This window comes from Anastrepha ludens, chromosome 2 (assembly GCF_028408465.1).
Source record: "Anastrepha ludens isolate Willacy chromosome 2, idAnaLude1.1, whole genome shotgun sequence".
Classification (NCBI taxonomy): Eukaryota; Metazoa; Arthropoda; class Insecta; order Diptera; family Tephritidae; genus Anastrepha; species Anastrepha ludens.
Genome location: NC_071498.1, coordinates 75,183,090 through 75,255,178, shown reverse-complemented (window position 1 = coordinate 75,255,178; position 72,089 = coordinate 75,183,090). Strand labels below are relative to the sequence as shown.

Here is a 72,089-nt window from a genome sequence, read left to right as displayed (position 1 = left end):
CTTTACATTAGTTTCGACGACTTTCACGGTAGTGGCAACAGACGATGGGTACACGCAAGTAGTTTTGAATACGGGCAATATGGTTGTTGGTATGGCGATTCAGAGTTCCGTTATGTTGAAGTTCTCTGTGTCCGACAGCTTGGTTTGGACATGTTCTCAAGTCTAAAGCATAGTGTCTGTACCATGGTGTTGAACCACTACCCATCTATCTTTCGTTCGTTCTCTTCTACTTATGCATTGACTGTTAGTAAAAGTAGAAATGAAATAAGAACGCCGTTGCTCAACAGAACATACATTTCACCGTCAGATATTATTATCGCAACGTTATGTTAGTGGGTTGGTGAATAGTTGAGTGGGAGGCTTGAGCAAAATAAAAGGCGCAGCACAACGTACAACATAGTAGGAGTATTAGAGTGAATCGCTCGAGACTTTGGTATTCCGCTGATTGTATTCTGGCGACCGTTGGCCAGTGAATTGTATATGGTCGCTGGTTTGGGTTTGGGCTTGGGTGTGATGTTATTGAGTTAGCACAGCATACAAACTTTTGAAAAGATTCGTTTCCCTTGGCTACATCTCGCAGAAGCCATTAGCCACAACCCTTTGGATACACCTTTCGTAAAGCGGCAGCAGTGTACTGAAAGTGGAGAAGGCACGCTGGTGCGTCTATCGCTTTGGTTCGGTGGACGCAAGTTTAAGTCGTTCATATATACTGAAATCTCGTTGTGTTGCGACACAAACTCTCTAAAAAGGGGGCATGACTGGGTCGAGACGGTGTAGTAGAGTAAGTGAAATTTTTTCAAAATATAATCGATTCCTAAATGAAACGATACTGGCCATTTCGTTGTTGAAATGCTGAAATTTTGTGAATTGCGTTCAACACTCTTTTTAATTTTGAATATCTCCACATATACCGTTAGTGGATACATTCGTACATACATGCAAGTATATTGCATTGTTCAAATTTTGATACTTTAAATTTAAAATTAAATAAAATTAAAAAAAAGGTAAAAAAGCTACATTCCGTCTCCTTCATTAACAACTAGATATAACAAGTTTAAACTCAAATCGTTCAAATTGGCGGTTTCATTAACTGTTTTCACATTTACTTCGTTGATTAGTGTCTTACAGATTGTGGAAATGCTTATTTTTTATGTATTGATAAGTTGCGCATTAAATAATATTTTGGTCAAAAGTTTTGCTTTCTTCAGTAACCATTCGTCGATTTTTTTTATAACAAAGGGTATTGGAAAAATTCAGAAAATGGTTTTCGAGCTGGAGGTGCGGAGTTTGTGTTTTTGAGCTTTTGTTATTTCAGGACGAGTTTTAGAAGAGCTAAACAGACGATTTTATTGAAAAAAGGCAACCAAATGCAAAAAGGCATAACGATGACTTCAATCTATCATACTTTATCTGAACCGGTCGGGGCCCATCAATTTACCTTGTCTTAAACGCCGTTCGATAAACTACCTTAACTAAATGAACTAAGTAACAATTGTTTCATCTTATCTCAACGCTGTCAGATGAACTATCATAACTATCTTAGTTTGATTTGTCCTATTCTCATTTACTTTGTCTGAACTCCTGTCGCGCTTTCACGCTGTATAAGTTCTGTTTTAAAAGTTTAGAGAAGTAACCAGCGCAATACTTGAAATAAATTTAAAAATTATGCAAGGTTAAAATATTTTTCAAATTTTACAATGGAATTTATTCGAATAATTCGTCAGAACCTAAATAATCGAAAAAATATGTAATTTCTTACATTCAAAAACTCTAGTAGATCCTCCATAGTAGAAAAGATGTTATTATTTTAATTTTATTCTAACTTTCTAAATGAAAGTAATTAAAATACTTTTTACCATTATTTCAAATTTTGCATCATTTTTATTATGCTCGTATAGTGGCTGTGGCCGACCGGCGTGGGTTAGTATGGCTCATTATTTATTATTATTATTTTTCGAATACAACATAAAGATCTATTGTTTCCTTACAGGATTAATATATTGATTTTTAATCCTAATTCCGAGAGAATATTGAGTATGGACTCCTTTGTATCCGTCGTGCAATCCATTATTAGTGGGCACCCAGTATTCTTTTGCATTTGCAATGCTCTACTGTACAAAATTTCCAGATTTCCCAAATTTTTCAGGTTTAGTGAAAACTCCCGTGACGCTTTTCAATTTGCTTTGATGCAAGTTCTCGCAATCTGTGAGGCGTTTTTGGTTGAAGGAGCCCAAAATGCCCTGAAGTGCCTCAAACACTATTAATTGCCTCATTTTAGATCCCCAGAGCTTCTTCCTTTTCTTTTGTCAAGGTGGACAGTGACAGATAGTTCGTACGTGTAATCTTATTTCCTTGAATGCCAATTTAACCCGTTACTTAGAGAAGTCAAACTTAATTGGTCATGTCAAGGGTGGTAATATTTCTAATGTAGCCTATCACTGAAGACCTCTATATACCATGCCATGGATATACGGAAATAAAATCTGCGGCCTCGGAGTGAAGGGCTTTAAACTAATTGCCGTACAACACAGAGGTAAGATTCGTAGCTGCATCCTCGCCGAAAATAATATAAATATTATATCTTCTTGCTCCCACAGCTTAGTAGGGGCGACATGGTGGCTGCAAGCATCGAGCTCGGGAAAACCGGTTTTTGGCTAGCCTCCGCCTATATGGCCTATGACAGAGATGCCCCGCCAGCGAAGTCCGTACTCTGGTGCAAGAGCCAGTATGGAAGAACAAAGATTTGGTTGTCTTCTGCGACGCAAATGCTAACAACATCCTGTGGGGAAGTAGCGACACTAACGCTAGAGGTAAGTCACTACTGGACTTTTTTCTAGAAAATAAAATTAGTGTTTTGAATTTAGGCTCAGAGCCGTCTTTTGTTACTATAAACAAATAGGAAGTTTTGAACATCACCCTGGCTTCCGACATGTTTTCTAATCAAAATTCGTTCTCAGAGGGAAGTCTAAACCACCTTGGTGGTCCAAGCAGCTAACCTCGCTACGAGAATCGCATAGAACACTATTTAATCTGACCAAGGCCACGAGAAGGTCAGAGGACTGGCAAGCTTATAAGGTTGAATTGAAAAACTACAAAAAAGCAGTTAGAACTGCGCAGCGTGAATCTTGGCAAAATTATTGCAAAGAAATTGAAGAAATTTCAGAAGCGGTCAGATTAAGAAAAATTCTCTCAGAGACGCCATGCAACCTAGGCTACCTACAAGGGCAAGGGAATACATGGACTACGTCAAGTGAGGAATCGTCAGGTCTTCTCCTAGACGCACACTTTCCAGGAAACAAGCCGGTGGAACAAAGCCATTCCACCAATAGTGAAAGGTCCTCACACACTAATCCCAAAGACTTCAGACCCATTAGTCTAACGTCTTTTCATCTCAAGATCCTGGAGAGAATAGTGGATGAATACATACGGGGTGTCGTGCCTCGGCGCAACATGCCTATACTAAAGGGAAGTCTACAGAAACCGCCTTACACTCACTCGTCGGGTTGGTAGAAAAAAGTGTATCAGACAAAGAGTTTGCATTGGTTGCTTTCGTAGACATAGAAGGCGCCTTCAACAATATAAATGCAAACGCTATATCAGATTCAATAGAAGATTTTGGAGTCGAACCACATGTCATAGCCCTGATAAAAGATTTACTCGTCAAAAGAAAGGTAACGGCTAAGTTAGGCAGCACTACTCTAAGCAGACAGGTCTGCAGAGGCACATCGCAAGGTGGAGTCCTCTCCCCTCTTCTTTGGATTTTGGCAGTAAACTCCCTATTGCTGACCTTGGAAAGAGGGGGTTGTCACGTCACAGCTTACGCAGATGAGTTAGCAATTGCCGTTATAGGCAAATATCCTAACACCCTTATGGATATTCTGTGCTCTAACATGGCCACCCTTAGAAGCTGGACTGAGAACAGGGGACTTGATATAAACTCCCCAAAAACTGAAATAATTCTCTTCACAAAGAAACATAGGCTCCCTATAATCTCCCCGCTAATTTTTAAGGGTGTGGAGATTATTTTGAAAGAGAATGTCAAGTACCTAGGACTCATATTAGACGGGAAACTCACGAGGAAATCTAATATTGAGGAAAGAGTAAACAAGGTCAACGTTGCATTATACACTTGCAAAAAACGGTCGGTACCAAATGGGGACTAACACCTCGTATTACGCACTGGCTCTATACTTCTGTAGTTAGGTCAATCTTAATGTATGGAATACTTGTCTGGTGGCAATCTGCTCAAAAGGCGACTTACACTAAAATCATGAGTAAGGTCCAAAGAACAGCTTTTTTATGCATCTCTGGCGCTTTAAGGACTACCCCAAACAAAGCGCTGGAAGTGCTAATCAATTTACCTGCCCTAAATCTGGTAGGGAAACACGTGGCCGCCGCCTCGGCACTTAGACTCAAAAGTATGGCGCTGTGGAAAGACCGGTGGTTTAGCCACGCTTCTATTTTGCACTCTCTGAATAGTCACAAACAAGAAATATACTACTCTATTCCTAGACTCACCTTTGAAAGGCTCTTCAAGACGGGTATACCGCCAAGAAGTGAATGACAGACACCAAGACCATAGAGAAGGGGGGGAATTAAACTTTTATACAGATGGTTCCAAGCTAGACGATAAGGTTGGCTATGGAGTTTTCTGGAAGGAATTAGGACTGGAACTATCCGTTCGACTACCAGACTACTGCAGTGTCTATCAGGCAGAGGTACTAGCTATAAAAGAAGTGGCTACATATCTAAATACGCACGCCGTAACAAGAACGACTATAAATATATTATCGGATAGCCACGAATGCCAAGCTCTAAATGATACTAGTGGCGTATTCAAGGTCAGCCTTATTTGGGTTCTGGGACATAGAGATATTGAGGGAAACTGTAAAGCTGATGAGCTAGCCAGAAAAGGTACGGGTCTCCAACTGCTCAGTGATAAAAGTACCATGGGAATACCCATGGCCAGGAGTAAACTAATAATAAAAAACCACATTATCCAAGAGGCCAATAGGTCACGGAGAAATGAAGATACGTGTCTAACAGCTAGGCTACTATGGCCGCAAATAAACAAGAAAAGGACTAAGGAATTGGCAAGTCTCTCAAGAGACAATATCTCGAAGGTCGTGGCTTGTTTAACCGGTTACTGGCTATTTGGCAGGCACTCCTCGAGATTAGGAGACTAGTTTTCTCCCATGAATATTGGAGAAGTTGCAGCGATGAGGAAGAGGAAGAAAAGTCGAGCACTTCCTTTGCAATTGTCCAGCCCTAGCCCCAGAGCAGGGTATCTAGGTAAATACTTTTTTAATTCTCTTACAGAACTGTCTGGCGTGTGGTTGGCATCAATACTACGTTTCATAAGAGCCACAAAATGGTTCCATAAAGGAAGATAAATGAGGTTCCCGTGTAGCACAGTCGTATGACAACGGACCTGTAAGGTCTAAGTAAGTTGGTCGTGCAAACCGACTACCACCATAACCCAACCTAACCTAAGCAATTTAACAATCAGCCGGTCTTTCCTATTTGTGTTATGCTTTCTTACGTGGCTATTGATAGTTCTTATCAAGTAGTTCCCGGAATATATTCAGAAAATTCAAAATAAAAGTTTAATCCTCAAAAGTGATATTGTGGCCTTCAAAGTACGCGCTATCAACTGCAACACTCTTATGCCAGTGTTTGACCCAGATGCCGAAACATTTCTGGAATTCTGTTTTCGATGGCTGTTGGATAGTATTCGTTTCGTTCTTGGTCAAAAATTCACGGACAATTGTTGCTCTGTGCGACGCTGTGTTCTCATGAATTGCTTCTCATAACGCCCAAATAATAGTCCTTACTATCTGTATGACCGGTTGGCAAAAATTAGTGGTATGCAATACCGTTGAAATCCATAAAAACCATGAGCACCGCTTTTTTTTACTGAAAACGGCGTTTTTGTTTCTGCTGTTGGTTAATATCTCGTCTCCTGTAATAATGTGTTTGCTGAATGTTCGGTCGGATTCAGCCTTGAAGAGTATGTATTTGGCGATATCAACACGGTCTCTTTTTTGCATGAAATTCAGTTCCTTTGTGACCAACTTTGCAGCAACACGACGCAAGCTCAAATAATTAACTTCAATGCCCTGAACGGATCGATAAGCAATGTTCAAGTTTTCTGCCAGCTCACCAATGGTTACTTTGCGGTTATTTTCATTTTATTGATGTTTTCATCAATAGCCGATGTCGACGGCTGCCACTAGATTCGTCATCCTCGATGGACTTACGATCTCTTCTGATACGTTCATGTCACTCGTAAACTGCTTTTTTACCAACATCAGGAGTACTATATCATTACGGAAACAGTTTCCCAACATTTCTATGATTTTCGCAATACTGAATGCATTCGTTACGCAAAATTTAATACAAACCAGTTGTTAAAATTCAAATCCAATTTTAAAATTACAAAAAAATTGATACCATGTACAAAAATAGTTTAACTCAAGACAGCGAAACTTTTACCATGGCGATCAAAAATTTTTAGGAATGTTAATCACACATGTGACAGACAGCCTATCAAAAATAAAGCTCAGAGCGTCACCTGGCGGTTGTTTCTTTAACTTGTTGATCAACGTGGTACAGTTTACTAAATACTGTAACTCCTTTTATGAAATAAGATGCGCATGTTAACCTAAAAATATACGAAAAACATGCTTTTTTTGTAAATACAATTAATTTATCATTTGAGTCGCTGTACATTCATAGAACGCGTGTGCGTTGTTATAAACATATATTTTCAATGTAAATTATGATTGTGAGATCAGATTGTCAAAAAACAGGACTTAAAATGTAGATGGGCGCATGTCAACTCTCAACATGGGAGGTAAGTTGCAACATTGCATCCGACAAGTGGATTTTTATGGCAAGATCCGACAAGTAGGGTAAACTCCATTAAAAATTAACTTTATTTCATTACTCTATTGTGTTTTTTATTAAACGAATGGCTTATAACCTTGGTTCTAATAACTTAAATAAAACTTTTTTGTATTAAAGGAATATTTATTTCAATGTAGTATCATACATAAGTCAACCGTTTTGTTTAAGTCAACCCGCATTAAAAACAGAATATCGGAGAAACTCTTTTGAATTTATGTTAAAAGAATTTTTAATTGAATCTAAAATTGCACAGTACTAAATGAAATACAAATGAACACTGCCCAAAACAAAACCGTAATTAGCATAGAATAAGATATGCGAATAAAGTAAAAAGTATTAAAAAAAATAGAAAGCTCCGACTGGGGCGGTATGATACATCCCAGATGACTTTAAACACGACAATTACTGCGTTACTGCTGTAAGACGCGATGCATATAGAATAAAGTATCGCCGCTGCCAGTGGTGAGCGCGAAATGCAATGCTTCTTCTTCTTCTTAATTGGCGCGATAACCGCTTACGCGATTTTGGCCGAGCTTAACAAAGCGCTCCAATCGTTTCTTTCTCGTGCTAACCGGCGCCAGTTGGACACACCAAGTGAAGCCAAGTCCTTCTCCACCTGATTTTTCCAACGCAGAGGAGGCCTTCCTCTTCCTCTGCTACCACCCGCTGGTACCGCATCGAATACTTTCAAAGCCGGAGCGTTTGTATCCATTCGGACGACATGACCCAGCCAACGAAGCCGCTGGATCTTCATTCGTTGCGCTATGTCTATGTCGCCGTAAAGCTCATACAGCTCATCGTTCCATCGTTTGCGATATTCGCCGTTGCCAACGTGCAAAGGTCCAAAAATCTCACGCAGAATCTTTCTCTCGAACACTCCAAGCGTCGCTTCATCGGATGTTGTCATCGTCCAAGCTTCTGCGCCATACGGGCCATAGACGGGCATGATGAGAGTCTTGTAGAGTGTTAGTTTTGTTCGTCGAGAGAGGACTTTACTGCTCAGTTGCCTACTTAGTCCAAAGTAGCACTTGTTGGCAAGAGAGATTCTACGTTGGATTTCAAGGCTGACATTGTTATCGGTGTTAATGCTGGTTCCTAAATAGACGAAGTCTTTTACAACCTCGAAATTATAACTGTCTACAGTGACGTGGGTGCCGATACGCGAGTGCGCCGACTATTTGTTTGAAGACAGGAGGTACTTCGTTTTGTCCTCGTTCACCACCAAACCCATTCGCTTTGCCTCTTTATCCAGTTTGGAGAAGGCAGAACTAACAGCGCGGTTGTTAAGGCCGATGATATCAATATCATCGGCATACGCCAACAATTGTACGCTCTTATAAAATATTGTGCCTGAGCGATTAAGTTCTACGGCTCGTACGATGTTCTCCAACATCAGGTTAAAGAAGTCACACGACAGCGAGTCACCCTGTCTGAAACCTCGTTTGGTATCAAACGGCTCGGAGAGGTCCTTCCCAATTCTGACGGCGCTGCTTGTGTTGAGCAACGCCATCTTGCATAGCCGTATTAGTTTTGCGGGGATACCAAACTCAGACATCGCGGCATACAAGTATCTCCTTTTCGTACTGTTGAATGCAGCTATGAAGTCGAGGAAAAGATGGTGTTTGTCGATTCTCCTTTCATGGGTCTTTTCCAAGATTTGGCGTATTCTGAATATTTGGTCGATGGTAGACTTTCCAGGTCTAAAGCCACACTGATAAGGTCCAATCAGTTGGTTGACGGTGGGCTTCAGCCTTTCACACAATACGCTCCCTAGAACCTTATAAGCGATGTTTAGAAGACTAATCCTTATGGATTGGGCAGAGCACACTTAAATTCCAATCGGCAGGCATGCTTTTATCCGACCATATTTTGCATAGAAGCTGATGCATGCACCTTACCAGCTCCTCGTCGCCATATTTGAATACCTAAGCCGGAAGTCCGCCGGAGCCCGTCATCTAACATATAATTGAAGCAGGATTGTCTGAATAGACATGAGCTTTAACATAGCCCCACAAAAAATGATCTAAAGGCGATATATCGCACGATCTGCGTGGCCAATTGATAGGTCCCAAACGAGAAATAAAATGTTCACCGAAGTCGCTTCTCAAGAATTCCATTGTTACGTGTGCTGTGTGGCATGTGGCATCGTCTTGCTGAAACCACATGCCATGCAAGTTAAGCTTTTGCATTTTGAGCAAAAAAAAGTTGGATATCATTTCACGGTAGCGCTCACCATTCATAGTTACGTTACGATTCGCAGCATCTTTGAAGAAGTACGGTCCAATGATACCTCCAGCCCATAAGCCGCTCCAAACTGTGACCTTTTCTGGATACATTGGTAGCTCCGGCAATTCTTCTGGCTGATCTTCACTCCAAAATCGACAATTCTGCTTATTTACGTACCCATTGATCCAAAAATGAGCTTCGTTGCTGAACATAATTTTTCGATAAAAAAGAGGATCTTCGGCCAACTTCCGAAGAGCCCAATTCTTGCACCAGCTGTATTTTGAAAGGCTTCACACCTAAATACTTTCGGAAAATTTTCCACCTTGTTCAGAACGCCGACGAATCGATTTTTGATGGTTATCATTAACACTGGCCGATACAGCTGCGATATTCTCTTCAGTTCGCACTCTACGTAAGCGTGTTGGTGGTTCGATGTCCAATAATGTAAATTTGGTTCTAAATTTAGTCACAATAGCTCGAATAGCCGCTTCAGTGGGTCGATTAAACTGACCATAAAATGGAAGAAGCGCGATAAACTTTCTTAACAGAAGACGCATTTTTATAATAAAATTCAATGATTTGCAAGCGTTGTTCGTTTGTAAGACGATTCATGGTTAAATTATAGTCCAAACTGAAGATGTTTGACAGTGAAACAAAACACGAAACGTGCGTCAATCTGTTTAACCCAATTGTTTAAAAAGATAATAGCTAAAAAATCACCCTTTATATTAGTTATTGTATTTTGTTGTTAGTTGTTACATTATATACAGATAAATCATATATTTCATTTAATATTTTGTTCCAGATAATGAAATACAATTATATTTACAGAAGAAAATCCTTCAAATCTTCATAAATTATATAATGTTGGATAATGTATGGATAATGGATAATATAATTATTATTGTCCAACAATTTAAATTGCTATTTGATGAATAAGTTAATTACTAAATTACAAAAATTATTTTACAAAATTATTTTATGGACCTCTACGATTAATAAACTAATGAATAAGCCTTTCCGATCGGAACATCCCTTATTCAAAACTGCAAATAATGCTTTAGTAGATCTTCCAGCTCCAATTCATATTTCAGCTTGACGAAATTTTGGCTCCCTGTTAGGATTATGCTTAATAATTAATTCACACTACGCAGTCGATATTTACTGGTATAGCATTGAATAGTGTAAATCAAATTTGCCGAGATGTAAATTATGGTTTATTATTGCGAACTTTACATGCTAACGGTGCATCATTTGTATTTATTTACATAGTGAACGAGGAATTTATTATAGATCATACTTATTTACTCCTGCATGATTAGTAGGAGTATTAATATTATTTTTAGATACAGCAACAGTATTTATAGGGGACAAATATCTTTCCGAGGAGTCACAGTTATTACTAATTTATTATCTGCAATTCCAGTGGGGCCGCCGTAGGCGAATGGGTTGGTGCGTTACTACCATTCGGACTTCAGAGAGAACGTGAGTTAGAATCTCTCTCACCAAAATGAAGAAAAACATTTTTCTAATAGCGGTCGCCTCTCGGCAGGCAATGGCAAACTTCCGAGTGTATTTCTGCCGTGAAAAAGCTCCTCATAAAAAATATTTGCCGTTCGGAGTCAGCTGAAAACTATAGGTTCCTTCATCAAGACGCACACCAGAAATAGGAGCAGGAGTTCGGCCAAACACCCAAAATGGGTGTACGCGCCAATAATATGGATATATAATACCTTATCTAGGAACTGACCTAGCAATGAGTATGAGGAGGATTCGCAGTAGACAATGCTACATTTACACGATTCTTTAATTTCACTTCATTGTACCATTTATTGTGCTAGCAATAACATTAATTCACTTATTGTTTTTACACAGAACGGGATCAAATTCTAATTGGATTAAGTTCCAATATTGATAAAATTCCATTCCATCCGTACTTCTCATAAGGATATAGGGTGTATTGTATTTAAGCTGTGGCGGGAATTCTCTATTTTTTTTTTTTGTTTTTCGGCATTACAATGAAATGAGTGAACACTTTTTTGTATTTAATGTTGAGCAATAAAATAAAGCAAAATAAAAAAGTGTCTGCATACTCCGTTTTTCCATTTTCCCAAAATATTGTAAGTATAAAACATTTTACAAAAAAAAACGTGAGTGACTGTAGGTTAGGTTTTTGTGGCAGTCGACTTAGAGTAATCAACTCAATTAGACCAATCATAGAACCAGTTAGACTTTCTTATGAAGCGTATGATAGGTTTTATCCCAAGGCCAGATAGTTCCGTGGGAGAGCCAAAATGGTATTTTCCTAACAACCTTCAGAAGAAGAGTTCCACTGTTTCTTACTCTTCCTCATATCTAAAACTTCTCCAGTATTCATGTGACAATATTCCTAGCCTAGAGGAGTGCCTACCTAACACTCAATGACCGGTGAGACAAGCCACAACCTTCGAGATGTTCTCTCTTGAAAGGTAAAGTAATTCTCCTGATCTTTTCTATCTATTTGCAGCCAAATTATCCTGGTTGTAAAACACGTATTTTCTTCGCTCCATGACCTATTGGCCTCCTGAAGAATTTTATTTTTTATCTTTAATTTGCCAGTTGTCAGTGGTCAATATTGCCTCTCCTCAAGCAGAGGAAGATTAGTACCCTTTTGATTTGATGGCCGCTTGGCTGCCCGAGGAGATATTTATCGTAGTTTTTGTTACGGCGTGTGTACACCGTTACCTATTTTATAGCGAGGAACTCTGCCTGGTAAACGCTACAGTAGCCCGGAAATCGGGCAGATAATTATAATCCTAATTCTTTAGAAAAAACTCCATTGCCCACTTTATTTTCTAGCTTGGATGTATCCGTGTAGAAATTAATTTCCCTCCTTCATGGTCTTTGAGGTTGCCACTTTCTTCTTGACGGCATGCTAGTTTTGAAGAGCCTGCCGAAGTTGAGTTTAGGGAAAGAGTAGTAAATTTCATGATTATAACTACTCATGGTATGTAGTATGAAAGCGTGGCCGAACCGCCGGGTATTCTATGCGCCATACTATTAAGTCTAAGCGCTGAAGCGGCGGCCACTTGTTTTCCTACCAGATTTAGAACAGGCAAGTTGACCAGCGCTTTATTAGGGGTGGTAGCGCCGGTGATACATAAAAATGCAGTTCTTTGGACCTTGCTCAGCAGTTTCGTGTAACTTGCTTTTTGAGTTGATGGCCACCAAACAAGTATTCCATATAGTAAAATAGGCCGAACAACCGAAGTGTAAAACCAGTGTGTTTAAACCCCTTTTCTGCATGTGTGCAATGCAATGTTGGCCTTTTCAACCCTGTTCTCAATATTAAATTCCACGTAAGTTTCCTGTCTAATATGAATATTAGGTATTTCACATTCTCCTTCAAAGGAATCTCCACACCCTTGAAAATGAACGTGGAGACTCTGAGCAGTTTGGTACGTGACTACCATTAGGAATAAGAAAAAATATTTTTCTAATAGCGGTTGCCCCTCGGCAGACAATGGCAAACCTCCGAGAGTATTTCTGCCATGAAAAAGCTCCTCATAAAAATATCTGCCGTTCGGAGTCGGCTTGAAACTGTAGTTCCCTCCATTTGTGGAACAACATCAAGACGCACACCAGAAATAGGAGGAGGTGCTCGGCCAAACACCCAAAATGGTGTACGCGCCAATTATATAGGTATATTTATAATCTTGCAGTTATATTTCTTCTGACCAGTATAGTCTCAATCAGAGTAGCAACATTAGATACGACTCCAAAATCTTCTAGAGCACCCGTTATGGCGTTTGTATTAATATTGTTAAAGGCTCCTTCAATGCCTACAAAAGCTACAAAAAAACTCTTATTCTGCCAGGCTCTTTTCCACGAACCCGACAAGCGAGTGTAAAGCAATTTCTTTAGATTTGCCTTTTATGTACGCGTGTTGTGCCGGGAATTGGAATGACGCTCCGTAGATATTCATCGACAATTTTTTTCTAGAATTTTGAGGAGGAAAGACTTATAGGTCTGTAGTCTTTAGGCTTAGTGTGTGAGGACATACTTACCTTAGGTATGAAGGAGACTTTCGTCTCCCTCCAATTAAGCCAAATGTAGAACCTTTTCAAGCAGCTTCTAACAATGACTGTAATGAACAGAGAGATTACAACCCGCGATTGCTGTAACTCTGCCGAATAAATGCCATTTGGTCCTGGTGATTTATATGTACCAAAAGTGCTAATAGCCCATTCTATCTTCTCATTTGAAACTATTTGATTTCCTAGATTTGATTGCATCCCATTTTTAGCAGAGTCATTATGCTCTACCGGCTTGTTGCCTGGAAAGTGTACATCTAGGAGAAGACCTAAAGATTCCTTACTTGGCCTGGTCCATGTATTTCCCTGACCCTTGAGATAGCCTAGGCTATACGGCGTCTTTCGAAGAATTCTTCTTAACCTCCCCGCTATTGTAGTTTCTTCAATTCCCTTACAATAGTTTTGCCAGCACTCGCGTTGGGCAATTCTGACTGCGTTTTTGAACAACTTTAAGCCAGCTTTGTAGGCTAATTAATCTTCGGACCTTCTCGTGCCCTGGACCAAATTGGATAGAGTCCTATTAGATTTTCGTAACGAGCTTATTTCTTCTGTACACTAAGATGGTTTCGTCTTTCCTCTTTGGCGTACAACCGGGCACCCAACTTCTAGAGAGCTATTCATGGCTTTCGTTACCTGATTAACCAATCTGTCCAGTTCGCCGTATGTGGTGGGATCTTAATCGGGTATCTTTTTCAATAAAGCACTTAATTTGTGGTTATATACTCCCCAGTGGTGGCCGCCGTAGCCGAATGAGTTGGTGCGTGACTACCATTCGGGATTCAGAGAGAACGAAGGTTCCAATCTCGGTGAAAGACCAAAATGAAGAAAAAGTTTTTTTCTAATAGCGGTTGCCCCTCGGCAGACAATGCCAAGCCTCCGAGTGTATTTCTGCCATGAAAGTGCTGCTGATAAAAATATCTGCCGTTCGAAGTCGGCTTAAAACTGTAGGCCCCTCCATTTGTGAACCACCATCAAGACGCACACCAGACGTTTGTATTAATCTTAAACATTTTCCATGCAATTTTATACAAATTATACTTATATATTTATTCCCCGTAGCGGAATGGGTTAGTGCGTGCCTACCATTCGGAAGTGCACAGCTTCGAATCTACATGCATGAAACACCAAATGGTAGAAAAAGTGTTTTCTAATAGCGGTTGCCCCTCGGCAGGATTGGCAATCCTCCGAGTGTATTTCTGCCATGAAAAAGTTCCTCATAAAAACCATAAAAAGAAATATATTATTTTCTCGATAGATTAAACAATTTCAAATTTATGTTCGTTGTCAAGGTGACATTTCACACTAAAACACTCTTTTGCTGTTTTTTGCTTGTTGCATTCAGTTGTGAGTTACAGGGTGTTAAGAATGGAAGTCACTGGTGTAAATAAACTAATAATCCTAGAAATATCGTACGCAGAAGCACTTAACAAAAATATGTCTTCATCAACGAGCCATAAACACCATTCTCTCACAACTAGCACCTACCCGACACAACAACAAGACGACTTACAAGAATTGAAACAAATGGTGAAACAACCAGTTGCTCAAATGACCAACATGATGAATATCATAGCCTTGTTTGTAACAAAACTTGATAATAAATTAATAATCGGCATCTGGAATGCTAACGGACTATACCGCCACCTACTACAATTGAAAATATTTTTAGCTAACAATAGAATGCTTATTTGCGAAACCCATGCCACTGAGTAGACCTACTTAGCAATTATAATAACGCTCCCGGATAGACCTGTTGAAAAAATCATCACCTCGCTATATAACCGTAAGACGAACTGGAATGTATTTCGTGATGTCACAAAAGAAAGCATAGAAACTAGAGTCACTTTGAAATCCACCACCGAACTGGACTATGCAATTGTATGCTTAAATGATAACATAATAAAAGCAGTTACACAATCGACATCAATATTAGACACTTCAACAATAAAGAAAATCCCTGCTTTTCTCTTAGAAATATCTAACAAAAACGCAAACTTAGGAAAGAATGGCAACGCTCCAAACACCCAGCCGATAAAATAAAATTAAACAAATCATCAAATGAACTAAAAAAAATCTCCAAGAACATAAAGACAATCAACTGAAGAAGTACCTTAGCAGCCTCGAAGCAACTACAGCTACCAACTATTCCCTATGGAAAGGAGCTAAAAGACTTACTAAAACAATCATACGCAAGCCTCCAAACAAATTCCAACACATGGGAAAGAACAAGCAAAGAGAAGGGTGAAACACTAGCTGACCAATTTAAAACAATATTTACAAATATCATGGAAAAGAAAAACATTGGGCTGCCAAACTCAATTGAAAATGCAGATCACGCAATACAAAACACGAGAAAAGAAGAAATAAAATATTAAATAAAAAAATTTAAAGCTAAACAGACACCGGGATATAACCAAATAAATGACAAAATACTAAAGGAACTACCCGATACTTTAATAAACTACACACGAGACCCCTTTAACGGAATAATTAAGCTACAATACTTTCCAAAAGCATGGAAAGTTGCTCAAGTTATAGCGATCCCAAAGCCAAAAAAGAACGTCACTGTTGCCAGCTCGTACAAATCAAATAGCTTGCTGCTCACCCTCTTAAAATTGTTCGAGAAAATACTACTTGACAGAATTCACCCGATTCTAAAACAAAACGACGCTATCCCCTCTCACCAGTTCGGTTTCCGAAAACAACATTAAATGCGGCAGATTCACAGAGTAGTAAACAAAATTACAGACGACTTCGAAAAAAAGAAATATTGCATTGTCGTGCATTTGACAGAGTATGGCACAAAGGACTTCTATATAAGCTAACAAACCATTTACCACTTAACATATTTTACATCCTTAAAAGCTACATAACTGATGGACACTTCTTCATAAAATACGGCGAAATCATGACGGCGACAGCTGGAGTACCTCAAGGGAGCGTACTGGGCCCCATACTATACTTAGTATACACAGCAGATATGTGTACTAACGCTAACAACTCTAGAATCAATGATAGCTACATTTGCAGATGACACAGTTTTAAAGTCAGCTAGCAATGAAGAAACAGCAACAAAAACTCTGCGCTTTCAACACTATGGTTCGAAAAATTAGTCATTGAGATCAATAAAGAAAAAACACAACATGTAATATCCGCGAAGAGAAAATCGGCAAGACATCTAATCCAAATTAACGGAGAAGACATAAAAATACCCCCAAATGCAAAATATTTAGGCTTCACGACTGACTCAAAACTCACTAGGAAACAACACATACTGAACAAGAGAAACGAGATGAAATACAAATTCCGACAACTCTATGGGTTACTAGGAAAACAATCAACCCTAAGCTTATTTAATAAACAAATGATACATAAATCAATAATTAGACCGACATGGACCTACGGGGACTGCCAGTAAATCAAACCTACAAATTATACAGAGAAGTCAATCTAAGATGCTAAGAACAATCACAAACGCAAATTGGTACATAAGAAATGACGATATTCACCGCGACCTCGGCATACACACTGCCACTGAAACAGTAAAAAGAAGCAGCAGTAAGCATATCCTGCGACTATTAGAACAAAAACTATGAAGCGAGACTGATACAGGAAATAGAACTTCAACCAAGAAGACTTAAGTGCAAAACCTCAGGCCATAGACCTTGCTCTTACTGGAATATAATAAAATTATAGAAAACTATGTTATGTTAATAAAATTATAACTAAATACCACTAAAGACAATCATGTTCTCTTCCAAAGGGAAGGGGCATTTCAATTCTAAACTCCAACTCCAATTACTTATTGTTAATATTAGCAAATTGTAATTTATAATGAAAAAAAAAAACACAATGGAAGTGAAAAAGAGGAAATTCGGTACATTTTACAGTTTTTCTTTGATAAAGGCAAAAATGCAAGCCGAGCCGGCGGAATTGTAAATGGTGTTTATGATGCCGATACAGTAACCGCTAATTACGTGCAATTTTGGTTTCGTCAATTCCGTTCAGGCAATTTCGATGTTGAAGAAAATTTCGATAAAATCACAGAAATAATCGAGATTGGAAGAAAAAGTAAATGAGAATGGAAAACAATTTACAGATAAAATTTTATTAATTCATACACTTAAAGCAGATTGATAACCGTTTTCTTTAAACTATCTTAAATTACTTTATGGCCCTATTTCAAATCAAATTTTTGAAGTAATTGTTGCTATAGGTATCGGTAATGGTATCATATTGGATTGCTATGATCAAATATTTTGGTAAACTTATATTTGCCTCACATCGCAATCATTATGAGTAACAAAACTAAATAGCTGCGGTCGTAATTATAATATAGACGGTTTGAAGGTTGCTTATTGCCATGGTTTATAGTCTATAAGTAAATATATTATCTGCAAGCTCCATTCGAGTATGTTTCCAGGTTAGTAAGATGATAATTATTTCTACAATGCATTGTTAGAAATTCTGTGTTGATTCTAAACTTATTCCTTTTAATTCCATTCAATCTTTAAATCGGCTTAGGTTAAGTCTACTTGTCAATGCATTTGATTGAGATAAACCCGTTAGATTGTTACAATATGATCTTTTTTGTCCTTTCTGTACTTCCGGAATAAGAGAGGAGAAGTTACCCTTCCCTAGGCCACTAATGGGGAGACCGCCGCTTTCCTGGCTAATTTATCTGCCATTTTGTTCCTAGTAATTCTTATGTGACATACCTGGTCATGTAGATGCAAGCCTGGGTTTCCTGTCTTAAGGTAGTCAGCTTATTCCAGCACCAGCTTTGATGGAACCAGAAAAGAATTGAAAGCCATGCTTACTGCCCGACTATCAGTAGGGATAGCTAAGCTTCTGTTGTTATAGCTGCGTTCAAGACTAAAGTCAACACATCATCCTATTGCTTAGACGTCCGCTTAAAATATACTTTTATTCTTGCCTAGTGTTTGTGAGTATATTTTCCCTGACCCGCCAACTCCTGCCCTTGCCCATTCCTCGGTGAGAGATCCATCTGTGTACCAGGTTATCATGTTCTGGTTTATCTTGTTGGTTTTAGATAACCCTTTCCAAGTATTTTTATTGTCCCTTTCAGTCTTGAAGCGCCTGAAAAAACTGAACATCGATAGAATCACCGCTGTACTTTTGAATAAAAGTTTACTCGCTGATAAATGTTTAAACGATAAAGTCATATTTTCTCTTACATCTTCATCGGATATTTGAACACATTGAGATACAGTTTTTTTACGTTTTAGACAAGTGGTAATACCATTTTTCAAATTTTTTATAAACATAGAAAAAAGAAAAGTTAAATAAAAATGAAGCAAATCCTTTGCGTCATTCGTGAGTTCAAGTGCAAGTGAAGTTATAAGTGCAAGTGGAATATATGATCACGGCTTATGTTAACAGTATTCATACAAAGTTTTTGAAGTTTTGAAACCGGATTTGATGCATTTGCATAAACTTTTCATTGCACCTTCGTTTAGGTTTTCACCATTTTTCGTCAGCCGCATACGTATTAAAGTACTTAAAACGTTGTAAATCCAATCACATTACTCTAGAAGTATGGTTTGCATGGGTGGTAGATGCATGGTTTCAAGGAGATATAACGGATGTTTATGATAACAGTAATAAAAGCTTTATTCAATAATTGGGATTTATTTTAAAAGAAGTAGTCAAATATATTAAAAAGCCTTTAAGTTAGAGTTAAACTTGTTTTGGAGAATGTTGCTTAAATATGCATACAACATATATATATATATACGGCCGCCGTAGCCGAGTGGGTTGGTACGTGATTACCATTCGGAAGCTTTTTCATGGCAGAAATACACTCGTTTGCCATTGCCTGCCGAGAGGCGACCGCTATTAGAAAAATGTTTTTATTAATTTGGTTTCACCGAGATTCGAACCAACGTTCTCTCTGTGAAACCAAATTAATAAAAACATTTTTCTAATAGCGGTCGCCTCTCGGCAGCCAATGGCAAACGAGTGTATTTCTGCCATGAAAAAGCTCCTCATGAAAATATCTGCCGTTCGGAGTCGGCTTGAAACTGGGTGTTTGGCCGAGCTCCTCCTTCTATTTGTGGGGTGCATTTTGATGTTGTTTCACAAAATGGAGGGGAATTTTTAATCGACTTCGAACGGCAGATATTTTTTTCATGAGAATATTTTTCATGGCACAAATGCACACGAAGGTGTGTCATTGCCTGCCGCAGGGCGACCGCTATTAGAAAAAACGTTTTCTTCACTTTGGTGTTTCACGGAGATTCGAACCTACGTTCTCCGAGTTCCGAATGGTAGTCACGCACCATCCATTTGCTTACAGGGGTCGCCGTATACATATATACATATATATACCGGCCGGAGTAGCTGTCATTCGCTAGTGTCCGGGTTTGAAACTCATTGTGGGCATGAAACACGAAAGTAATAGAAAAAGCTGTTTTCTAATAGCGGCAGGTAAGGACAAACTACTAAGTGTATTTCTGCCTTGAAGAAGCGTCTCCGATCGGAGACGACATAAAGCAGCAGGTCCCTCTATGTGTGGGCCAACATCAAGATTTTTTTATGAGTTTTTGGCGGTTCGCGACATTTCTTCGACAATTATACTCACATTGACGAGAATACTCATCCATACATACAGAGCCTTGTGACACGGTGTGTTATCATGGTGCAAGATCCATGAGTTTTCTTTCCACAAATTGGGCCGTTTCCCACGCACATTCTGTCTCAAACGTCGCATAACTTCCAAATAATATTCTTTACTGTAGAACCATTTGGATTGAATTCCAAGACTCCGAGTGCGCAACACCATGATAATCAAAGAAAACGATAAGCATGACTTTCTCTTTTGACCTACCATTACGTGGTTTTTTGGGCTGGGGCTCATGTGGATAGCGCCATGCAGCCGCCAGTTGACTGGTTTACATGTCAAACTTATATACCCACGTCTCATCACCTGTTATAAATCGTTGGATAAACACTTGATCAAGCATGTCTTCAGCCACCTTCTTCCGATGAATTTTGTGAAAGAAATTCAACTCTCTTGGAACGAGTCGAGCAGCCACGCGTCTCATGTCCAATTGATACAGTAAAATTTTGTGAATTGTTCTGTGAGACACGCTAAGCTGACGAGCTATCTCGCTCAAACTTAAATGATGGTTTTCCAGCACCATTTTCTTGACTTTGTTCGCGTTTTCATCCGTTGAAGACGTTGATGGGGGACCAGATCGAAACTAATCTTCCACGACTTCTCGGCCCTCTGAAAAAGCCTTATACCACTCGTTGACCCGTGTTTTTGATAAAGCAAACTCGCCATAGGCAGCAACAACATTCACCATCTGCAAGGTTCGCCATTTGCGACATTTTCAATGATTCGGCACACGAAATCCAGTTCAAAACACAAAATTTAAGACAAATTCCTTTTTCGATATTTTTACCCATATCTAGTGAAAATCGTAAAGCACATCTGCGGTTGACTGATATATTATAATTAAATCCAAAAGCAAGCTCATTGACTGATCGTGTTCAAATTCGGCGACATTATACACTAACACCTATTGTCAACATGCCAGCAAGATAATTTAGACATACAGGGTTCAGCACCCGAAGTGTAACCAATTAAAAAGGATATACATTTACAATAGTTTTATAATTTATTCAATTCAAAGGAAAAAATGTGTGAAAGTAATACAAAATTAAGAATCAATTGACAATAGCCTTGAGAAGGTCCACAAACGAATCGCAAGCTGCCCGAATGTGACTTGGAGGTATTTTGATCCACTCGCAATCAATGGCTTTTTTCAGCGCCTCGAGGCTGCTGAATCTTTTATCTGTTAGTTCGGACCTTCCTCTACAAAATGACCTAAAGAGAACAACCCATCGGATTCGCGTCTGGTGAATTTCAGAGCTATTGTGTAGACCTTATGAAATTCGGGACGTTGTTGAAACGTCCATGGTCTGCCACCGAAATGTTTGTCTGCCCACGGCTTCAAAGCAAACTCCAAAATACTTTCCCAGTAATATTTCTCATTTACCTTGACGCCAGGCTCGGGGAAAACGATTAGAGACCGCCCATATGTGGTTACAGCGACCCATACCACTACCTGTGGCGGGTGCTGCCTCCTGGTGACCAATCGATGACTCAAATTCGGTCAAATGAACCCTATCATTTTGGGAGTTTACGAATTGCTCAATTTGAATAATTTTTTCGTCAGAAAACATAATGTTCGGAAATTGATCAGTTTTGGCTAAGCGAAGCAACTCCTTCGCTCTCTCAAGTCTGACTTGTTGCTGCTTTGGTGTGAGATCATGCGCCTTTTAGATCTTGTAAAACTTGACTTTGAGATGATGTTTCAGTATGCGGCGGATACTACGGTCTGATATTTTCAGTTCTTTTGCCATTTGATTGGCACTTCGTCGGCGATTTTGCTCAAGTCGCTTCTTCACTTTTTGGAGCATTTCACGTGACGTATCAGTGTTATGATGACCACCTCAATGACGTTTCGCGATGCTACCAGTGTCATTGTAAGACGTAATGGTGCGATAAACAAAAACTTTAATTACTTTAAGGTGTTAGAGCTCACGAACAATCGCTGGTTGTGATTTTCCAGCGAAATATAATGCAATCCCCCTATTACGTTTCAAATCCATTACTGATTTTCTTTTTTCGCGTTTACTCTCGGCAAAATTTTTTTGAAAGAACGGAAATATGGGGGTTTTGGCAGCAATTCCGAATACGTGCGTTATCGTGGTGAAACAGCATCTTCTTTCACGCTTTCTTTCATAAACGCTGACAACTCGACCCAAAAATTCCTTCAGATCTCCCTTAAATCGCTCCAAATACTGCTTTGAAGTTAACAGCCGCATCCGCTTTTTGTTGCTTCTTACTAATCGGGGCACCCATCGCCAACTTATCATGTAATTGCCGTTCCGGTCGACACACCTATGATCTCTGTTACTTCGTGCACTTTCTTTCATAGAGCAGCGAGAATCACGTCGTCGATTTCTTAAATGGTATACGAGGTGTGTTAAAAAATCCATGAAGCGTGTGGCAGCGGAGCTCGTTCCAAAATTGCTGAATTTTGACCAAAAACAACGTTGCATGAGCATCGCACAAAAATTGTTGAATGACATCAATGATGATCTAGAGTTGCTAGCGGCGAATCTTACTCGATAACTTTGTTGTTGCTTTCACATGCAAATGTTTCGCCAAGTTGGTCGAGCAGAGATTTGGCGAATAGAAAATACCTATTGTTGCTTCTCTACAATTCGTCGACTTTCCTCTTATTTTCATATTTCATACCGCGATGTACAGATTGTAGCAGGCGGCGCCATCCGAAATCCGCTATTTTATTTTTCCCGATTTTTACAGCCGATAACGACATCACTTCAAATAAACAAATAAAAGGAAAAGGAGTTGCCCTTGTCCAAATCTAAATATATAATACGAGGTGTATCAAAGCATCGCGAGTTTTGTGTTTTTTCCAAAAACTATTTATTTATTCATTAATATCTATTTTGTCCCCTTCAAAGTAATCCCCATGAGATATAATGCACTTGTTTTTTCCAATTTTCGAAGCACTTCAAAAAATCAATTTTTATTATCTTGTTCAGCTCCTCCTTCGATGCCGTCTATATCTCGTCAATCGTAGCGTAGCGCCATCCTTTCGCGGGTCTCTGCAGTTTTGGGAACAAGAAAAAGTCACAGGGGCCAGATCTGGGGAATAAGGTGGCTGTGGCATCATTAGTGTGTTGTTTTTCGCCAAAAAGTCGCGCACAAGCAACAATGTGTGAGCAGGGGCGCTGTCGTGATGCAAGAGCCAATTTTTGCTCTTCCACAAATCCGGGCGTTTCTGACGGATTCTTCTTCTCTTCTTAATTGGCGCGATAACCATTTATGCGATTTTTCCCGAGTTTAACAAAGCGCGCCAGTCGTTCCTTTCTCGTGCTAACCGGCGCCAATTGGACACACCAAGTGAAGCCAAGTCCTTCTCCACCTGATTTTTCCAACGCAGAGGAGGCCGCCCTCTTCCTCTGCTACCACCAGCTGGTACCGCATCAAATACTTTCTGAGCCGGAGCGTTTGTATCCATTCGGACGACATGACCCAGCCAACGTAGCCGCTGGATCTTTATTCGCTGGGCTATCTCTATGTCGGCGTAAAGCTCATGCAGCTCATCGTTCTTTCGCCTGCAATATTCGTCGTTGCCAAAGAGCAAAGGTCCAAAAATCTTACGTGGAATCTTTCTCTCAAACACTCCAAGCGTCGCCTCATCGGATGGTGTCATCGTCCACGTTTCTGCGAAATACGTTCGGACGGGCATGATGAGAGCCTTGAAGAGTGTTAGTTTTGTTCGTCGAGAGAGGACTTTACTCTCAGTTGCCTACTTATTCCAAAGTAGCACTTGTTGGCAAGATATATTCTACGTTGGATTTCAAGGCTGACATTGTTATCGGTGTTAATGCTGGTTCCTAAGTATACGCAGTCTTTTACAGCCTCGAAATGATAACTGTCAACAGTGGCGTGGGTGCCGATACGAGAGTGCGCCGACTGTTTGTTTGATGACAGGAGGTACTTCGTTTTATCCTCGTTCACCACCAGACCATTCGCTTTGCCTCTTTATCCAGATTGGAGAAGGCAGAACTAACAGTGCGGTTGTTAAGACCGATGATGTCAATATCATCGGCATATGCCAACAATTGTACGCTCTTATAAAAAATTGTGCCTGAGCGATTAAGTTCTACGGCTCGTACGATACTCTCCAACATCAGGTTAAAGAAGTCACACGACAGCGAGTCACCCTGTCTGAAACCTCGTTTGGTATCAAACGGCTCGGAGAGGTCCTTCCCAATTCTGACGGCGCTCCTGGTGTTGAGCAACGTCATCTTGCAAAGCCGTACTAGTTTTGTGGGGATATCAAATTCAAATATCGCAGCATACAGGAAACTCCGTTTCGTACATTCTCATTTTGTGGGTCTTTTTCGAGATTTGGCGTATTGTAAATATTTGGTCGATGGTAGACTTTCCAGGTCTAAAGCCACACTGATAAGGTCCAATCAGTTGGTTGACGGTGGGCTTCCGCCTTTCACACAATACGCTCCCTAGAACCTCATAAGCGATATTTAGAAGAGTAATCCCGCGATAATTGGCACAGATTGCAGGATAGCCCTTCTTATGGATTGGGCAGAGCGCACTTAAATTGCAATCGGCAGGCATGCTTTCATTCGACCATATTTTGCATGGCTCGCGTTAGTCCAGGTCGCAGCGTGGCTGTATAGGCGGCATCCTTTCCTTCTGCGGCAGCATTTTATCTATCACAACATGATCGATCTGGTTTCGCGTTTTTCGATCAGGAGACGGCCAGATAGCTTAGTGTATCTTTTTATGCTGGAATCTGGTGCTGCAAACTACCATATTTCATCTCGTTACCGGATGTTTCGTTGTACAGGCTAAATTTTCCGACTGTGGGACCAAAAATTCCCTCCTTGCCCTCCCTGGCGTTGAAGTCGCCAAGCACGATTTTTATGTCGTGACGGGGGCACCGCTCATAGAAGGAATCTTTGGTCGCATCGTCCTTCTCTTCCGTCGGGGCGTGGGCGCAAATTAGCGACATGTTAAAAAACGGGCTTTGATGCAGATTATTGCGAGACGCTTGTCCACCGGAGTGAATGACAGTACTTGGCAACGAAGTTTCTCTCCAGCAACAAACCCGACACCAAATTTGCGCTCCTTTACATGACAGCTGTAGTAGACGTCGCAAGGTCCTATGTTTTTCTTGCCTTGCCCTTTCCATCGCATTTCTTTAATGGCAGTGATGTCAGCCTTTACTCTCACGAGAACATCAACCAGCTAGGCAAAGGCACCTTCCCCATAAAGGGACCGGACATTCCAGGTGCATGCCCTCAAATCATAGTCCTTAGTTCATTTGCAGGGATCGTCATCAGTAAAGGTAGTTCTCATCCGAGGCTTTGTAACTCTTTTCATTGGGGGGATTTTTAAGTGGCGGGTCCCAAACCCAGCGCACAACCAGCTATCCGGGAATGCTTCGCCTTCTCACGTCAGCTCACTCCCGAACGGGTGTTCGGAAGCTACCCAGAGGATACGTGGGCTAATTCCGGACGATGTGAGCTGCTTGAACCATATGCAGAAGAATCGTCCTGGCCACCCCACTTGCGTAGACTTCTACACATGGGACCATCCTCTGGAGGATTGCTTCGCGCAAATTGCGCATAACTTGCAGGTAATATTCCTTATTGACCCTTTTACCCTGTGGCAAGAACTCATGATGCACAACGCCCCAGCAATTGAAGAAAACGGTAAGAAAACTTTTACATGCGGCCGAACTTGGCGCGCTTTTTTCGGTCTTGGTTCGTGCGGCAGCTTCCATTGAGACGATTGAGCTTTGGTTTACACGTCATAACCATAAACCAACGATTCGTCACCAGTGACGACCCTCTGGAGCAAATTTGGGTCGTCGCGAAGAGAGTCCAACATCTCATTAGCAATGTTCATGCGATGCTGCTTTTAGTCGAAATTCAGCAGTTTTGGAACGAATTTTGGGACGACCCGTCTCATGCCCAAATCATGGCACGAGCCAATCGATATGTCTAGGTCCTCAGCAACTTCTCTAACGGTAATTCGACGATTGGCCAATACCATTTTCTTCAGTTCATCAATTTTTTCGTCTGTTGTTGAAGTGCTCGGCACGCCTTTCGCCATTCACATCTTCTCGACCTTCTAAGAACATTTTGTACCACCGATAAACGTTGCTTTGGTGCAAATAGCTTCTCCGTATCACACAGTAAACATTCAGAATGCATCCGCGCATTTAATTTCATTTTTTACATAAAACTTGAATCAGGTTCTTTGATCCATCTTTTTGAATAGGTAAAAATCGAAGACGAGACGAAACACGTGCAGGCAAAGCAGCTGTCAACAATTAACTGAACATTCAAAATGGCCGAACTCGTAGGTATGAGTGAGAGACATCAGTACCAACATATCGCCACAAAAAAATCGAGATTCGAATATACGCAACCTGCGAAAATTTAAAATTCGGGATACTTTTTGAACACATCTCGTACACTTGCCAGAAAAAGTATCCGTACACAAAAAATTAAAGCAACAAATTAAGAAAAAACATATTGTACAATATTAAAAAAAGAATAAAACATATTAATCTTTTATAAGAAATGCTTAGTCAATAATTTTTCTACATTTGCTAAATATTTTTTCCTAAGTACATCTTTAAAAATTTATTTTTACAAAACAAAAACAAGACACTTCACTTAGTTCTTATTACTTACTCCAAGCTTCCACAAATAACTTGCAAAAAAGAACAAAAATTCATCCTTCCGCTATTGATGTGAATTTCGATTTGTTTCGATGCTTAACTGGGTAAAATGTTCCGACGGCATCGCTCAGCCATTTCATTCTCTTTGTACTATAATTAATTATTGACATTTCTCACGCCTATCTGTAACCGACGCTTCTCTATGTATATTAAATACACCTACTTTATTGAATATCCATATTTGGATTTTTACATACAGTGGAAAGCAAAACAAAAAATGTAGTGTTCCCCAAAAGGAATAAATTACCACATACAATACACAAAATACAATACAATATACAAAATATCTTTACGGTCCAGGTTTTTGCTGGTATTTTAATTTAATTAATTAAAGATAACTCTCTTTAACTTATTGAATTATTACTCTTATTAGTATTCTCCCTAATAGGAAATAGATATGTATGCTGAGTACTTGTAGAATAGTATTGTGCAAATATGTATTACCTTCATGCATACTTACTCGTATGCATGCAGACATGGAGAATTATACAGCGTTTATGATGAATTTCACCTAATTACCGAGTGCATTACACTTTCGCTGTTCTTATTATTCAATGTCATTAACCTGCAGCTCATTATAGTAAAAGTAAGCATCAGCTGTTAATATATGTGCATAGATATAAATATATGAATATGTTTATGTTTAGTATTAAACAATTGGTATATAAGCTTGGACATTTGTATGACCGGTTTCACATGTGCACAGATGTTGTAGATATACAGACACACATAAACCTACTTTATAGATGAATGAGAAAGTGGGTGAATTTGCATGCAAGGTGAAGGCTATGACCATTATTGCACATATTCACTCTGTACAGACATATAATAGTATTTATGTAAAGGTATGGTAGATCAATGAGAGATGATGAAATACAAGCAAACACTTGTCATTTATTAATTTAATGATAATGAGTTATTTGACAAAAATAGAGGGTGGTTAAATGTTAAGGGCCGATGTTGAATGTGAACCACCCCTAAACGTCAACGACACCGTTGGACTTCTTTCTTTGGGGTAATTTAAAAAAAAGATGTACGTCGATAAGCTAGCAACAATTCAAGAGCTAAAGAATGAGATAATTCAGCACATTAACGGCATGGAACCTCAATTATGCCTTAGCGTCATCGAAAATTTGGACCATCGGATGGAGGTGTGCCACCGAGGCCGCGGCGGCCATTTGGCCGATATTTTGTTCCACCCCTAATTGAACCATACCAATATTATCATAATAAAGAGAAATGATAATAATTTCCTAAAAAAAATTCTATTTTATTCGAAATCACCACCGGCCCTTGAAACTTAACCACCCTTTACTATATAAATACATATAATATTTTGTGCAGGGCCCAAACTGCGACGCTTCTAGTTACGGTACGTTCTCGCTTATTTGAATTCTCGATTTAAGTAACTCTCCGATAATTGGATAGAAGCAATGGCTCCAAAAACGCCATTATATTATATTTAAAATGTATTTAACAAGGTGTGATGGAATTTGGCGGTGCTCTCATAAGGAATATAGTATAATGTCAAATCGGTGAAAAAGTGTTTACTTAATAGGGCTGTCACAATGGGTCTGTTGCATCCATTGCGGCAACGCATTTCACTGACGTGACATGTAAAACGTACCGTGGGGCTACAATGAAAGTATTGCCGCATATAAACTGAACAGCAACATATTGTATATTCTTGTCGTGAAAGCAAATATTATTTTGTTGTGTATAAAAAGGTTTTGTTGGTTGTGAAGAATTAATGCTTATTGAAGCGACGATGTGTGCGACCATAACTTTTTTTTTATGATTTCCATTATAAATTACAATTTGTTAATATTAACAATAAGTAATTGGTGTTGGAGTTTAGAATTAAAATGGGGCATTTTCCTTTGGAATAGAACATGATTGTCTTTAGTGGTATTTAGTTATAATTTTATTAACATAACATAGTTTTCTATAATTTTATTATATTCCAGTAAGAGCAGGGTCTGTGGTCTGAGGTTTTGCACTTTAGTCTTCTTGGTTGAAGTTCTATTTCCGGTATCAGTCTCCTTTCATAGTTTTTGTGCTCTAATAGTCGCAAGATATGCTTAATGCTGCTTCTTTTTACTGTTTCAGTGGCAGTGTCTATGCCGAGGTCGCGGTGAATATCGTCATTTCTTATGTGCCAATTTGCGTTTGTGTTGTTCTTAGCATCTTAGATTGACTTCTCTGTATAATTTGTAGGTTTGATTTACTGGCAGTCCCCAAATTTCTAGTCCGTAGTCCATGTCGGTCTAATTATTGATTTATATATCATTTGTTTAATAAAGAAGCTTAGGGTTGATTGTTTTCCTAGTAGCCAATTGAGTTGTCGGAATTTGTATTTCATCTCGTTTCTCTTGCTCAGTATGTGTTGTTTCCTAGTGAGTTTTGAGTCAATCGTGATGCCTAAATATTTTGCACTCGAGTGTATTTTTATGTCTTCTCCGTTAATTTGAATTGGATGTCTTGCAGATTTTCTCTTCGCGGATATTACATGTTGTGTTTTTTCTTTATTGACCTCAATGACTTATTTTTCGAACCATAGTGTTAAAAGCGCAGTGTTTTTGTTGCTGCTTCTTCATTGTTAGGTGACATTAAAACTGTGCCGTCTGCAAATGTAGCTATCATTGATACTAGAGTTGTTAGCGCTAGTACACATATCTGCTGTGTATACTAAGTATAGTATGGGGCCCAGTACGCTCCCTTGAGGTACTCCAGCTGTCGCCGTCATGATTTCGCCGTATTTTATGAAGAAGTGTCCATCAGTTATGTAGCTTTTAAGGATGTAAAATATGTTAAGTGGTAAATTTTAGCTTATATAGAAGTCCATAACTTAGAGATCGGGACACACATTCATTTTTTAGGACATCTTGGTTAAACCTAGCCTTTGCTCTACTCCTTCAGGCCTTTATCGAAAAGATAAGGGTGCATTTGAATTGACTCAATTAATTTAAATTTCATTTATTTTCTGCATTTACTTTGATATAATAAAAAATACCATCGATACAAATTTGTGCGATACAAAATTGTTCCTCTTTAAAAAGTTGTCATTTTCACCGCACTTGCCGTACGAAAAGTAAAAAGTTGTCAGATGTTGTGCATTCCGGCACGGTGTACGGCACGTATGTGGCGCCTTCGAATGAAATATGCATAATATAATATATTTCGCTGTCTGTCGAATTGCGACGGGCCTATTACTCTTGAGTGTAACCTTATCTGTAATTGCAACTTTGCTTTTTTGCTCCAAGCTAATTTATAAGAGATGTGTAATATGTCGGTTAAGTCAATTTGCCAAAATGTAAGCAAATCAACAATTAGCAGAATAAATAAAACAAGTACTGAAGTACAATATTAAATTCGGTCCGCACCGAACTTTATATAGCTACGCAAATTTTGGTATCTATTTATAATTTAAGTTTTGGAATCAAGCAAACTCATGTACAATGCCTGCAATATTCTAACACTTTGTTATTTTCATAAATTACTTACTTTCATACATATTTTCATCTTTTACTTGAGGCAAAGTCTTCATTAAACTAAACAGAAAAATTTATTTGTTAAAACTTAGTCTATTCGAGTACTTCAGGATTTTGTCAAGAAGATATTACTGAATAAATTCCGATATTCTTCGCTTAGTAAGTGTAAGTGTATTGCAAGTTGAAAGCCAACTTTTGATCGCGTAACGTCCATGTTATTCTCAAAGACGTTAAAATCACACATTAAATTCGAGTTGAAATTTAATGCAATACATTTGCAAGTACTATAAAGCACGTATGCCACAATACTCGTACTACACGTGGAATGCATCAGCGAAAAGACTTCAAACAGAGAAAACCAGCTGAATCGCATACGAAATGTTACAGGGTTCGGCATTCGAAGTGTAACCAATTAAAAAGGACACATATTTAGTTTAAAAAACAACTTCAGTTCAAAGTAAAAATTGTGTGAAAATAATACAAAATGAAGAATCAATTTACTTTTGCTCGATATGATCACTTTTTGCCTTGACTATGACCTTGAGATGGTCCACAAACGAATCGCAAGCTGCTCGAATGAGACTTGCAGATATTTTGGCCCACTTGCGGACAATGGCTTTTTTCAGCCCTTCAATACTTGGTTAATCTTTTAGTTCGGACTGTGCTCTCTAAAATGGCCCCAAGAGAATAATCCATCGGATTCGCGTCTGGTGAATTTGAGGGCCTTTGTGTGGACCTTATGAAATTCGGGACGTTGTTGAAACGTTCATGGTCTGCCACCGAAATGTTTGTCTGCCCACGACTTCAAAGCAATCTCCAGAATACTTTCCCGATAATATTTCTCATTTACCTTGACGCCCATCTGCGGTGACAGCGGCCCAAGCCATTACCTGTGTCGGGTGCTGCCTCCTGGTGGCCAATCGATGACTCAAATTCGCTTATGAACGGTCGGTCAAATGCACCCTATCATTTTGGGAGTTTACGAATTACTCAATTTGAATAATTTTCGCGTCAGAAAACATAATGTTCGGAAATTGACCGGTTTCAGTCAAGCGAAATAACTCCTTTGCTCTCTCATGCGCATTTTGGATCTTATAACGTTTGACTTTGAGATCATTATTCAGTATGCGGTGGATGCTACGGTCAGATATTATCATCAAATATTTTCATTTGAGCGAAATCGCTTTTTGAACCATTTCACGTGACGTATCAGTGTTATGATGACCACCTCCATGACGTTTCGCGATGCTACCAATATCATTGTAAGGCGTAATGGTGCGATAAACAAACACTTGATTTACTTTAACGTGCTCGAACTCACGAACAATCGCTGGTTGTGATTTTCCAGTCAAATGTAATGCAGTCACACTGTTACGTTTGAAATCTATTACTGATTTTCTTTCTTGGCGTTTAGTATCGGCAAAATGCTTGTAAACAATACTCTGGACTGTCATTTAGCCAACTAACAAACAGCTGGTGCTCGTGCAGCAAGTTGGTTAGACTTCGAGTAGGTGAAGTTGGTTACACTTCGAATGCCGGACCCTGTATTCTTTCGATGCATTGGATCGTATGTACGCGGCTTATTCAAACAATAAGAACGGTTTACTTGAGATTATTGTTTATAAGTTTATAAGTGGCCAGAAGTGTATGTTCTACCTAACCCAGTGCAAAAGCCATTGCTAAGACCTTTGTGCAGAACGGGCTGACTAGGTTGAAGTAGTTATATATTGCATTCAGGCCAAGGAAGGAACTTCGAATGAAATGGCAGAAATCTGTGGAGGTATCATACAGTTGGTTGAGCCCTATCTATGCGAGCTGCGTAGTCAGGGGCTATATACCAAGATCATGGAGGGCCAAGGCAGGCAGGAGCTCGCATGTCTCCCCTAAGGACTTCAGGCCAATCAGTCTCTTATCTTTCTTACTGAAAACCCTTGAGAGACTGATTGACCTGCACATAAGAAGCGAAATTCCTCGGGGTCGACTGTCGCATGCTTATTGCAAGGGTAGATCGATGGAATCTGCCCTACATACAATCGTGAAAGAGATTGAGCAGTCTCTTTTTCAGACGGAGTTTGCGGTAGGCGCCTTCCTCAACATTGAGGGGGCTTTTAACAACGTCCTCCCGGAGGCAATTACCTGGCCTCTAGGTAAACCCTATAAGATTTATCCACAAAACGCTTAGCGACAGAACTGTCGCGGCAGAGTGAGGCGGTATCTCCATCCACCAGCTGGTGAGTAGAGGCACTCCGCAAGGTGGGGTTCTCTCACAGGAGCTGGTAAAGGGGGGCTGCAGGGTAATTGCCTACGCGGATGACGTGGCACTAATTGTTGGAGGAAAATTTGTGGATACTCTGTACAACTTAATGCAGGGATATCTGAACGCAGTTGTTAGATGGGCAACGGCTTGCGGCCTGTCGGTGAATCCTCTTAAGACGCAGCTCGTCCTATTTACGAGGAAACATAAAATACCCAGAGCTCAACTTCCCTCACTCGCTTCTCTGATGCTTTCTGACAAGGTGAAGTACCTAGGTACTATCATTGACAGCAAGCTTACATGGAAGCCCAATATTGAGGAAAGAGTGAGGAAGGCAACAATCGCCTTATATGGGTGCAAGGGCGCAATTGGCAAAAGATGGGGCCTTCCCAAGAGTTGTTTTCTGGCTATATAATACTATTGTAAAGCCTATCTTGTTATATGGAGTCATAATTTGGTGGAACTCACAAGAAAAGACGACATTGGTGAAGAAGCTGGAGAGAGTTCAGAGGTCGGCACTCATTGGAATCAGTGGGGCGTTTCCAACGACACCTACTCTGGCGCTCAACGCAATGATAAATGTGGTATCCGTAGACATCGTACACGTACACGTACCGCCATCAGACTAAGGGGCTGGAGCTTATGGGCAGTCAAGCATCCTTAGAAACTTCGAGTTCATCCCTCTATCAACAGATCAGTGTATACCCTCGTTTAGTCCAACCGGAACATTCTCTACTCATATTCCGTCAAGGGAAGCGTGGACGGAGGGCTACACTAGGGGGCAGGGCCTGGTGACCTTGTTCACGGATGAATCGAAGCTGGAAGGAAAGGTTGGCGGGGGAGTCTTTTGCGAAGAGCTCCCCATCAGACTCAAATTCAGGTTACCGGACCACTGCAGTGTGTTCCAGATAGAGGTAGCCGCAATCAAGGAGGCAGCTGACTGGCTGCTCAAATCCGTACTAACAGTCAAAAAAGTAAATATTTACTCCGACAGCCAAGCGGCAATAAGGGCCCTCGGGTCTATGACGGTGCATTCAGAATTGGTCAAGGAATGCTTGACCTTACTTTCGACTGCGTCCGAATTCTTTGAGCCTCATCTGGGTTCCTGGTCACAGCGACATTGCGGGAAACTGTGACGCGGATGAGCTGAGCAGACAGGGGGCATGTGAGGTGATTTCCCCGCGAAGGGAGAGAATTGGGGTCCCCCTGACTACCTGCGGTCTGCTCCTGGAAAGATGGGCATCGCGCCAGCTCGAGCTCTGGGCAAGTACACAAACGTGTAAGGTCGCGAAGTCCTTCGGGCCACGTGTGGACCGGAGGCGCTCGGGCGAGCTTCTGAGGCTGACAAAATATCAGCTCTCTAATCTAGTGGGTTCTCTCACAGGACACAATTCGCGAGGAATGCATGCTGTGAGTCGTGATTCCAAGTCTCGAGTCCTTTTTGCGCTGGATGTATGGAGGATGAGTTGATATCATCTCAGCACCTTCTCCTTAGCTGCCCTGCTCTGGCGAGGCTAAGATCTAGGCATCTTCGCTCTTACTTCTTTGCCACGCCTGCTGATATAGCTGGCGCTGACATTATAAATTTGATGAATTTCATCAGCAGCACAAGCTGTTGACGCAAACATAGTCATCGTTCGTAAACCGCACACTCCTAACCATCCCAGCACCACCTCTCCCCGCCCTTTCCCTGCATTCCATCGGTCTTTCCCTTTCACCTCACCTCCTTCATAATGGAATCACTGGGCAACCATGTCAACCTAACTTAACCTAACTCAATAGATGAGCAGCCTTCTGTTTGCGGCTAGACTTTCTATGGCCTCCCTGCTCCGTTGAACATTTTTGGGCTTGATACAATATGAGCTTATTGCTGTTATTGTTGCTTGACTCTCCACATATAAATTAATTATTGAGTTATTGCTTGTTTTTGCATAGGCCAGATCCCCAGGCCGGTTTTCCCAACAGCTGAAACTTCCTCTTGGAAAATGCTGCTCTGGTCTGGCATCTTGATAGCACCTGGTACCGTCCAAAGTTTTAGAGCTGTCTGTCTGGCCAGGCTTCATGCCTCTGTGTCATCCCTCCTCTTCAATTGTAGTATGAAACCTTCTCTCCCAATTAAAGTACGGAGTCCAGTAGTCTGTGCAACCTGAACTCCTCTTTCCTATTGAGTTACAGCCTGTGTCAGAAAAAAGGAACCGCGATTATTCTTGAAGTATAAAAGAGTCCAATATCGTGACACCATTTGCTTGTTTTGTTGTTTCTCAATGTGTTTTTCTGAGAGCAGTGGTAGTCACAAAGAAGGGTCCCGCTGATTCCGCATCACAACAAACTTTTTTGATTTTTTAATTACTTTTGCAGCCGTGGCGTAAGATAATTTCGGCCCTTTCGAATGCGTGTATAAAAATACGGCCTCAAAACGCTACGCGTAATTCTCACTCATTTTTGTTTGGTTGCGTTTACGGAAAAGTTTCGAACGACACTAACCTGAGTTAGCACTGGCGTCGTAGCCCTTGAGTGGGACTACTATGCAGCGAAAAGTAGAACGAAATATATCTTGAAGTTACAAGAAAAAACCGGTTCTTTTCTTCTGACACATAGTGTATGTCCGAAGGTTCTACAAGTGAATACTCCGGCAGGACTACGCTGCCAGAATTTCCGCCATAAGGTCAACAAGTGGTATGCTGAGTATCATATCCAGCCCCGCTTTTGGAACGGTTTTCATCGCTCCTGTTATGCATAGAGTAGCAAATCTCTGAACTCTTTCCATTGGCATTAAGTATGTCAATTTTCTTGTCGCAGTCCACCACACTAAGTCCCCATACAGTAATATCGGTCTAACTATTGTCGTATAGCACCAATGCATCAGTGATGGCGGTATACCCCAAGTAACGCCCAGCATCACAGAAGAAGAGATGTGACCAAATAGTTCGACGGTACTTGAATGTAAGCGTACAGGAACTCTGTTCTAGTAATCCACTAGTCTTATTCGGACCTTGTTAGTTCCTCTATTCTTTGGAGTAAAGGTGTGGTCGGTCGTACTTCCGCTCACTTCAAAATTATTTGCACACTCGCACACATTTACATGATCTTAAAATTGTATAATCAAAGTTTAAATATTATAATTTCTTCAATGAAAGTGTAAAAGCAAAATAAGCAATGGAAATGAGGGCGTGAGCCTAAATAGTTTGCATACGTCAAAATGCTAAATGCGCCTTACTATATTTTTATCACGTTCTGTACTTTCTGAAATTAAAACTAAAATATTAAATTTTAAATCATTATCATCTTGGTCCAGCCGCCGTAGCGGAATGGGTTGGTGCGTGACTATCATTCCGAATGTAGGTTCGAGTCCCCGTTAAACACCAAAACGAAGAAAAAGTTTTTTTCTAATAGCGGCCTCCGAGTGCATTTCTGCCATGAGGCAAGCGCCAATTATATATTATATATTGTATTGTATCATCTTGGCCCAACATCACCTTCTACAAAATCGTCATCACAACCACGACATGGGAAAGATGTTCTGCTGGCAATTTCAGAATATAAATAGTATTGGAACTATCATTATTACAATTTACTAAACTATTATGCGATGGTCCTTATCCTTTGAATATAAGAAATTTTCAGAAGATGCAAACAATAATTACTTTAAAATAAATTTTAAATTTGGCAAAATCTGGGTTATAGAAGCTCAGGGGCAGAGGGAACGCTCTTATACTAAGTACCATAAGTACAGGTATGGTGCAATTTCACTCATTTAATGAATTATGCTTTGATGTTCATAGTTAATTTCTAAATTCTAGAAGAATATATCGTACATAATATATGTATGTAGGTCCTTGGATGTTATAAATTTGTAGTCGTACCGATAAAAATCTAGCCCATATCTTTAAAGTGTACATAACTTGTTAGTGTACATAAAATACAACATACGTAGATGTATATTAACGTGTGGGCATCCATATGTACATAAGTATGTGTGGGGGTATATCTATATGACGGTGATTCCATTAAGTATCCGCTGTATGGCCGAGAAAAAAACTTCAACTAGAGGACTAAAATGAGAAAAAATGAAAAACGTTTTAGCCTCTGTCATGTCCACATGTCAATTTCTTACGCTGAATTTTCATCTTCGTTTGCTTGGAAAGGCTTCACTCCAACGCGAAAGCACGTCTTCCACATACCCCACCGTATCGTACGATACGTATTGCGTCGCATTTTATTCGCGTCACACATTCTTCCCCTACTACTATTCTGTCTATTCTGCCGCATACTCGTTGGCCTGCGGCATACTTAACGCGACCCTTGTGCTTACGCCTGTCTGCTGACACAACCACTGACTCCCACTGCTACTTACGGCACATACTAAAATTTCTTGCCGTTGCTGACCAAATCCCATATGTGGAGAAAGCATTTTTGTTTTCTTTGCGTTCATTTGTCTTCAATCTATTTTTTCCGATGTCTTTTTTAACGTTTGTAATTCGGTTGGATAAAAAGCCCACAAAGTAAAAAACCAACAACGAAAAAGACTCATGACGAGTGCATTCTTAAAAAGTGGGTGATGATTGTGCCCATTTATACGTTAGTTTTCGTGTTAGCAACCAAGTAACCGATGGCTTATAGCGTTGTGCACCCGCAGTAAACAGCTCTGCATTTCCGAGATTTAAGTTGTGTTAGGTAACCATGGTAGTTAAGGGAAAGCAGCAGTTTTACACAAAAGTTGATGCTGCTACCTTAGAAGCATTACATATTTGCTACTGCCTCCGTCTGGGGATACAAGTATACAGAATTCGAAATCAACAACGTCCTCCAATTTTGATTTTTCAGATGTAAGCTTTACGCGATTAGCAATACTCCCAACCCTGTTTTCACACGGTCTTTTTTACACGATTTTGAAATAACACGGTTCACTAACAAATTTTTTTACCCGAGATTTTCGTGCTTACTCGAATCTCAAAACAAAACATGCTTTTCTAAACAAAACATAATTCCTAAAAGGATGTCTTATTAAGTAAACATATTTCGTATAAGAGTAATAAGTACATTTTATTACTAACCAAGTCCAACTGTGCATTATGCTGCAAACAGTTACCAACGTAGACGCAGTCTCCTGTCAGCTGTTACGATCAAACTAATGAGATCGCCATGTAAATGAAAAATTACTTCCCTTCCGTATCGTAGTATGGTAGATTTTATCGCAGCTTTTTTGAAAATTCCCGTAGAACCGTGTCAGCTGATTGCTCTCTCACCACACAGTGTTGCCAAACAGTACATTTCGAAATCATTTCCAAAATAAACATGGAAAAATTTTAATTTTTGTTAAAATAACTTAAAAACAATGTTGAATAATGTTAATTATAGATAAATCAACTATTTGCATGTGTTGGTTTTTGGTTTTGGTTTATTAAACAATGAAAAATTGTAACTGATAACACGGATGTGTGTAAAAGTACATAAGCCAAAATATCATTGGCAACATTGTGTAGATACAACCAAACACAAGCACACACAAACCGATGTATTGTGTAAATATGTAATAATACATTAAAATATGCATTAATCGCCTATAAATCCACCACATTAATCTATCCGTTCACATTACCTGCAAAATTGACAATCAATGCTGCAACAGTGACCGACGAATCGTAGTCCTTTACCGCAGCCCCTAGAGAGCACAAACTTGAGCAAAACTCACCCCGTAGAGAACAACTGCGTTCTTTTAGTTACATATTTATGCTGAAAATAGTCACCGACGTACGTGGTCCCTTACCACAGCCCCTAGAGAGCACAAAATTGAGCAAAACTCATCCCGTAGAGAACAACTGCGTTCTTTTAGTTACAAATTTACACAATACATCGGTTTGTGTGTGTATGTGTTTGGTTGCATCTACACAATGTTGCCATTGATATTTTTGCTTACCCACTTTTTCACACATCCGTGTTATCAGTTACAATTTTTCATTGTTTAATAAACCAAAACCAAAAACCAACACATGCAAATAGTTGATTTATGTATAATTAACATTATTCAACATTGTTTTTAAGTTATTTTAACAAAAATTAAAATTTTCTCACATTTATTTTGTAAACGATTTCGAAATGTCCTGTTTGGCAACACTGTGTGGTGAGAGAGCAATCAGCTGGCACGGTTCTACGTGAATTTTCAAAAATTCTGCTATAAGATCTACGATACTACGATACGGAAGGGAAGTAATTTTTCATTTACATGGCGATCTCATTAGTTTGATCGTAACAGCTGACAGGGGACTGCGTTTACGTCGGTGACTGTTTGCAGCATCAGCCGTCAATGCCACTCTGAGAGGTTTTTCTTCATAGAAATTATTTTGGTAGAATGTTTCGGTGTTTTTGGTTTCTTTAATTATTACTAATGATATGAAAAAAATACAAGGAGAAGGAATAGCTAATTTAATTGCGGCAGCATACAGCGAAATTACGCCAAATCCTGGAAAAGACCCATGAAAAGCAAGTCGACACCCATCATCTCTTTGTCGACTATAAAGCTGCGTTCGATAGCCCGATAAGGGATTGCCTGTACGCCACAATGTCTGAGTTCGGTATACCAGCGAAGCTTATACGGCCTTGCAGAAGGACGTTGAGCGACACAACCAGCTCCGTCAAGGTAGGAAATAACCCTAACCTCTCCGAGCCATTCAATACCTTTCGAGATTTCAGACAAGGCGATCCACTGTCATGCAGCCTCTTCAACTTCGTGATGGAAGGGGTGCTCCGAAAAGCAGGTGCCTCAAATGCGTCCCGCTCCTTGCGTACGCCGATGACATTGACATTATCGGCCGCTGTAAGCGAGATGTCACCGCTGCGTCTTCTGTTATCGAAAAGGAATCATCACGAGTGGGTCTGGCGGCGAACGAGGGTAAAACGAAGTATATGCTGTCTACAACGCGGAACACACGGCGTGTAGGAACGCACGTCATTGCGGACAACTATACCTTCAAAGTTGTGCCAGAATTTATTTATCTTGGCATCGCCGTTAACAGTAACAACGATATCAGCCTGGAGATCAAACGGAGAATCACTCTTGCTAATAGGTGTTACTATGGGCTAAGTAAGCCATTGAGTAGTCGAGCCCTCTCTCGCATGACCAAACTGACACTTTACAAGACGCTCATCATACCCGTGTTGCTTTATGGCGCAGAGGCATGGGTAGTGTCACAAGCGATGTAGCCGCTCTTGGGGTGTTCGAGAGAAAAGTTCTTCGGTCCTGTGCGCGTTGGCGAAGACTACCGTTCGAGAATGAACCACGAGCTGTATGAGCTCTACGCCGACATTGACGTAGTTCAACGCATCGCCATCCAACGCCTGCTTTGGCTAGGGCATGTCGTGCGTATGGATGAAGAAGCTCCTGCAAAGAAGGTGTTCGAGGGCGAAGGCCAAGGGAGCCGACGCAGAGGAAGACCATTGCTCCGGTTGAAAGACCAGGTGGAGGAAACCCTATGCTCGCTTGGTGTACAGAATTGGAGAAGGCGCGCGCGAGGCAGCCTGGAGAGAGCTAGTGAGGTCGGCCGTAACTCGGTAACGGGTTGTTATGGCCACCTAAGTAAGTAAGTAAGTAAGCATACAGCGAAAAAATTTTTAGTTACCAACTTTTCAAGTCTAGAAGAGTAGTAGAGAATGCTTTTGCTCACTTAAAAGCAAGGTTTAGAAGAATTGGTAAAGACATTGATAATGACATCAAAAATGCAACGTCAGTAATAAAATGTTGCTGGGGTTTGCACAATTTTGTACATGAATGATAGCATTAACAATAAATGGATTCAAAGCCAAAAAAATTCCGAAGTCGTAAATCAACGAGAGCAACCAGAATCGACGTACTACTCAAGACTACAACTTAAGCGCAGAACACATTACAGAATCAATCGCTTCGTTTTTATCTTCATTTTAAGTTTCATTTATTTCACATTTTTCTTTTTAAAATAAATTTTTTCATTATTAAATTAATTAAATCTACTTCAAGTACTAACAATTTATGTATCTGTTAACTTTAAATTCGTATTCTGTAAACGTAAAATAGAAATAATTCATTTATCACATTTTTTCAAATTATTCTTCTAAAATCTTTAGTTTTTTTTTTTGTGTGGTTTTCATACATTTATATTCATTTTGGAAGCGATCTGAAATTCCACTACCCATTTTCTTTGAAGGCCTCTAAAGATTTTTCGAAAATGGCACTCCGTTCCCCTCTCAATTTGCAGAGCTTCTCTACTATCTTCCTTCAGTTCTCGGATTTCTCGGGCAATCGTTTGGTTGACCGCCCGAAATTTTTCCAAAAATGCATATTGGAAATTTCCGCTTTCCTTTCCCCGTTTTTTCTACAATTGCTTCTAGGTTGAAATATTTGTATCCGCCAAGGATATGGTGCACTTTATCACAGTACTCCCACGCAGATGAGCCCAACAACTTTCTTCTCATATCTGTAAAAAAAGAAAACTATTTTGAAAATTACATACTAATAGTAATTGCACAAATTTACCTATATTTATTTGTTAAGTTATGTATTTTAACCTTTATTTCCCTTGACGAGAACACAAAGCCTTTTATCGCCATTTCAACGGCCATGTCTGCATATAAGTACCTACATGCGTATTTCTTTTGCAGCCTCGTAGTTGCGGCAGCTTCTCCTCCCACACTCCAAAAGAAACTCGACCGCCTCTTTATACCAAACCGATTGCTTTTCTCTATAAAATTAATCCATAATTCATATTTAACAAAAATTTTATTAGAACCATGTTTACAGACCTGTTTTCTTTGCCGGCGTCCATTTCATTTAGTTTTTATTTTGATGTTTCTTTTTAATTGCGGATTTTCAGTTAAGCACGAAAAAGTAGATCATATACTTATATGAGAACGTATTATAAGTAAAAGAACGCAGTTGTTTTCTACGAGATAAATTTTGCTCAATTTTGTGTTCTCTAGGGACTGCGGTAAGGGACTACGATAGGTCGGTCAGTGTGCGCACTATTACAGTCAAGTATTGTAGGTACAAGGTTGCGCAAAATTAATCTTCTTTATTTGCCAATTCGGTTTCGCATGTTGGCGATCATTGATTTACTTGCATAAGTTACATTTAAATATTGTTCCTTTCAATTTGCTTATATATTAGTCACAATTTCAAGATATGCATCTCGATTTCCCACGGTCCCCAAAAAAGTTCCTATATTGCCAACTCCGGATCATTGCCTTATATTTCTTAGCCAGAATAGTCGCATTTTGCTTATGCTATGTGCCTCTTCTATTTTTCCATGCAGAATTAGTTGAAGTACATGATATTTACTGTTGCTCATAAATCCCTTTCTCAAGGGTTTTTATAGTCCATATCTCCATAGCATACAGTAATACAGACAACACGTAACATGTAACAAATCGAATTTTCAGTTTCACACTGAAGGCCGGCGGGCCAATTAAAAGGTCAAAAAAATCGATTTTTTTTTCCTGAAATCAATAGCTTAGATATTCAAGAACATGAGACACAAATTTTCAGAGTTTAATTCCAAGTATTTGCAGAGCTACAGAGCCGAGCGTAGTGCGGCGTCGAGCAACCGTGCGCTTATTGTTGTAGTTTGAAGCGCGTTTTCTCGGCTTTTCATTTTCACGATTTTACCTAATTTATGTACACGATTGCAAAAAAAACTAAACGAGCTATCCATTTCATTCAAAATGAGTTATCTTCAGTATTGTTTTCTCTTCTATGTGAACTAAAAAAAACATCCAAAAACTTTTTTTAAGCGACTTTTTTACCCAGTTGAAGAGTTTTTTTTTTCCTTGAAAACCCACTTTTTTTTCTACCTTCCCCAAAAATTTGAATTTTACGTGTTTCTCCCAATTTTCTTAGTTCACATCGAAGATAATTACATCAAAATTAATAATCTTTTTTTTTTGTTTTCAGATGAAAATTGCAAGTTGTATCTTGTACAGAAGTTGGATACAGGCGCTCTGGGAATCTATTGATAACTCGGCTTACAATATATTGTTGGAGATTGTACAATTTTTTTTTTTTTAGTTCAAATATATATTAAACTATCCCCAAAACTTCATTTGGCTAATTGTTTTTTTTTTCTCATCCTACAACGCTTCGCGAAAACTACTGAATTTAGGACATCTAATTGGCCCGCCAGCCTGAAGTCATGGTTAGTGAGGACTTTTTTGTACTTAATGAATGCTGCCCCAGAAGCTTCAACTCGGAAGGATTCTAATCATATGCTCTGTTTAGTTTTGTTGGAGTTTATTTTTAAACCGAAGTTTTTACTGTAAATCGTTCTTGTAAATATAAATAAATAATAATAAACAATAAAAATTCTTTATACATTTAACTTTTTTGCATCGATATTCATGTTTTGTAGAATCTCAATGAGCTTATCGTGCTGAACAGTGTCAATTGATTTTTCGTAATCTATGAAATACTTTACATAAACACATCTTTCGAACGCCTCTACAATTTTCAACTACTAATTTTTTTGTTTTTTATAATAATTTTTTGTAACAGGTATATTATTATTAGAAGGCCATTACGCACTGCGACCAGAGCTGATCTATTGTGAAAGGCCTATTTTGTAACCCTAGAGTTTTAGGCTTTTTAGAAATTTTAGCACAGTTTTGGGTTTGTTGTTCCAAAGATTGCATGGAGATACTACGATACCACCAAGGTGGTGAAGTCTTTGTAACAGGTATAAGTAAATGAAAGAAAATAGGTTTATTGAAAATTATGTTACTTAATTTCCCTTACTATGAATGGCAGCCATTTATGCTGATTTGATTAAAACGATATCGTAGACTGCCGTGTGACTATCTTCTTGGCTGAATCAGTAATTCATACGATTCTGGATTGCTCGTGTTTGCTACTGGAAGGGCTGTCTCTACACCTGCACCTAAGCCGCCATTTTATTTTTATTTATGTTGTAATTGATGACACGAGCTTTCGTTGTTATGTCTGCGCTACATAAACTGCACTTTTTTGTGTGTTGCTTATGGATGCGAGAAAGAGACGTCTACTGATTCCTTAAGATCGTTGTTTAATATTCCATTGCTAACGTTGGGTTTCATGCGCTTGTTGATAATGTAGGCTGATATGGCAACAATAAAAATGCATTAGTAAAGGCGTGAGCTGTAGGCCATTATGACAATTGTGCTTAAACCAATCCCCTCAATGATGCAATGCGTCGCAAACTTTTTTGGTTAATATTATGCAGTATGGAATTACTGGCTATATGATATGGTATTACTGGCTATAGATGTCAACCACTCCATCCGATGTAGGGATATAAACTATATATAGTATGCCAATAGAGTTTAAAATGTCCGGTTACTCTAATGAAGCTGCCATCAGTATCAGTAACCTATAGGTAAAAAAATTATCTTGATTACCTTTATGAATTCTTTTTCCGTCAATAAGGAATGTGGTTCACAAATATTTTTCCACTACTGTTCCTACATAAAGGGTGGATAAGTTTCAAGGGCCCGTGTTGATTTTAAATAAAATACAATTTTTTTAAGAAATTATTGTTATATCTCTTTATTATGATAATACTGGTATGGTTCAATTACACATGGAATAAAATATCGGCCAAATGGCCACCGCGGCCTCGGCGGCACACCTCCATCCGATGGTCCAAATTTTCGATAACGCTGAGGCATAATTGAGGTTCTATGCCGTTAATGTGCGAAATTATCTCATCCTTTAGCTCTTGAATTGTTGCTAGCTTATCGACGTACACCTTTTCTTTCAAATAATCCCAAAGAAAGAAGTCCAACGATGTCGTTGACGTTTAGGTGTGGTTCACCTTCAACATCGGCCCTTGAAATTTAACGACCCTTTATAAATAGTTTACTGAGTTATTACAGCGTCCCCTATTAGACTTTATAAACAACTTTTTCGCCTGCCTTAAACATTTTGGTTTGTTATCCACTGAGAGAAAATATCCATATGCAGAATTTCCCCGGGCTTGCTAGGGGCTGGTGTCCGCCCCATTTCTAGGTCTGGCTAGTGAAGTTATTATTTCACTTCCTGGCAAGCTTTGCAATGAAGTATTATTTATCTTAACATTTTACGTATGTTGGAGAAATATAAGTCTTTAAGACTTGCACCATATTTTTGTTAAGAGATCTAAGTTCAGCTTGAAGAATAAGTCAGTCCTTGTTAAATAAGTCAGGCACCATATTTTTGGTATGTACGAGTTTGCCAGGAAAATCAGTTCTAATTCTGTTTTGTATTATAATTACAGGTAAATAAAAACAGGTTTTTACCTGGTTGTTTAAAAAAAACACTTGGGTTTTTTGTTTGTTGAGTTTATCACTGATAACTGATAACTGATCTTTATTTCTGAAAACTTACTTATTTATAATAAACATTTGATTACTTGATAATATTTACAATATTCAATTTATAATTCCTGGAAAAATAGTTCATTGGTCTTTGTAGTAATTAATTGCAATTGTTTATAAAGCGGTAAAGTTTATATAAAGGAAGTGTGAAAAAATACTTATGTATGTATGTTTGTTCATATTCTTATGAACAAAAATTGTAGTTTTTTTTTATATTTCGAATACAGTGGAGGCTATAACGGTAAATCTCATAACAAGCCGTTGGAGACATTAGGAGTGATGCAATACTTACTTACTGCTATTCTCTTCTCCCTGAAGAGCATAGAGGCTCGACAATCTCCATAAATCTAATTCTGTTGTTTGCCTCTCGGCAGGTTGTGGTCCACGAATACCCATTGGCATTCAGTTCGATTTAGACAGTTCTTCGTAAGCTTTTAGCACGAACACCTAGCCGATGGGATCCTTGCGAGTTCCCCTTAGCGCTTGTTTTGTAATATATTTCTTCCCTTTGCGAAGTGTGTGTCCTATCTATTGCCATTTCCGCTTCTTGATTTCATTGCTTGCCCATACCTGATTGGCACGATCGCAGAGCTCTTCGCTTAATTTGCGAGCAAGTCACCAGCTGAAATTTTTCTCTGATTTGACCTGACCACCACACATATATTGCGCAGGATACCTAACGTGGCTTTGACCTTAACAATTTGGGTACAAACGTCTTCGTCGGCGGCCCTGTTTGTGACTATACCACCCTGGTACGAAAATCGATCGACGAATTCAATATTGCAGTTGTCTAATGACAAAGATGGCCTTTGCACGTATCGGCTGCTAATTATTTTGTTTTTGTCAATGTTTATCATAAGGTCAGAATACTTTGCGTTTTTGCTTAAATTCTATAATTTTTAGTTTATTAATTTACATTCTGTGAAAAAGGTACCGGGAGTTGTTTAATAAAACGCAAAATAATTGTTTAATAATGAACATTTATTTTCTCGCTATCAAATACGTTCTATTCGAAGCAATACAAATATGCCAACGATTGGTTCAGTCATCAAAGCACCTGTTAAACGCGTCTGAAGAGATCTTCTTCTGCTCCTTCAGCGAATTCTTCTCAATGATCTCTATCGACGCAAAGCGGTGTCCGCGGAGTGGCAAAATCCGGTGAATACGGTGGTTGTTGGATGATATTTGTCGAGTTTTTGGTCAAAAAAGTGTTCTCAATATGAATCTTGTGAGACGGTGCGTTATCATGGTGCAAGATCCATGAGTTTTCTTTATAACTTCCAAATAATATTCTTTATTTACCGTAGAACCATTTAGCTCGAATTCCGAGTGCACAACACCATGATAATCAAGGAAAACGAGTGGCATGATTTTCACTTTTGACCGACTATGACTTGGTTTTCTGACCGACTTTGACTTGGTTTCTCAAAGACCCATGTTTTTGATAAAGCATACTCGCCATAGGCTTTCTGCAACATTTTCAACGATTCGGCACACGAAATCCCGTTCAAAACACAAAAACTTGAGATAAATTCTTTGTTCGATATTTTTATCCATAGGGAAAATCGCAGAACATACCTGCGGTTGACTGATATAGTAGCTAAATGTCACGCTCAAACATAATTGACAGATCACGCTCAAACTCTGCGGCAGTATAGAGGACAGTTGTACCAACATTCTAGCAAAAAAATTTAGACATAAGTGGAACGCGCGCTTTCTAAATAAACAATTCCCGATATTTTTTTGACAGAATGTATCATCTTACATTTACAACGTTCACGCCCAGTATCGCAAACGATCGCTTCTACCGGGTATCTTACATTTCGCAATACCATTGGTTGCGGCGGTTTTTTCTGCTTTGAAGGCACTTAAATTCACAATTAAATCCGTTGAAAGAAAAACTAAAATTTATTTAATACAATGATTTATTTAGATAGAGAGTTGACATCCGAGTTGACTGACGAACAATGCGTAAGAGCGGTTAAAGAATAATGAAATGCAAATATGTATAGCGATGAAAAAGGTATATCGATGTTGTTGAAGTGAACTCAACAAGAGGTATATCGATGTTGTCGAAATGAACCCAACATACCGCCACCCTTGAACTATCATGATATGTTCAATATGTACATTACAAAGGAAATAAATTCGAATACAAACTTAAGCAAAATAGGAATTTCAGACTTTAAATAAGTTAAATAACTACATTTTAGTTTTCTTCGGAAAATACGTCCCCTTGAGTTGGTAGAAGACACAGCTTAGGTATTGGGCGAGTGAATTCTCCGTTTGCGGTTTTTATCGTTACGACACGTACGTGACCATCTCTACCAGGATGACAATGAATTACTCTTGCGAGTGTCCACTTTGTTGGAGGAGAAAATTCATTAAACACAGCGACGACGTCTCCTTCTTGAAAATTTCGTGATGGACGAAACCACTTAGCACGACGTTGCAAGCTAACGAGGTATTCGTCTCTCCAACGGCGCCAAAAGTGTTGACGAATAGAAGAGACCAACTGCCACCTTTGTTGCAGGGTTCCAGAAAACCCTTGACCCTCAGGTTCTGGAATTGCCCGCAATGGTTCGCCTACCAGAAAATGGCCAGGCGTTAAAATCGATAAGTCGCCTGCATCCGTCGAAATGTCGCATAATGGGCGGGAATTGACACAAGCTTCCACCTCCGTTAAGAGCGTACTAAACTCCTCATAGCTTAAAAGAATTTCTCCGAGGGAGCGTTTTAGATGATATTTTATGCGTTTGATTCCAGTTTCCCAATATCCTCCCATGTGAGGTGCGGACGGTGGATTGAATCGCCACTCAATAGCAGAGTCTGCAAAAAACGATTGAAGTTGGGAGTCTTGCATGCACTCTTGATATTTCTCACGGAGTTCCCTTTCTGCACCAACGAAATTCGTTCCGTTATCCGAAAACATTTCTTTACAATAGCCTCTGCGGTTGATGAATCGTTTAAAGGCGTTTAGAAACGAAGAACTTGAGAGATCTCCAACAAACTCGAGGTGCATTGCACCTGTGCACATGCAGACAAATGAAGATATATAACCTTTTACGGATTTAGCTCCTCTTCCATGCGTAAATTTGAACATATAAGGACCAGCAAAGTCTACTGCTGTACGAACGAAGCAGCGAGCGTACGTTATGCGGGACGAAGGAAGATCACCCATTGATTGTGTTGCGAGCTTGCGATTTAAAGCGGTACATTTTACACATTTGCGATAGATATTACGAATTAAGTTGCGGGCACCAACGACCCAATACCGGCGTTGCAGGATTACTTGCATTATACGGGGGCCTGCATGTAGCGTATAGTGATGTATGTCCAAAACAACGAGTTTTGAAAGCGGAGAGTTTTTTGGCAGTATAACGGGGTGTCTGACATCATTTGCAACATCTGCGGATTTCAGCCGACCTCCAACACGAAGGATTCCAAACGAATCGAGAAACGGTTGTAATCGCAGCAAACTACTACGCAGTTTAATTGGCCTTTTTTCCCTGCAACAACGTATTTCATTAGAAAAATAGAAATTTTGTGTATACCTGATTAATCTTCGCTCGGATTCCAGCAACTCCTGACAATTAGGAAACCACGTTTTTTTGTTATTGATTCCAAGCGAGCTAGAGCGGGTATTGTGTATAAATCTCAATACATAAGCGATAATTCTTCTTAATTTCGAATAAGATGAGTATTTTGTGATGACCGACCAGTGAACGTCAGTAGCTGCGATACAAGCCTTAACCTTTCGTAAGCCTATTTCGGTTTTATGCATTATTTGCGCGGGCTGCTTCCAGAACTGTTCCTCTTCGCGTAAGAAGTCAGGTCCGAACCACCATAACTCATGATGCATAAGTTGAAGCGGAGATATACCTCTGGACGCGCAGTCCGCAGGATTGCTTTCAGAGCGTATATGGTTCCAGCACTCGGGAGGCAGGACCTCGTGAATATAGGCGATACGGTTTGCGACGAATGTTTCCCATTTATTAGGATGTGCTTGCAGCCACGCCAACGTAATGGTGGAATCTGTCCATGCTACCAGTGGACAGCAAAAATCCTTCCAACTTTGCATGACGGCCTTGACCAATTTTGCGGCGAGATGTGCAGCACACAACTCGAGGCGAGGTAGCGTTGTTGTTTTTAGCGGGGCAACTTTAGTCTTTGATGAAATTAAGCCGATTGTAATGTGACCATCCCTATGTACAGTGCGCGCATATATGACTGCGGCATAGGCGCGCTCGGAAGCGTCGGCAAAAACGTGCAACTCAGTAAATGAGCCTATCGTCCCGACTCCAACCCAACGGTTGACCTTAAGTTCAGATAAAAGTTGTAATTGCGAACGATGATCAAGCCACACCTTGCCTATCGTATCTGGTACTGGGTCGTCCCATCCAGTGTTGGAACGCCAGATGTCCTGAAACAACATTTTCGACCTGATTGTTGCGGGTGAAAGTAAACTCAATGGATCAAAAAGTTTGCTGGCATCGACCAGAAATGCTCTCTTAGTTAAGACGTGGGGCGGTTCTCCTAGAGAAATGGAAAATGTAAAATAGTCCTCTTCCATATACCAAATTAGTCCCAGAGCATGTACATTGTTGCCATCTACGGTGTAGTGTGATATGTTCTTGGATTCTCTAGCGATAGTCTCATTTAGCTCTGTACAATTTGACGCCCATTTTCTTAACTCGAACCCACCTTCCCGTAGAATATCGGACACATTTCGCTGCAATGCTTTAAGTTCCGACTCGCTAGACGCACCAGTGAGAAGATCGTCCATGTAAAAGTCTTTAAGAATTACGTCGACTGCTTTCTGAAAAGTATTGGAAGATTGTTTCGCGGTTTGTTGCATCGATTTGACAGCCAAATGCGAGGCGGACGCAATTCCATAAGTTACGCGTAGCATGCGGTAATCTGTAATAGGTAGAGATGGGTTAGAGCGCCAAACAATTCGTTGTAAGTCGACATGTTTAGCTGAAACACAGATTTGTCGATACATTTTTGCAACGTCTGCAGTTACTGCGAATTTGTGCATTCTAAAGCGCAAAAGTATGGAGTACAAGTCTTCTTGTAATTGAGGACCAACATAAAGAGCATCGTTGAGGGAATTCCCCGTTGTGGTTTTAGCAGACGCGTTAAACACAACTCGCAATTTTGTCGTAACGCTGGACTCCTTTACGACAGCATGGTGTGGCATATAATATTTCGCATAGTTCGTTTTAGGCACGACCTCCATATGACCCATTTCAATTAATTCCTGCATGAATTCGTTATAGCGTGTCCACAGATCCTGATCACCGGCAAATCTGCGCTCCATGCGTAATAAGTTTCGTACGGCGAGACTCCTTGATTCACCTAATGGCACGTCGACCTTGAGTGGCAACTCCACTACAAAGCGTCCGTCCGGCTTCCTAATATGAGTTGATTCAAAATGTTCTTCGCAGTACCGCTCCTCGTGGGTAAGATATCGTGTTTGCGGCGCTTCTTCAAGTTCCCACAATCTAGCCAATGCTCTATCTAAATGTACATCACAGTGTAATGATTGTATATGGTTTGCGGGTGGAACGGATGTATCTACGTTTCCACACAACGTCCAGCCAAAGACTGTTTTCTGTATTATTGGCGTGCCAGGTGGGCCTTTACGCAGCTCAGTTAAAATGAATCGATCCATATAGTCCATGCCCACTAAGATGTCTACACGGCCGGGTTCCATGAAGTGCGGGTCAGCTAAGAACAGTTCCTTGATGTGAGACCATTCAGGAACGCTTAAACTCTGCGACGGCAAATCGCCCGTAATCTTTTGTAAAATTAATGCATTGATGGGGTAGCATTCACTTGAATGTCGCGAAGAAAGGAATAACGTCGTTTCGCCTCTGCAACGGCCACCCTGAGAAGCGCCAATTCCCGTTACAAATATGGACGAAGATTTGCGAGCTAGACCTAGACGTTGTACGCATGCCTCAGTTATGAATGTGGCGTGAGAACCTGAATCGAATAATAAGCGAGCATTCTGCCATCGATCAGCAGAATCACGTACCTTTACTAGGGCGGTTGATAGCAACACAGCGTTTTGTGGTTTATGCATTGGGTTAACCTTGGAATTAAGGCAAGCGGAGGCGGATGTGACAGCGGTTTGCGGGAGCAAGCTAGCGGCGGGTAACGTACCTGCAGCGGTGCGGGGTGAGTCGACGACGTGGGAAGAGGTGGATGCCTCTGGCGAACTATGAAGCAATGTATGGTGGCGCTGCCGACATATTCGACAGGAAGACGCGCTATTGCAGCGTTCCTTAAAATGTCCGGTACTTAAGCAGTTTAAGCACGCCTTGAAATCTTTCACAAAATTGAGTCTAGCGTTTGCATCTAAACTACGGAATTTTTCACAAGAATAAATTCTGTGACCTGCGTTACAATACGTACAACGCGATTGATCTGCGGTGGCATGAAAAACCTTTGCCGATTTTCCGACCAATTTTTGATTGTTCGGTTTTCCTGGCCATGACTGGGTTGCCGGCGTTGATATCATCGATAATGAGCGACACCTTATTTCCAAAAAGGACGAAAGGTCTTCGAAGGTAGGAGGATCGTCGCTAGTGAGTGACAACTCCCACTGTTTGCGAGTTTCGTAGGAGAGTCTGGTTACAGTTTCATGTACTAACCAATCGTCCCAAAAATCCACTGGTCGCCCTAAAGCCTTAAGTTCCCTTATGTGTTGTTGGAATGCATTCAACACGTTCTTAATGGAGTCAGCAGTGTCGCTCGTCGATTTACGTATCTCTGCAATTGCCCGAAAGTGCGCTTCGACAATAACTCGCATGACTTTATATCGCGACTTTAGAAGATTCCATGCCTCCGTATAGTTGGCATCGCAAATTTGGAAACCGCTGATAATGCTAAGCGCATCACCCTTTAAGCAGCTACGTAAGTAGTGTAGCTTTTGACCACCTGACAATGAAGAGTTAGAATCTACGAGGGTAACAAAAGCGTCGTAGAAGGCGATCCACTCAGTGGAATTGCCCGCGAAGGATGGAAGTTCCATTTTAGCTAGTTTAATTGCTGCTGACACGGTGGGATGCGGATTTGTAGAATTCGCAACTGATTCGGTTCTACACTTCTGTACACGCCTAAATTGTGATAGCGCTGTAACGTACCAGGTCTCGGCCTGGATGCGCGCGGTCTGTTCGACATCGATGTTATCTGCACCACAAGAAAGCTCGACTTCATCTTGGGCTGTCTTAAATCGTACCCACTGTTCATTTAATAACTGCAGATAACTTTCGACATTTTCTAAATCTAACACAAACGCTTCGTCGTTGCTCTTGGTCATGTACCTTTTTATAGCATTTAGCGCGGAATCACGTGTTTTTACGAATGCGGACATTTTGCGGGTGCGGTAAAATAATATAGGTTATGTTAATATAACGCGGTGTAGACTATATGGAATTAAATTATCGCGGTAATCCGGCTCGAAGGACCAGAAATGGTTGCGGCGGTTTTTTCTGCTTTGAAGGCACTTAAATTCACAATTAAATCCGTTGAAAGAAAAACTAAAATTTATTTAATACAATGATTTATTTAGATAGAGAGTTGACATCCGAGTTGACTGACGAACAATGCGTAAGAGCGGTTAAAGAATAATGAAATGCAAATATGTATAGCGATGAAAAAGGTATATCGATGTTGTTGAAGTGAACTCAACAAGAGGTATATCGATGTTGTCGAAATGAACCCAACAACCATATTCATATGTCATAGTCATCTCACTTATACCCCTATCTATTTTGTTGCCAGTACTACAATATGTATCTGGAGTTTATAAAATTCATAATGCAAGTCTTCGCGAGTTTTAACAAGTAAAATGAACCTGAAAAATATTTTTATCCTATGCACATTTGTCGAATCTTTGCGGAGAGCAGGGCAGTGGCACAGTAGGTGTTCCAAGGTATCCCTATCATTCGCTTCATTGCTTGTGTTTTGTGTTACACGCATCGCTTTAAATAATCCCATTTTCTCTGCGTGATGTGGGATGAAACAGTGTCCAGTTAGTACTCCAACAACCTTTTACTGTATTTTCTAGACAGTGATAAAACAAAGTTTGCTGTTTTGGCTTTTGTTTAATTTTGACAGGTTTGTACAAGGTTGAGTGTTCCCATATCGAATGCATTTTCAGAGAGAAGATTGATGGGTATAGATCTGACGTGCTCAATCTCGGCTAACGAATACCTGCCTTAGCAAGCTCCTCAGCTCTCTCATTTCCTTCTATTCCTTTATGTCCTGGTATCCAATAAATAGTGACTTGTCTATTGCCACAGAATTCATCTATTTTGAATCTGAATAGTTGAACACATTCCGCGTTAGTGGCGGGAGCCATAATTGCTTTACTAGCCGCTTGACTATCAATGAAAATGTTTGTCCGAGTATTAAAAAGAGTTGATTCCAGGTATAATTCAGCTGCTTTTGTAGCGGCATAGATTTCAGCTTCAAATATATTACAGTAATTTAGGAGTCGGAAAGACTTTTGGAGATCAAAGTGCGGGCAAAAGATAGCCGCCTACTCCTTCCACTGTTTTGAACCCATATGTAGAGATTTTGAATGAATTGTATTTGGATTCCATTCTGCCATCCATTTTGCTCTATCATGACGCTAGGCGTTTTACCAAATTTAACTCGTGGAATCACGTAGTCTGACCTTCCGTTTGAATCCAGAATGTTGCGGCGACCAAAAACACTGTGAGAACTATCCTGACATCTTCAGTCTTGGAGCAGATATTTCGGCTGAGCTCCTTACTACTAGTTTAATTGGATGCCAGTTGAGAATTATTTGTATTGCCACTGTGTGAGTTGTGCTTTGCGCCGGTTACATACACTCCTGCAATCCTTTGCACGTTTGGTCTAATCACCGCCATATATACCCAATGTGTGAGTCAAGGAGATAAGCCCCAACTCTTACCGAGCATTTTTCTGCATACGTATAAGGCACTAAAGGCTTTCTTTGCTTTTTCTTCCTCATTTAATCTTCATGGCAGTTTGCTATGCACAACAATGCCTAGGTATTTAGTCGAAGTTTTTGGTGTCAACTCAACTCCTCGCAGCCTCGGAGGTGACCGCTAGGAATCTTGTCCTTCCTTATAAAGAGTTCTATGTCCGTCATGCCTGGATTTACTTCCAGGTCGACCATTTCCGTCCACTGATCTCTCTAAGCGTCATTCTTAGTATTTCACTCATAGTTTCGGGACACTATAGAAGAAGGGAAAGCTCTCCTCCCTGTGCGGCTCCTCTGTTTGCTGTTTTCGAGTTTGCACTGGGCCCCCATTCGCCCTTTACTATCCGACATTTTAATAAGCTGCAGTTAAATCCAGACCCTCTATCAAAGCTTCCGTAGATACATTGTTTAAAGGCTGTTAAGAAAGACTTCCATCGCATATTCTCCACAATACAGCGCTTTCTCTATCCGTAGCACCACTCTGTGACGAGCTGTTTCCGTGAACTGCCCCTTCGTGTACGCATGTTGATTCGGTGACAGGAAGCTAGGTTCAGTTCTTTCCTAATATACAAATCTAGCAGTCTTTCGAACGTTTTCAATATGAATGATGTTAGATTAATTGGCATATAGTCCTTGGGATACAAGTAACTGCTTTTACCCAGTTTAGGGATAAAAACAACTCTAGCTAATCTCCAGCTTCTAAGGGCGTAATATAGCCTCAGGCAGTGCAGGAATATTTCTTTCAGCTGCGGTATCAGCAAAAATCTTTATTTCTGCAGCAGCGCTGGGAAGATTCAGTGCGGATCAAAAGGGGTCGAAAGGGCTTCAATGCCGAGTCCAACCTAGTTGGCCTTCGGAGTTATCGTCACTGCTTGTGCTGTGCATAACAGCAGAATCATTGCGAATGGCTCTGCGGAAAGTGGGTATCTATTAGTACTTCCAGCGTTTCCTTGCAATCTAGTGTCCAGTCAGCTGTATCTGTACAGATTATTTTAGTGTCGCATCATCGTTGCACTTCAGGAGCCATCCCTCGCTCATGAACCACCCCTCTCCTTCGACTGAAGGCGAGAATTTGTCCAGCTCGTTTACCATTCGCGCAACATTGGCTTGCAGCAGTTTTCCATGTAGCTGCTTTCATTGATCTGCCGTCATGTGTCCATTGGAATGGCTTCGGTCAATCAGTGCAACGATCAGGTTTCATTTGGCTACATCACTGACCTTAGCTATATGTTTGGAACTGCTTGGCTGGTCAGTAGGATTTGCAGGAGCTGCATTTGCTTAGCCACAGGTTTTTCTTTTTTCGCTGATCTTTGCCACTTCGTATCCTTCAAGGTTCACGCAACGTTCTCCTCAATTTTATTGGAGAAGGCAGGGTTCGTTGTCGCAAACCTTTCGCCTTTTGAGAAGGGCTCTCATCCTTTCGTTGTTGCGCTTTCGGCTCATTTCAGATCTTCCTGCTCCGTAGGCGGACCTTTGATACCCAGCCACATTTGGATTTAGACCGCCACTTTGTATTGGCCAAGGACTTTCTGTCCCTCCTTACGCGGCTTGTTTCTCGGGCCTTTCCTGCACTCGGAACCGGACCTGAAGTTGAAGCTTTTTGTGAGGTCAGCATCTCTTCTTCCGCTGTCCATTTACCTTGTTGTGCAGTAGCATTTCGATTGCTGAGGTCTACAACCACCACAGCAGCGATGTGACCGCTGGCGACACGCAGAGAAGGATCAGGTTCCCCACCGTTCCCGCCGGTGGTATTAGTCAATACTTCCACCGACGTTTCGACCGATATCCCGGACGGTCCTCATTCTTCTTCGACTCTATGTTGGTTTTCTTATTGAGGGACTCGTCGCATAGCGTTTTATGCCTACCCACCAGGCACCTCTTGACTATGACTGTAATCAGGTTCCGCATATCTTCGCCCACCTCAAAGGTGCTGAGGGAGGCATACATATCCTGTCCTTACTAGTCTTCTTACTGCCTTTCTCCTCGCATGCTTGCCCCCTTTCCAATATCAAATTTCGAAAAATAGATTACTAGAAGTGAGACATGGGTGGGAAGAGCAAAGATGTCGAGGCCCATTGCCCAGGCGGCAACTCCGCGAAGGGGTCAGTCAGAGGATTTTCGCCACTCAACAAATAGGGAAACAAACATGCTAATCATTTTACGAACCCGATTTTCGATGGATATCTTTTTATCTATCTTTTTTTAAAGTGCGATTCTCCGATGTGAAACTGCTTCCCTTAACTAATATGCTCTCTTCCCGACGTTAATAATACTTGAATACGAAAGAATCCTCACACATAAGTGTAAGTGTAATATCCTTTGGTCTAAAATACTTGTGGCAAACCCTGCTCTATCATATCCACGTTAATTCCTCACTTGGAACTTGAAAAAAGCCACTCTTGTGACTAATAATACGTTCACATATGCATTAATCACCTATAAATGCACCAAATTAATCCACCGGTTCACATATGGCAGATTACCTGCAAAATTGACAATCAGCTGTCAATACTGCTTTGAGAGGTTTTGACGTGATAACGTCATATAATTCGATTTAGCCGGCTGCGCGCACGAAAAATGTGTCGTTATCTTGCTCATGCGTCGTTACCTTGCTTGAACTGCAAGCGAAAGCGCGGAACGAACGACAAAGAGCACAATCGGCCCCCGCGTTCGGCAACGTTCGACATCTGGCTCTCTCCTACTTGAGTGAGCATACCTATATATGTATGTATATGCGCATTTGTATATAAATTCACATACTTGTATTTGCATATGCCTTCTTCCTGTGTGCATGGTAATGAACCATTTCTCTGTTGAGAATAGGAGATGATAGGAAAAGTAGGAAATGAAAGGGCGTATTTCGAGTGTAATGTGTCTTGAAAAAGCAAATCGATGATGTTGCCTCTTAGTGTTGTGACTTATTAACGTCTGATGCACATTCGAAACTGAACATATCTTTCATGAATTTGATAAATGCGTCGTCATTTTTCACGTTTGTGTAAATGTAACTTGATCAATTTCATTGCGATTCCATTTACCTCCTTCTCTATATCCATACAAAATATCAATCAAACAAATAAAATTAAAATTTTGTTTTGAAAATTGCAACCATTACATCAGTATTTTGTTATGACGTTGTCACGTAAAACTATCGTCAGTAAACCGACTTTACAGACAACCTCTTTTTCTTCAAATTATTTTGGTGGAATATTTCGGCGTTTTTGGTTTCTTTAATTATTATTAACGATATGAAGAAAATACAAGGAGAAGGAATACCTAATTTAATTGCGCAATTGGCTGATAACAATAAACAGTTGGAGGAAATCCGTATGCGACGTTTACTGAGGTTGCAAAAAATGATGGCAGCAATGCGCATGGGATATTCTATATTCCATTTTTAATGGACACACGCTTTTTTCTGTGAAATGAATCCATAATTAATAATATTTAACAAAAATTTTATTAGAATTATGCTTACAACCCTGTTTTCTTTGCCGGCATCCATATCATTTAGGGCTGTATGTCGAAAAGTATCGTTATTATCTAGGATTATTTTATAATCTCAGATTTTGGGAGAGAAATTTTGTATAGTAAATCGCGCTTTTTAATTACGGATTTTGAGTTAAACGCGAAAAAGTAGATCATCTACTTATATGTGAACGTATTATAGTAAAGATTTCCTAAAGTGTAATTAAAAAAACTCGAAGTAGTTCTGATATGCAGTTTCTGGTATGTCCTTGAGCTCTCTCAGCGATTCGGTTTTTATTCGCAAACGCTGTCCTTTAATGGGCCTCTTCAATCTTAGGAACAGGAAAAAGTCGCAGGGAGCCAAATCTGGTGAATACGGTGACTGGGGCATGATATCTGGTTGTTTTTGGCCAAATAAGTTCTCACAAGCAAATATGAGTGAGCAGATGCATTATCGTGACGCAAATGCCAAGCATTTTTTCCACAATTCTGGGCGTTTTTTTTCGTATTGTTTCACGCAAATGGCGCTTAACTTCAAGATAATACTCCTTGTTCAGCGTAGGACTTTGTGGTAAGAGCTCTTTATGGACTACGCCATGGTAATCGAAGAAACCAGTGAGCAAAACCTTGATATTTTATCGAAATTGGCGTTCGCTTTTGGTCTTGGCTCTCCTGGACTCTCCCATTGGGACGATTGGGTTTTGTTTTCGATGTCATAACCATGTACTCATGATTCGTCATCAGTTATGGCCCTTTTAAGCAACTCTGGACCATCGCTTACGTCAATCATCAATTTCTGAGCGATGCTCATGCGATGTTGTTTTTGGTCAAAATTCAGCAATTTTGGAACGAACTTCGTTGTACACGCTTCATGCCCATAATTTCGAATTCCGACATCCTCAGCAATTATTTTAATTGTGATTTAACGATTCTCCATAACAATTTTCTTCTTTTTCTCAACATTTTCATTGGTGTTGATGTGCTGGGGCGTCTAAGCGAGCGTCGTCATTCACATCTTCTCGACCTTATGTGAAAAGCTTGTACCACTTGTAAAAATTTTTTGACTCAGAGTATCCTCACCGCATGTCACTGTCAACATTTCAAGTGTTTTTGAGCACTTAATTCCATTTTTTACACAAAATTGATAGAACTTCTTTGGTAAATTTTTTTCGGTAGCAGAAAATCGCCGAACACGCAAAACACTTGCCTTATTTATGCTTCTCATAAGCAAACTTAATAAGCTATACTGCTAAAGCCGTGAACATATCTTCGAGACGAAAGTACCAACATAAAAAATAATAATAATCGAAAGTCGAATGTACGTAGCCCGCGAAATTTGCAAATTCATCTCATTTTTTGAACTTACCTCGTACATGCTTGTACAAAATATAAGTATCATATGTATACATATATTATAATTGGTCCTACGATTAGTTCTGTTACAAGTTAAGTCCGTTATATATATGAAATTTTAATACTTTTTTAATGAAGTTAGTTTTATTCAATCATGTAATAATTGAAAACCAAAACTTTAAATTTTCATTCAAAATGGTCACCATTTGTTTTTACACAAGCCTTCAAACGATTAGGCTATTCAGCATTGCAGCACGCACGGTTTCCATGGATACTAACGTCGCTGCTCGAAACAAAGATTGTTTGAGATTCTCCAAATTTCTGTGAGGTCTTCGAAATGCCATGTTCTCCAATTCTGACCCCAAACTGTAGTCCAATGAATTCAGATCTGGACTTCCAAACGGCCAATCTTCTGCGGCTATGAACCCAGACATATTGTGTTTTAGCCACGCTCTCCATTGAATAGGGTGCTACTCCACTACTTCACCACGCCTTCTAAGACGTCCTCCTGATACACTTTTGCCCTGGCTTTCATGTGGAGATCATCTCTAATTAGTTTTGACATGAGTCTGGTATTCCTGCGATTTCTTTCTCGACGGCCTTTATGGCTGCACTGGTTCGAACTTCGCGAGTAAGACCACTTTTGTCTGTCACGTCAGACGTTTGGGAAAAACTATTGATCATGCTCAAAATATTCATTTTCAGCAATTCTTCTTACATTCACACCGTATGTACATCAGTCCGGACGGGTTTTTCTTACACTCCAATATCTACATATCATATATCTGTGGTTAAAAAAATAATCAAAATACAACAACCAGCGAAATAGACGCTATAACCAAAATATTCCCGATCGCAATACAGTTTAAATCAACAAAAATAACCAAACTAAATAAAACAAATAATAATAAAAACAAAAACAAAAATAAATAAAAAAAATTAAAAAAAATAAAGTTTATCCTGTTATGCCAGTAGAGCGAACACTACCTACACCGAGTCATGCTCGTATTGACAACAAACTTCCACCGGATAAAAACAATATCAGTGCGCTCTCTCAAACGTGTTAGCTCAGTACGATTAGTCAAAAAATGTCAAGTGAGCATAAAAATGACTCCTCTCTTACCGCCTTAATAGGCAGTCAACAAACAAAAAACGCCGCATCACCTGTAAATCCAGCAGATACGCTCTCTTGGACTGCTCAATGCACTACCCCAATCACTCCACTATCACCAACTGCTTCACACTCTGACGAGACATCCACTAAAAAGTCTACAGCAGCAATAACAACACAAAGACAATACATAACTACCGCAATGTCAACAGCCACAACAACAACCGTGTATACTACCACAGCAGCGATCGCCTCCACAATTGCATCACTAACCACAAACACGCAGGTACTATATGCAAATAATTTAAATTATACCAACTGTAAAGAGCAGCTTAGTCAAAAAGAAATCGGGACACTCAATCACCAAACAAACAAACAGAAGAGCTTAAGAGCAGCAAAAAACACAAAGCACCAAATACAACACTAAAAGAGTACTGGCTACGCAATCCAACCTCTTCAAACAAGTTTGCTCTCTTAGCGGACGACGATATATTAGAAGAACAAAGCGACAGTGGGACAGTTCCGAATACCAGCCAACAAACTCCACGCATGCAAAAACCTCCACCTATATAATATACATACATTCATAATGTCGAATATATAAAAGCTCTAGCTGACGCTTTGAATTCGATACCAAATATATTTTACGAAATGAAAGTACTTAGCAAAAACGAAATAAAATTACAACCAAAAGTGTCTTTACACTATAAAAAATCATAGAACTACTTAAACAAAAAGAAACAAAATACTACACGTTTAGACTAAAAGATGATCGAGGATTTAAAGTAATACTACGTAATATGCACTATTCAACTGACACAGAAGATATTAAACAAGAGCTAGCTGAGTTAGGTTACGAAATAACAAACATTCAAAATATACAAATATCCAACTCAGAATGCAAAAAACAACCACTTTCAATATTTCCACTTGAGTTAAAAACAAAGGATAATAACAAAGAAATATATAATATAACTAATCTTCGACATTCACAAATTAGTTTTGAACCACCCGGCCAAAGAAGAATAGTACCACAATGTACAAACTGCCAAAGATACGGCCATACGAAAAATTATTCTCAAATAGGCCCAGCGTGTGTAAAATGTGCAGGCAAACACAAAACAATTATGTGTCCAATTAAAGACAATAATAAAAATAGCATAAAATGCATACATTTCGGGGAAAATCACACAGCAAACTACCGCGGATGTGCGATATATAAAGCACAACAAGTCCAGAGATATCCGGCACTACGCAAAAAAAGTGTACAAAATGAAAAGGAACAAATGAATAATGAGACAATCGAAACAAAAGCAAATACAACCCGAGTGGTGCTAGGCATAACATACGCCCAGGCAACAACAATCAACACAATACCAAAGGAACAGAATCAAACAAAAAATAGCATCGAACATGTTCCAAAAAATAACGACGATATGATCGAAATAAGAGAAATGATGAGACAATTAATAACCCAAATGACAAGTATGATGAACATATTAACACTGCTCGTTACCAAACCAGATGAACGATAGGAATAAAATTAATTTAGCTATATGGAATGCGAATGGACTTGCTCGCCACATTCTGGAACTTAAATCACTTTTAATTAATAAATCAATCGATATAATGTTGATCTCTGAGACTCATGCCACTGACAAAACTTTTGTTAACATACCGAACTATAATATTTATATAGTACACTACACAAATGAACCCGACAACAAAGCACCCGGTGGGACAGCAATTATTATCAAAACAAATATTAAAAACATTGAACTGGAGGTATACAGAGAAAAAAAAACATCCAAGCCACCGCAGTAGCCATAGAAGACACAAAAGGGTAAATAGCAATATCTGCAGTCTACTGTCCCCCCAAATATAACAACACAAACGAACAAAACCTGCATTATCTAAAATCGCTGGGGAATCGATACTTAGCCGGAGGAGACTACAATGCTAAAAACATACTTTGGGGGTCAAGGTTAACAAATAAAAACTGGAGGCAGTTAAGTGAAGCCATTAGAAAAAATTATAGTCGGTTTATTAGCACAGGGGAGCCAACCTACTGGGCAACAGATACGAAAAACCAACCGGACTTAATTGACTTCTGCATAATTAAAAATATGTCCTATGAAAGTCTGATAAAATCATGTTTAGAGCTATCCTCAGACCATTCACCATTAATTATGACCTATTGAAATAAAACAATCTCTGGGCCTATATATGTAGTTCTAGAACGAATTGGACTAAGCTTGTCAAATATTAGAACAAAAACTCAAAATAAATATAGCACTGAAAATTCAAGATGAAATTGACTCCGCTGTTGTATATTTCAATGATTGCGTAATACAAGCAGTTGCTTCCTCTACACCAACACCGAAAGTGACAAATAAAGAAAATATCCCAACTTACATTAAAGAGAAAATCGGCGAAAAAAGAAAACTCCGCAAAACATGGCAAACCACCAGACATCCAGCAGATAAAACCAAACTTAATAAGGCGACAAATGAACTAAAAGTATTACTTACAAAACACAAGGAGAGTAAACTTCGAAATTATATGGCAAACCTGGGAACAGCAGCATCTACAAATTACTCCTTATGGAAAGCAACAAAACATATTAATGGCGCTGTAATACATAAACCTCCCATCAAAACAGAAGCCGGCACATGGGCAAAAACAAGCAAAGAAAAAGCCGATACCCTAGTCAAACACTTCTTACAGGTAGACACATTTATAAGCGAAATGGATAATCAAAACATTAACATTAAATCTGATAACATAATAAACGAAAGACCAAGACAACAAGAAAGACCACCATAAGCGAAATTAAAAATCAAATAAGACAGCTAAACGATAAAAAAGCTTCAGGATATGATCTAATAAATGGAAACATTTTAAGGGCTTACATGGGTTTCATGGGTTCAAAAAATCGATTTTTTTGTTTTTGGCTTATTAATTTCTACAACATCTCAAAAATATTATCCTAAATTTTCAAGTCGATCCGAATAACAGTTTCGGAGATACAGCCTTTGGAATGTGTGCACTCCAAGCCACTTTTATTGTTACTCAAAACTTTAAACGCGTTTTTCTCGGAACCGTGTTTTCAAAGTCGGTTGTCAAATGTTCTTGAAAATTATTCAACCGATCTTGATGAAATTTTACACAGGCGTTCGAGGTACAATAAATCGAAAGAAGGATTTTTTTTTTTCAATTACATCTATTAAAAAAAAAAAAAAAATTACAAGCAAATTGAACCGAAATTTTCATTTTTTTGGAAAAATGTCTGCCAAAATTCCAATTTTTACTTTTTTTCATTCCTTCGTTCAAGCCCGAGTTTATGCTCTTAACTAAAAAAATTATTTTTGTTTTTTCATTTTTGATGATCCTGTCAAGAGTTATGCTGACAACGCGGAAGCACCTTTTTTCGAGGGGTCTCTGGAAATGACGTCACAATGGAGGAGTTAAAATTTTTTTTTTTTGAAAATTTCAGAAATTATTCTTTAAATGTGTATCAATAAGACAAAAAAAAGTTTGAATTAAATACAATAAATAAATTTTTACATAGAAAAAAAAATATTGAAAATATACCTTTTTTAACTCGACGAAACCCATGTAACCCCTTAAACGAGTTACCTGAAATAGCTTTGCAATCAATATGAAATATATTTCATGCAATTATTAGAGACTAAATACTTCTCACGACTATGGAAAATTGCTCAAATTACCGCCATACCCAAACCAGGAAAAGATGCCACCAAAACTGCCTCATATCGACCCATCAGCTTATTGCCAATACTTTCAAAAGTGTTTGAAAAAATATGGTTCGACCGACTAGAACCGATATAAATGACAAAAAATATTGTGTAGCTCTATACCTGGACATTGCAAAAGCCTTTGATAAAGTTTGGCATAAAGGACTTTTGCATAAGCTCAGACGAATCTTTCCACAAAACTACTTTGAACTTTTGAAGAGCTACATAACTGATCGAAAATTTTATATAAGATATGAAAACGAATATTCCGATATCCTATCAATGACAGCTAGAGTACCGCAAGGCAGTGTATTAGGTCCTCTTTTATATCCAATATACACCGCAGATGTGCCAACTCTGGCGACCTTTACACTTCAAAAACTAATAAACAATACAGTAAACTGGTTTGACGAATGGGATATAGAAGTTAATAAAGACACTACTATACAAGTTATATATACAAACAAAAGGACATCAAAATATAATCTTACTTTAAAAAACCACAAAATAAAAATCTGCCCAGCAGCAAAATATCTTGGAATAACTATTGACGAAAAACTAACATGGAAACAGCATTTCATTAACAAAAGAAATCAAATTAAGAATAAGTACCGGCAATTAAGTTGGCTAATCGGAGGAGCATGAAAACTACCACTCTATAAAAAGGTGACTATATACAAAACAATTATTACTCCTATCTGGAAATACGGAATAGAAATATGGGGAACGGCTAAAAACCTAAATCTTCAGCTCATACAGCGAACACAATGCAAAATATTACGAAATATAGCAAATGCTGGTTGGTTTATTTCCAATGAAGCCATACATCGTGACTTAAAAGTAGACACAATCCAAGAAACCATCACAAAATGTAGCACTAAGCATATACAGCGACTGACAGTCCACCAAAACGAACAAATGCGGAAAATAGTACTGGCAGAAAATATCAAACGAAGGTTAAAGCGGCTCACACCGGCTGACCTAACTATAAGATTTACAGTGTAATTTCAAAAACAAAATAATAATAATAACAGATTCTTCTAACATTGGTAAAAGAACATAATAGACCCAAATTGTACAAAAATTACATATTGTTAATATATAACAGGACTTGGCTTCACTTGGTGTGTCCAACTGGCGCCCTTTATTTAGGGGATATAAAAAAAAATCTTAAATTTCGCTTGTACTGTAACCGCACTTATGTAATGCAACCACTGCTATGTGATTCTTCTTCTTCTTAATTGGCGCGATAACCGCTTACGTGATTTTGGCCGAGTTTAACAAAGTGCCCCAGTCGTTTCTTTCCCGTACTAACCGGCGCCAGTTGGACACACCAAGTGAAGCCAAGTCCTTCTGCACCTGATCTTTCCAACGCAAATGAGGTCTTCCTCTTCCTCTGCTACCACCAGCTGGTACCGCATCAAATACTTTCTGAGCCGGAGCGTTTGTATCCATTCGGACGACATGACCCAGCCAACGTAGCCGCTGGATCTTTATTCGCTGCGCTATGTCTATGTCGTCGTAAAGCTCATACAGCTCATCGTTCCATAGTCTGCGATATTCGCCGTTGTCAACGTGCAAAGGTCCAAAAATCTTGCGCAGAATCTTTCTCTCAAACACTCCAAGAGTCGCTTCATCAGATGTTGTCATCGCCCACGCTTCTGCGCCATACGTAAGGACGGGCATGATGAGAGCTTTGTAGAGTGTTAGTTTTTCGCCGAGACAGGACTTTACTACTCCTTTGCCTACTTAGTCCAAAGTAGTACTTACTTGTTGGCAAGAGAGATTCTACGTTGGATTTCCAGGCTGGCATTATTATAGGTGTTAATGCTGGTTCCTAAATATACGAAGTCTTTTACAAGCTCGAAATTATAACTGTCAACAGTGACGTGGGTGCCGATACGCGAGTGCGCCGACTGCTTGTTTGATGACAGGAGGTACTTCGTTTTGTCCTCGTTCACCACCAGACCCATTCGCTTTGCCTCTTTATCCAATTTGGAGAAAACAGAACTAACAACGCAGATGTTAAGACCGATGATGTCAATATCATCGGCATATGCCAACAATGCTATGTGATTAGCTCCCCAAAATTTGCCACGAAATTGAGTATAATTTATGAGTAGACAATGCATAGGAACAAAAGCAAAGATAACATAATTTATAGCCAGACTAAGTATATTCTCTTAAATATTCACTTTGTGGAAAAAAAATCAACTGACTTGTTTTGTATTTTTTTGTTGCTAAATAATCATAAAAATAAGAATAAAAATTAAAAAAGGTAGTTATGCTAAGTTTTAGAGCCCCTCAAAAATTGCCCGATACATCATATAAAGTTCACAAAAGGAGAAAAATTTTGTGATATCTCGTTATGTCATTTATTTATATTTTTGCAAGTAATCATAGTTACCAATGTAAAACTTAAAAAGGCTTTAATAATTTACTTAAATATAATAAGCTAACTTTATTAAATTATTAAATTAAAATACTTTTAAAATGTCCATTAGCAACATTTGTATTTATGTTTGCTTGGTATATAAAAACTATGTATGTATCATAAGAATATAACGAGGGTCCTTTGAAAAGTCCGAGAGATGGCATTAGTGGCATGTATCGAGGTGATGTTTGGCAACATCTCTTGAAAGAACACCAAGTCTCAATTTCTTTGTGTTTGGCATTCGTTTGAATCGAGGAAGGCAAGTGGTTTTCTTTTTCCGGACCAGCTCACGCCTCAGCAGTTGTGGTAGCCCCATCGGATCCTTTCTTCCCCAATTGAGAGAGAAATGGCTGGCGGAGAAAAAGATTTTATTCAAACGAGAAGGTAATTGCAAAAACGAATGGCTTGGACAAATCCTATTATTCGGAAGGGGTCAATAATCTAGACTAGCGTTGCACGGAATGTATAAGCCTTAAAGGAGACTATGTCGAAAAATAAACAAGGTTTACCCCAAACAATTAAGTAGACAATGTTTGCATGGACTTTTACTCATAGTTTACATTTACAATAGAGTGCTAAGTGCTACTAAGCCGCATGCCACCCATGGATATATGTAATACAATTAACATTTTAATTTTGAAATTTTGGGCTGTTTTAAACCTGACCCTTTATAATAGAAAGCGTATAAGTTGTGCAGAAGATCATTTTCTCAAAAAGAGCTTCAGCGTCATTACCCAAAGTATTGGGAGTGCTCTAAAATACCTAAATCTTGTTGATCATCTGGGTAAAATTGAATAACAGATCCATTAAACTTTTCGTGCTTCTATTTAATTTCCGGTTATGGGGAGAACACAAAAGTTTGATCAGATAATATGTATTCTTTCAGCTCCGAATGCTCCAGCAATGTCGTTCAGTAAGCTTAATGTTCTGATCAATAATTATTTCATCGTCTGGATTCACTCAATAACTCTTCGTTATTTGATTCACGTATTTCATAGATATCCTCCAAATCGTTTGTATTAATCTCGTCCGAAATTCTCAAAATCTTTTCGCCTGCAAAAGGTTTCAATTTACAAAATATGAGTACGCATTCTCTCATATCTCTGGATGATTTAAAAATATCTTCATGAGCTAAATTTCACTTTAAAATTTCTTTTGCATTCGAGATGAACATAGTGATGCGATTCCTACTAACGCTAAACCGCAATCTTTCGTGGCTTTTGTCCGATTCATCAGCAGGCCTAATGCCTAACTTTATATGATATATCAAATGCAAAAAATATGTGTGCGATAATTGCACGAAGTTACGCAAAGGGTTAAATTCACTAAGGAAATTGTAGTAGAATACCCGTTCATTGTGCATTACAAAATTCTTCATTATTTTTATTGCAGGTCATTTTCTAACTAGATTAGCAAGCCGCCAAAATGGGTATTTATCTTAAAAATAGATTATTGAAGATTTTCTAATATGATATTTTTAACCTTTAATGTTTGTGAAGGTGTTTAGTCCTTTGAGTTTTATAATTCGTACTCATGGAAATTATTACTTTCAGTCATCTAATGTGTCACATTGTTAGATGATCTTCTTTTTTCGAAAGTAATCAAATCATTCATCAATTACCCCAAAAATAGTGAACATTCTTTTTGAATTTATATGTGGATGACTTAGGGATCTGAATTAAAATACACTCGGAGGTTTGCCATTACCTGCCAAGAAGCGACCGCTTTTGGAAAAACTTTTTTTATCATTTGATGTTCATTACCCGGAGATTCAAACCTGTGCATTTCCTTAGGAGAGTTTAATTTCGAAAATATTTTTGAAAAGTGTTACAATCTGCTTGGAAACTTAAATTCAGGTAAAAATAAAGTAAAATAACTGAAATATAACTAAAATATATGTATCTGCCGTTCGGAATCGGCTTGAAACTGTAGGTTCCTCCAATTATATATAGGTATATACCTGAAATATAACAATATGGGGGTAGAAGGAAGAAGGTTTGAGAAATGTTTACTTCGAATATATTATTTTATTTTAATATAACTTAATTAAAAGAATTAATATTAAATAGTTAGGTTAACTCAGTAAAAAATTTGAATGTATTAGAAAATATTTTAGAGATTATTGCCACCAGTTTGAAAGAGCTGTTAATTCAGTTTAATAAATAAGTTCAGCTAATAAAACTTCATCCGTGCGAAACGAAACAGATATGCCAAGTCTTAATTTTGAATATAGTTTTGAATAGATTTTCCACCTGTTGAAAAACTTATTTCGGTAAAATAAGCATGTCAGTGAATACTATTCGGAGGCCTTCAAAAATACTCAAAACTCTCATTCTATAGGGTTATTCAACTTTTTTCCGATAGGGAGGGCGAACGACGCAATATTTTTTATTTTTCGCTTGTCATTTGTAAACTTCATTAGTATACATTTCATCATGGAACGCTACACACTTGAGCAACGATTGCAAATCGTGCAAATTTTTTATGAAAATAATCGTTCTGTTGCTGCTACTTTAAGAGCATTACGACCATTTTACGGTCCATTTAACAAGCCGTCCCGTTTTGGGGTTATGTGAAGTCATTGGTCTACAGTAACAAGCTGACGACGATTTGTGAGCTCAGAGCCAATATTGAACGCGAAATTGCTGGAATTTCGGCCGATTTATACAAAAGAGTGGTAGAAAATTGGGTTCAACGATTGGACTTCGTAAAACGTGCACGCGGTGCTCATGCAAAAGAAATCGAATTTCATACTTAAATGTATATGTTCAAACTCGATAATAAAAAAAAATTAGTTAAAAAAGTCAAACCGTTTGTGTTTTATTCAAAAAAGTTCAAAAGTTGAAGCGCTCTTACTGAAAAACCCTATATATAGCATAATCATGTGTGGAAAGGAGAAAATGTGCTGATTCCGCGTATTGCAATTATACCTACAGACAAAAAATAAAGTCCAGGAACAATATTTAAATAAGTTTGGATTGAATTTAAAAAATCTTTATCTTTCTTATGGTCAAGTAATATATTTATACAATAGTTTTCTTCTCTATACCCCAAATGGAGAGCCCAAAAGTTTTGCTTATCCAGTTGAGATAAAAAATTAATACAAATAGTTTTGTTTAATATTTTTCTGAATACTTTTCTCTACATTACTTAATGAAGCTTAGCTAGTTAAAACATAAATTTGAATATGATTGAGAAATTCTTTGAAAATATTCATAGTTAGTTTCTTAGGTCAGTTCAGTACAACCATCCCTTAAATTGCAGCTTCAAAAAGCAAGCATTCTATTTGTTAACTTAAAATTAACAAATTCCAACTCTCTGCACTTGCATATGCATTTCACCAAAGATGTAGATTGAATGCATTTTGCAGTTGTGGCATTCGCCCATGCAACTTGGAACCACCAGTGCTGTATTTACCAAACGGAGAGTGAATTTAGTTTGGACTTGCGCACAATGTCTACTAGAGGTAAATTTTAATTGCACATCATTTCATTTATTTTTTCTCTTTTTTACTCTTAGATTACACACAAAATTCGGCTTACGTTGCCTATGTTCATTAGCATATAAAATAATTAGTAAACAATATTTTAAAGAATACTAAAGCAACTAAAAATACAAATACGAACATATGTATGTATACTTGCAATTTTGTATAATTACTTTCGAAATGGGACTATCATACGTATGTAGCTGATACACATCGCTCATTTACTTCAATAATGTCATAATCCAAAAAAAACCAAAATGTTGAAAAAATCGGCTACAAACTTCCTTATTGATTTGTCTCCCAAAGTAAAAGTGAAAATATCTGTTTATCTAATCAAATACTGTTAATAAATATTACCAAGAATTTATTACACAGCATGAATGAATAGCTGAAGCCATTTCTTCATACTTACCTATCAAAACTATGTAAGGGTAAAGTTCATGTCCGGAGTTTGTAGTTCTCTTACATTTTTCTCTTTGTTTGTAATGTTTGGATTCACTTTATCGAGCTTACCGTTCTCTAGCGGGACAGCTTGCACACAAGAGAAAGGGAAGTCGAAAAGGCGGTAGTCGCAGTGTTGCCAACGCCAATAAATCTGAGTCGCTAGGGCCAATATCAAAAGTCGCTAGAAAGTCGCTAACTCCAACAGGGGCGGATCCTACATTTCATTCTGAGAGATAGATTTAAATATTTTATATTTACTTAAAATGAATTAAAAAATAAGTAAGCTAGAGGATAGTAAACAATCAACTGAGCCGATATCAATTCAATTGTTTCACGTACAGAACATAGTAAAATCCGGGGATTCCCTGACCGCATTGCTCTTATGTAAAATATGGTAAAAATAATTTGGTTACTCATTACAATTGTGTGACACAAGGTGTAATTGAATTGGATATATTTTTTATTATTTCCTAATACAACGTATGATTTTTGTTAATTTGTTAGTGTGTTATTTTACCTATAGTCAGTAAATTGTTACTCTAGAATATGGAAGGTAAAGAGCATTCACGGGAATCAAGTTGATACAAAAGTATCTATTGCCTAAAACGGTTTTGATTTGCTCTCCAAAAGTCGCCAGATAAGTCGCTAAATCTTTTTTGTCGTCAAACTTTTTTTGTCGCCAAGACTCAAGCAAAAGTCGTCAATTCTAGCACAAAGTCAGAAAAACGGCATGACGAAATGGCCAGAGCGAAAACCTTAGCACACTAGAAGACGGGGAAGTCGAGAAAGATCGTGATATTGAAAGCTTGACGGCCGAGGTTACCAGAGAGGTTTTCATCGCTATCTTGTGGAAGCGCCTCCTATAGCTAGAGAAGGAGTTTTTTATTTTCACTTGAGATTTTAAAGCAAGTACTCGAATTTTTCGAGCTAATATTAATGGATCTGAATTGGTAACAGTTTTAAGTCTATCCACAATTCGTTTGGTCGTATTTCGTAGCCTGCTCATTCGTTTCATAGGGCGTCCGAAGGGCTTTCCCGATGGAGGTATGCGATTTTTTTTAAATAATATATATGCAATTTTTTTGTTGGAATTGCCATTTTTATGCATTTCTCCTCCAGTGCTAATTGCTTAAATTTTCCTATTCTTGTATGCCTTGTATAGGATGTAAAAAAATATATATTTTGTATACTTTTTAATAATTTTTAACTACTAAATTAAATAACACATGATATTTTGTTATGAATCCCTTTGGGTGCAGTTTTATAACACAATTTCTCCACTAAGTTGTTTGCAAAAGAAAAACTAATAATATCTTTCCTTTTTCGGAAACTTAATTTTGTAACACCAGAAGCTGGACTACGAATAAACGTGAAATGTGTGAATGTAAACAATATGATCACGGACAACCGTTACCCGGCAAACATGCAATAGCGTCACTTATTAAAAAAAAAAACACGATACTCCACGTTTTGTAATCTTCCAAAAATTATAAACCAATCTCAATATTGTGGTGCGCTGGAAACTTCTTTATGTTATATACTGTATGCTCATTAAACATACATATGCAATTATAAACGGTATTTCTTCCTAAACGGACGGTTTTTATCTCATATTTGATATTTGTGAAGTAGACAGATGTTCATAAAATTTTATACAATAGAACAACACGTTAAATTTATTAAAACTTATAATTAAAATGGTCGATCTTTAAGAACAACATATTGCGAAATTAGTAATTTTTTTGGTGGAAATAATCATCCGAATGAGTCGACAATTTTATTCTGTTGGGAATATTGCTGCTGTAGCGCAAAGTATTGCTAAACAGCCTTCATCATCGGTAACTCGACGTTCTCAACAATTAGGCATTCATGAATCGACTGTTCAGCGGATTACTGTAGACGATCTCATGGTGGAGATGGTAGTTTTTCACATGTAATTGTTAAGGGCAGTATTTTGAATAAAAATAGCGAAACTTGAAAAAATCTAGAGATGCATCATCACATTAGCGAACCTACCACTCGTCACTGAAAAACGCATATTTCCTACTATGATATACCTATGTATGTGAACGAGAGCTGAACGTTTGATCGAAAAAATTATTTACAAGATTGCAACTAAAATTTAAAAACCATTTACAAGATTGCATATGTATGTTTACATATATTTTCAATTTCGAGAAAAATTCAGTAAGGAATATCTTATTTGGTCTCTTATTGTTTGACCGTTTCAGGAATCTGTTAGGAAAAATTTGTTAATGAGCTAGAATAACTAACCATTTACATATTTACACTGTGTTTGGGAGTGCCAAAGGATTGCTCTTTTCTCTTAGCTGCTTCCGCACAGTTTTTTTTATTTCCTTCACTTTCACTAGACCTAGTTATAAAAACAAAGTCGTAG

General features: G+C 38.9%; 1 protein-coding gene across 1 annotated transcript; it reads right to left on the bottom strand.

Annotated features, from left to right (window-relative positions):
- Positions 1 to 43,294: 43,294 nt before the first annotated feature.
- On the bottom strand, positions 43,295 to 52,034 carry LOC128867082 (uncharacterized). Its single transcript, XM_054108212.1, has 2 exons — positions 48,533 to 52,034; positions 43,295 to 43,392 (listed from the first exon to the last, which is right to left on the bottom strand). Exons 1-2 carry the CDS (start codon positions 52,032 to 52,034, stop codon positions 43,295 to 43,297), a joined length of 3,600 nt encoding a protein of 1,199 aa, XP_053964187.1.
- Positions 52,035 to 72,089: the final 20,055 nt, after the last annotated feature.

Excerpts from the sequence above, each read along its gene's own strand:
- LOC128867082 (XM_054108212.1), bottom strand. The coding sequence starts at position 52,034 with ATGTCCGCATTCGTAAAAACACGTGATTCCGCGCTAAATGCTATAAAA. Across the intron at positions 43,393-48,532 it reads TGCGGACTGCGCGTCCAGAG|CCTACATTATCAACAAGCGC; the intron begins GTATATCTCCGC and ends TTGCCATATCAG.